The 71,538-nt window shown below is 43.0% G+C and overlaps 2 protein-coding genes across 2 annotated transcripts; both read left to right on the top strand.

Moving 5' to 3' along the window:
- The first annotated feature begins 12,276 nt into the window (after nucleotides 1-12,276).
- MYCL (MYCL proto-oncogene, bHLH transcription factor) lies at nucleotides 12,277-18,702 on the top strand. The gene is made up of 3 exons (XM_036845856.1): nucleotides 12,277-12,483; nucleotides 12,842-13,346; nucleotides 16,309-18,702. Exons 1-3 carry the CDS (start codon nucleotides 12,403-12,405, stop codon nucleotides 16,905-16,907), a joined length of 1,185 nt encoding a protein of 394 aa, XP_036701751.1. The 5' UTR covers nucleotides 12,277-12,402; the 3' UTR covers nucleotides 16,908-18,702.
- Nucleotides 18,703-28,614: 9,912 nt separating this feature from the next.
- On the top strand, nucleotides 28,615-71,213 carry TRIT1 (tRNA isopentenyltransferase 1). The gene is made up of 11 exons (XM_036845852.1): nucleotides 28,615-28,779; nucleotides 54,525-54,665; nucleotides 58,093-58,191; nucleotides 58,919-59,064; nucleotides 61,752-61,894; nucleotides 63,733-63,844; nucleotides 64,204-64,316; nucleotides 64,570-64,647; nucleotides 67,249-67,358; nucleotides 67,677-67,794; nucleotides 70,383-71,213. The coding sequence occupies exons 1-11, from the start codon at nucleotides 28,774-28,776 to the stop codon at nucleotides 70,550-70,552; spliced, it is 1,236 nt and encodes a 411-aa protein (XP_036701747.1). The 5' UTR covers nucleotides 28,615-28,773; the 3' UTR covers nucleotides 70,553-71,213.
- Nucleotides 71,214-71,538: the final 325 nt, after the last annotated feature.

Raw genomic sequence — 71,538 nt, 5'->3', positions numbered from 1 at the left:
GCGGTGCCACGACGGATTTGTTGTCTCCTGGTCCTTCCCGTGCCACGCCCCTTCCTTGACACACCGAGTTTCAGGGTGGTCCAGGACTCAGAGCCAATTTAAATTCAGCACCCACCCCACTCCTCCACAAGTATGATAACAATAATAGACTCTACATCGTGGAGCACCTTCCTAGGTGATGGGAAGGCCCAGCCGAGAGCTTTGTACAGATGGTCTCGTTTAATCTTCACAACGGTCATGCAATGAGTATTCCTACCCCTATGTGACAAGTTACGAGACTGAAGACCAGATTGGTTAAGTGCCTTTCTCAGATCAGGCAGTGAGGGGATGGCGGAGCCCTGATCTGTCTGACACCAGTGTCTTGCTTGTTCTTACACAGTGTTCTGTGTAGCTGATCCAACGTTTGGGTCCAGGGACTGGAGCCAGGCCTGGGAAGACAGACCCATGTGGGTGCTTCCTGAGGGAAGCACCCTTCTGATGGGGGATAACTTTCTAGTTGGGAGTTGGACAGTAGCACACAGTGCTATAATACTTCCACCATAACAGATATAGTAGATAATAGTAAAATACAGTAAAACAACTGGGGAATGATGAGTTTGGAGTCTCTACTATCTTTGTGTTTCATATTTACTTAAATGTAAATTTATATAATTTAATTTTTAATGACCACATGTAACAACCAGCTCCCAGGATTCCTGAAAAGGCAACAACTCCAGCACAGCACTGGGCCTAGGTCACTCAGGCCCCAAGGGTGGCAGCTCCTTCTGCTGCCTCAGGGCTCCTACGCACATGAGTCACTGTCTCTCTAGCCTGGGATTCCCTCTAGTGGACAGAAGAGTGATTCCAGGTGATTCCCTGGCTCCACTTGTGCCCAGACGTCGGAACCCAGAGCAGGGTGTGGATGAGGTTTTGTCATCCTTCATGGACAAAGTTTCTTAAGGAGAGCTTGTATGGTTTCACAATTATCCTCAGGCACGAGGCACGTGGTATTCCACCTCTCTGAGGGGCAGTCGTGGAGGGCCCCTGGGCGACAGCCATGATCATGATCTCCAGAGCTTCTCAAAAATTCCATCTCATCCCCCATGTGATAGCTCAGGCTGGCCACATCAGCTCCCCCCACTCCCATCAGGTCTACCTCTAAAAAAGGCAAACTTGTGAGTGCCTTGTTTGTATTAGGGCTTAAATTTTCACATAACTCATAGTCCACTAGTGAAACACTGATGAGGACCATTCATATGTGTCGGGCACATATGAGAAAAAGGAGTCAATTAGATGCAGAGCTGGGGCTCCCTCTCCTGCATTATGCTTAGACTCTCTTCTTCCAGAAGTGATCTTTCCAAAGCACAGATATATCTGCATCACTCCTCCACTCACAAACCTCCGATAATTCTCCATTGCTTTCAGCTTCAGTTCAAGCTCCTTCACCATACATTCAAGGCCTTGATTGAGACCCCACATACATTGTTTACCTTGAATCTCCAAAGACAGAACGAAAAGAAAACTGACATTTTTGAAATTCTCTTCTGGGCCAGGCACTGTGCTAAACGCTTTGCCAACAGTATTATTTAATTCTCCAATAATGCTACTAGATAAGGATAACCACTTTACAGATGAGAAAACTGAGAGGCAGTACAAGCCGACTCAGTGTGACACAGCTTGCAAACAGAGAAGTTTTATATTTAGCCTACCCGTCTCTGTTCTTGAAAGCTGTCCCTGTCTCTCTAGACCTGGCCCCTTCCCCAGGTTGGCTGCAGAGTGAGGTGCAAAGACTCCAGAACTCCTTTCTCACTGCACTCAAGGCAAGGCCACATTTCTTAGGGTTCTTAGGAAAGGATTGCTTTTCAGTGAAACTCAAGCAGAGCCACAGACTTGGGATTAGAAACCAGATTTTAATCTGATTAAATTTTTCTGGTGTTGACGCCAGAGTCCTTCCTCTCCCCTCCTTCCCCCTTTCTCTTCCCTAACTCTCCCTTCTCATCTTCTCCCACCTTCATCTCCTTAACTTCCACTGCAATCCTAAACATCTTTAAGGCTCAGATGAAATTTCCCTCCTCCAGAAAGCCCTCTCAGACCACCTGGCTCAGGAATCTGCTTAATGAAAGTGAGAATTGTTGCAGTTTGAAAGGGAGAGCAGATTTCTGGCTAAACATGAGGATTGATCACATGGGTTTATCTCCACTGATTCCTGAAATTCCACTAAAATGACAGTAAATGGATTAGGAAAAAAAGTATAAACTCACAAGGGAAGGGAATGACTGCTTAATGGGTGTGGAGTTTCTTTTGGGGGTGATGAAAACGTGGAAATTGTGGTGATGGTTGCACGAAGGAAAGAAGGAAAGTAAGAAAGAAAGAAAGAAAGAAAGAAAGAAAGAAAGAAAGAAAGAAAGAAAGAAAGAAAGAAAGAAAGAAAGAAAGAAAGAAAGAAAGAAAGAAAGAAAGAAAGAAAGAAAGAAAGAAAGAAAAGAAAGAAGGGAGGGAGGGAGGGAGGAAGGAAGGAAGGAAAGAAGGAAAGAAAGGAACAGGAGAAGATGGACCCATACCTCACACCATATACAAAATTTAACTCCAATGGATCAAAGACCTAAATATAAAAGCTAAAACTATAAAACTCTAGGAAGAAAACATAGGGGTAAATCTGCATGATTTGGTAATGAATTCTTACATATGATGCTCCAAACCACAAGCAACAAAGAGAAAGTAGACACATTGGATTTCATTGGAATTAAAAACTTTTGTGAATTAAAGGACACTATGAAAAAAGTGAAGAGGCAATCCACAGAATGGGAATAAATATTTGCAAATCATGTATCTGATAAGGGTCTAGTATCCAGACAATGACAAAAAGACAAACAATTCAATTAAAATATGGGCAAAGGATTTGAAGAGACAGTCTCCAAAGAAGATATACTAATGGCCAATAAACATGAAAAGATGCTCAATATTATTAGTTGTTAGAGAAATATGAATCAAAACCACGAGGGGAATTCCCTGGCAGTCCAATGGTTAGGACTTGGCACTTTCCCTGCCATGGCCTGGGTTTGATCCCTGGTCGGGGAACTAAGATCCTGCAAGCCTCAAGGCACGCCCCCGCCAAAAAAACAACAGTGAGATACCACCTTACATCCACTAAGATGGCAATAAAAATAACAGTAATAATAACTGAAAATAAGTGTTGGCCAGAATATGGAAAAATCAGAACCCTTATACATTACTGGTGGGAATATAAAATAGTGCAGCCACAGTGGAAAACAGTTTGGCAGCTCCTCAAAAAGTTTGGCAGTTCCTCAAAAAGTTAAACATAGGGGACTTCCCTGGCGGTCTAGTTGTTAAGATTCCGTGTTTCCACTGCAGGGGGCGCGGGTTTGATTCCTGGTCGGGGACTATAGATCCCACGCGTGCAGCCAAATAAGTAATAAATAAATATAATTAAAAAATAAATATCAGGTTTTTTTAAAAAAAAGTTAACGGAGAGTTGCCACCTGACACAGCAATTCTACTATAAGTATATACCACCAAAATAATCAAAGACATATTCAAACGAAAACATGTACATGATGTTGATAGCAACATTATTCATAATGGCCAAAAGTGGAAATAACCCAAATGTCCCTCAACTGATGAATGAACAAAATGTGACATATCTATACAATGAATATTATTCAGCCATGAAAAAGAGTGAACTCCTGATATATGCTGCAACATGGATGAAGCTTGAAACAAATGCTTAGCGAAAAGAAGCCAGATGCAAACGGTCACATATTGTATAATTCCATTTTATAGAAATGTCCAGAAAAGGCAAATCTACAGAGACAGAAAGCAGATTAAAGGTTGCCAGGGTGTAGGAGGGCAGGGGGAATGATGTTTAATGGTACGGGTTTGGGGGAGGAATGATGAAAATGTTCTGGAATTAGATGTGACAGTTGCACCACCTTGTGAAACCACTGAATTGTACACTTTCAATGGTTAAAACGGTGAATTTGATGTTATGTAAATTTTACTTTAATTTTTTATTTACTTCTTTATTCATTTATTTTGGCCACGCTGCACAGCATATGGGATCTTAGTTCCCTGACCAGGGATAGAACCCATGCCCCCTGCAGTAGAAGCATAGAGTCCTAACCACAGGACCACCAGGGAATTCCCTACTTTAATTTTTAAAAAGAAAGAAAGAGTAGGGGAGACAACAGCAATTGAGAGATGTGAAGCTGGAAACCAGATGGATAATGGCTGGCTCCCTTAGCAAAAGGCCAGAGGAAGCTGAAATACAACTCCTTATCCAGGGAGTGAGGAAGAGAGAGAAGTACCAACAAGAAACGAGTCTATAACTGCATCAGAACACAAGAACAGCTCAGGAAGAGGAGGCGCTGGATACATTTGAAGGCAGGTTGTAGGATGGGGCTGAAAAGGGGAGGCTTGCATGGAAGCATAAGGAGTTAGACTCCTAAATCTCCTCCTTCAACCTCTGCAGCCAAGTGACTGCCCTCTTCCAGCTTGTCAGGAGATTGAATTGAGAGGCTCTGGATTTGGGAACACCAGGCACAGCTGAGAATAGGAGTGACAGACTGTACTGTAATGAGGGGGGATTTGCTGAACTATAAGACCCTCTCACCCCTTTTCCCCTCTTGGTTCCCAGAACACTGTCAAGCAGGCTTATTACCTTGCCCCTGGTAGAAGATTAGAGGACTTCTCTACATGGACATTTCAAAACCCACAGATACAGACTGTTGAAGAGTTCCTGGTAAAACTGCCAGATACCTGCTTACTCACCCTATAGTGAAGCTCCATAACTAACAGACCACCGCCTGCCCAGTCCCCACCACACACACATAGAGCTTTCAATCAGCTTTTAATACTTCACTCTTTAATATAAGTAAAAGCTGACAGCAAGGATCACCAGACATTTGATGAAAGCCTCTAACAAAAAAAAAAGAGCAAAGCAAGTGTGGGGTGGGGAGACAGATTCCAAGGAAATAGGGAAAACAGGGAGCAGAAGAAAACTTCCCAATTTATAATTAATATAAAAACTATTATTAATAGCCTCAGAGGGAAAAGAGGGGGAAAAATTGTGTCCATGGAAAAAAAAAAGAAGCCACAAAAAGGGAACATTTGAGAAACAAACAAAAAAAAGAGCTCTAAAAAAATTTTTTTAAAATATAGTATCAAAAATTAAATCTATAGGTTGGAAGTTGAGGAAATCTCCCGGAAAGTCAAAAACAAACAAACAAACAAACAAAAAACAAAACAAAACCACACACACACAGAGGTAGAAATTGAAGAAAAGATAAGAAAAGGATAGCAGGAGTTTCAGAAAGAGAGAAGAAAAGAAAATGAATGGAGTGGGGAAATTTTTCAAAAAAATAATTGCAGAGTGCAATTATTTTTTCAGATTTGAAGGTTCATAATGCAAAAAGATCCTGCAATGCAATTCTGACACTAGCTATCCAGACTAAGCCAAGTTTCACAGGTTGAGGGCATAGTCCTCCAAGAGACTTGCCTCACTTCAGACACCAGCTGCAAGCTTAGGGGTTCCCAAACCACCTACACTTCTGACCAACTGACTACAAATTCAGGGAGTTTCCACTACCCCCTGAGGTTTGATAATACACTAGGACAACTCACAGATCTCAAGAAAATGCTATACTTATGGTTACAGATTTATTAGGGCAAAAAAAGATACAAATCAGGACCAGCCAAAAGAAGACACACAGGACAAGGTTTGAGGGTCCCAAATGTGAAGCTTCCAGTGTCCCCTTCCTGTGGAGTCAGAACACATCACCCTCCCAGCACATGGATGCAGAGGACTGTTAACCAGGAAAGCTTACCTGAGCTTCAGTGTCCAGTTTTTATTGGGATTTCATTACATAGGCACAATGGATTGAATCATTGTCTGCATGATTGAACTCAATCTCCAGCCCCCTTCCCTTTTCTAGAGGTCAGACAGTATCACATGGCTTAAAGCTCTAACCCCTAATCACAAGGTTGGCCTTTCTTGTTCGACCAACCCCTATCCTGAGTCATCTTAAACTATCCAGGGGACCACCATGAGTAACCTCATGAGCATAAACTATCAGGGCCCTAATAACAAAGACAGTCCTATCACTCTGGAATTCCAAGAATTTAGAGGCTACCTCCTAAGGACAGGAGACAAGGGCCAGTCAAATTATTTATTATACAACAGACCCACACCAAAGCACAGCAGTGAAAAAAAAATCAGAATTCCAGAGACAAAGAGCACATCCTAAAATCTTCCGGAGAGAGAAACTGGTCACATACAAAGGTTTGTAGATCAAATGATATCAATCTTCTCAATAGCAATACTGGTTGCTAAGAAACAGGAAAGCAATACTTTTAAATTTCTTAGGGAAAATTATTTCTCATCTAGTATTCTATACCCAGCCAAAGTATCAACCAAAGGTGAGGGTATAATAAAGACAATTTCAGAAATGCAAGGCCTCAAAAATTTCACTTCGCAAGTACCCTTTCTCAGGCAGCTGCTAAAGGACGTGCGCCACCAATGTGAGGAAGTAAATCAAGAAAGAAGAAGCAATGAGCTTCAGAAAACAGGAGAGCCAACACAGGAGAGAAGCAAAGGGAATTTCCAGGATGATGGTGAAGGGAAGTTGTGAAATGACAGTTGTGAAGCAGACCTAGAGATCATTAAGTTCAAATTGTAACAGAAAAACAAAGGGCTCCAAAAGGGATGTTTCCAAGAAAGAAATGGAGCTGATAGATTGATTAACTGTCACGTTTGACCATATGAAGTGGTCTTTGTAGCTCTGGTGGGAACGTGTAGGGTAAACGTGTAGAATAAATATATCCATAGAAAGAAATATCTACATTGAAATCTAAGCCAAAAAGAAAAAATATATACAATTTAACTCTGAAAGAAAAATTTTTAAGAGAGGAAATGTAGTCAGAGTACTCCATAGTACTCTGATACTCTAATATTTGACTCATATAGTCAGAATATTATAGATATTGAATATTTATTTCATAACTGAACTATAAATCTATTGGGAGAATAAGAGAAGACCAAGTATGTATGGTGGGGGCTTCCCTGGTGGCGCAGTGGTTAAGAATACGCCTGCCAATGCAGGGGACATGGGTGCAAGCCCTGGTCCAGGAAGATCCCACGTGCCACGGAGCAACTAAGCCCATGCACCACAACTACTGAAGCTCGCGCGCCTAGAGCCCGTGCTCCACAACAAGAGAAGCCACCGCAATGAGAAGCCCGCGTGCCACAACGAAGAGTAGCCCCTGCTCGCTGCAACTAGAGAAAGCCCGTGCGCAGCAACGAAGACCCAATGCAGCCAAAAAAATAAATTAAATAAAATTAATTAAAAAAAAAAAGCCTGTATGGTGGGACAGGAAATATAAGAGCTACATCTCCTTCTATTTTAAATGTCAATAGGGGGACTTCCCTGGTGGTCCAGTGGTAAAGAATCCACCTTCCAATGCAGGGAACAGGGGCTCGATCCCTGGTCGGGGAACTAAGATCCCGCATGCCACAGGGTAACTAGGCCCTCGCGCCATAACTACTGACCTCGTACGCCTCCACTAGAGAGCCCACATGCTGCAAACTAGAGAGCCCGTGTGCTCTGGAGCCCGTGCACCACAGCTAGAGAAGAGAAAACCCGCATGCCACAACTAGAGAGAAGCCCAGCGCTGCAACAAAAAAGATCCCACGTGCTGCGACTAAGACTTGACACAGCCCAATAAATAAATAAATAAACAAATAAAAATTAATTAATTTAAAAAATGTCAATAGGAATTTAAAAATTCCTATTGGACTTCCCAGCCAATAGCTGTGAGAAATAAATTTCTGTTGTTTTTATGTCACCCCACCCCCCAATTTTTAAAATAGATTATCTGTATTGGTCAAAATGTGGAGGGAAATATCAGGGACAAAAAACAGCTAAACCATGGGGCTTCCCTGGTGGTGCAGTGGTTGAGAGTCTGCCTGCCAGTGCAGGGGACACGGGTTCGAGCCCTGGTCTGGGAGAATCCCACATGCCACGGAGCAGCTGGCCCGTGAGCCACAATTACTGAGCCTGCGCGTCTGGAGCCTGTGCTCTGCAACGAGAGGCCGCGATAGTGAGAGGCCCGCGCTCCGCGATGAAGACTGGCCCCCACTTGCCGCAACCAGAGAAAGCCCTCGCACAGAAACGAAGATCCAACACAGCCATAAATAAATAAATAAAATTAAACATCATCTAAAAAAAAAAAAAAAACCAGCTAAATCCGTAGTTGCCTTTGGGGAGTGGGAATCAGGGGTGGTGAGCGTAGGGGAGAAGACTACCTTTTCTTTTAACCGTGTCATACATTTAGTTGATTTTGAAAAATTATTATTTTTCATGTATTTTACATGTATTATTTTGATTCAAAATATGTTTTAAGAAAAAGAAAGGAAATTAAAAATTGCAGAAAAACTGAGTGTCCCTAGAGTAGCATTTGTTACCTCCGTGAATTCATCACCATCCTGGGTCCAGACATCACTCAGAAACCAGAGCTATTAGCCCTAAAAGCAGCAGCGTCTCTGCAGAACAGACACACATTAACCAGGCCCATGAGACTGACACTTCAAATCAGATGCCAATTCATTAAGTTATAAGGGGAAGCAGGGCTTTGAAGCAGACTGGATCTTCTTGTTCACTGATGAGGGCGTTCTCTCCCTGTGGGCGGATCGACATGGGGAACAGAGTGGTTTTTCAGCAGGTCGCTTGGTGATCCAGAGCACAAGTGAAGTGGGGGATGAACTGGGTGGTTTCAAAGAATGATGCTTCCATCTCCGTTGTTCCTGGACCAGCATCTTTGTCCCCAGACAGTGCTAGGATGGACACTCTGGTGAATGCCTTGACAACACTTTTTTTTTTTTTTTATAAATTTATTTTATTTATTTATTTTTGGTTTTGTTGAGTCTTCATTGCTGTGCATGGACTTTCTCTAGTTGCGGTGAGCGGGGACTACTCCTTGTTGCAATGCGCAGGCTTCTCATTGCGGTGGCCTCTCTTGTTGCGGAGCACGGGCTCTAGGCACGCGGGCTTCAGTAGTTGTGGCTCACGGGCTCCAGAGTGCAGGCTCAGCAGTTGTGGTGCATGCGCTTGGTTGCTCTGCGGCATATGTGATCCTCCCGGACCAGGGCTCGAACCCGTGTCCCCTGCATTAGCAGGCGGATTTTTAACCACTGCACCACCAGGGAAGCCCGACAACACTTTTTTTTTTTTAATAAATTTATTTATTTTTTTTTTTTTTTTTTTTTTTTTTTATTATTATTTATTTTTAGCTGTGTTGGGTCCTCGTTTCTATGCAAGGGCCCTCTCCAGTTGCAGCAAACGGGGGCCGCTCTCCATCGCGCTGCGCGGGCCTCTATCGCTGCGTAGCACAGGCTCCAGACGCGCAGAGCTCAGCAGCCGTGGCTCCCGGATCCAGCTGCTTCGCGGCATGTGGGATCCTCCCAGAGCAGGGCCCGAACCCACGTGCCCTGCATTGGCAAGCCGACGCTCAACCACTGCGCCACCAGGGAAGCCCTATTTATTTATTTATTTATGGCTGTGTTGGGTCTTCGTTTCTGTGCGAGGGCTTTCTCCAGTTGTGACAAGCGGGGGCCACTCTTCATCACAGCATGCGGGCCCCTCACTGTCGCGGCCTCTCCTGCTGTGGAGCACAGGCTCCAGACGCGCAGGCTCAGTAGTTGTGGCTCACAGGCCCAGTTGCTCCGCGGCATGTGGGATCCTCCCAGACCAGGGCTCGAACCCGTATCCCCTGCACTGGCAGGCAGACTCTCAACCACTGCGCCACCAGGGAAGCCCCCCGACAACACTTCTTGATCTCTGCTTTGTTGACTGTCCAGACCCCTCCTGACCGGCACCTTCTTCTCTTTAGCTGCATTAATACCTTTTTTCAGGTTACAGTCTAGACTGGGCCTGACAGTGATTCTGTCTCCAGCAGGTAGACTGGCACATTTCCATTTTTTTTTCTCTTTTTTAAAAATTTTTTTTGGAGTATAGTTGTTTTACAATGTTGTGTTAGTTTCTACTGTACAGCAAAGTGAATCAGCTATACGTATACATATATCCCCTCTTTTTGGGATTTCCTTCCCATTTAGGTCACCACAGAGCATTGAGTAGAGTTCCTATACAGTAGGTTCTCATTAGTTATCTATTTTATACTTAATATCAATAGTGTATATATGTCAATCCCAATCTCCCAATTCATCCACACATCTCTACTTTAAAGCATTAGAGGCTTGTGTCCAAACAGGCAACACATTTACAAAGCACGCACGCTGTGCCAGGCTCTGTTCTAAGCCCTGGATCTACAGTGGTCAACAAGACTGACATTTGTCCTTGCCCTCATTGAGCTTACAGTCTGGTGAGGAAGACAAAGTATGCAAAGTGAAGGAGCAGTTTAGCTCTCAGAAGACAACTTAATTCACTTTATTCTAGTTCTTGAGGTGAGGCTACCTCCTGGTTGTCCCCAGATATCACCTACTACAATGAACCATGGGGAGGGGCTGTTGAGTAAGGAATCTCATCTAGATAGAGAAAGAAGACCCACTTCTCAAGCATATATTCCCAGCCTCCCATGGATTCTATGCCCCAAATCTTTCCAGTAAAATGATTTTCTGCTTAAATGTATCTGTCATTAGTAACCAAGAACTCGGACTGGTACGGCAACCATTTCAGACATCTGTGGACCAGAGAACAAGTCCCCAGAAGGCAGTTCCAACCCCTCTGCCTCGGGGCTGCAACCAAACCTGGAACCTCTCTGATCTGTACCTTCCATTCAGCACAAAGCAGGGCACACAGGCTGTCTCACTAAAATCTGGTTGGCTGAGTCACTCAGTAATTTCAGCCAGAAGCTGTTCTATGTACTGAGGTTGCAAAGCTAGTAAGAGGTAGTTGCTGCCTTCAAAGGTGTCCTGCATGCATCTTGGAGCTAACATATGCAAAACTAAGGGTGTCATCTTCCTTCCCTTTTCTCTCAACCCATACATCAACTCACACCTGGTGTCCCACGCTCCAAACACATTGAACTGCTTGCACATCTCACATCCCTCTGCTGGGATTTCAACAGTGAGTAGTTTGGCGTTCTTAGACCACAGGGGTGGGAGAGAAAGATAGCAGGTAATCAGGCTGCTGCTTGTAGACCAGACCTTGAATGCCAGTTAGAGCATTCTAGATGTATTGGTTGCTACCCCAAGTTACTTTCCTTGGTCTAAATAGAATGCCCCTATAGTTTAGCTTTTCCTCTTCTACTGAAGGAAGTCTGCATAGAAGAGGACAAAAGGCTTATACGTCCATCATCTTGGCTAGAGATGCAGCTGCAAGCAAAGTTCCCATTTTACAGATGAGTAAACAGAGGCTTCAAAGGACTTGGCTCTACAGCTAGCGAGTAGCAAAGCAAGGGCTTGAAGGAAGTTTCCAGACTCCAAATCTCCATTCTTTCCTCTACTAGTACAGCTGCTACAGAGTGTTTTGTGTGTGGTATTAGGGAGGGGAATCTCAGCCCTGGCCTGGTCCTGGGGAAAAATTCTCTTTGCCACCCATACCAGGGGCTAAGTTTGTTCTACTTGCCTCTCCTGGCCTAATCCCTTCCCTAGATACTCTATCTTCTTAAACCCTCACAACAATCCTGTGAGGTATCACCATCCCTTCATTTTACAGATGAGACCAAGGTTCAGAAAGGTTAAGTTTCAGGCTCCAAAATCCGGAGTCTTCACCACCTTGCTTCGCTGAGGTTTAGGAACACCGAGCTGATGAAACGGGCCAAAAGGTGATGAAGCGGGTGCCAGGGACCAGCCCCAGTTCGGGGCTCAGGGCCACCAGGCGGCGCGGTGGAGGTGCGGCTGCCCCCAACTACCTTATTCCCCGCGGGCCAGAAGCACCAGAACCAAGAGGGGCGAGCCCAGGGAAGCAGGCTCGTGGGGCGGGGAGTAGTTCTCTTCCCCAGCCCAGAATCTGCAAGGAGCGCGGTTCTCGTTCGGTCTCTAGGGGACCACCCGGGCCTCGCTAAAGAGTCACGCCCCCACCAGGCGACCGCCGGGCTACATCAGCTCGCCGCCTGCTCTGCGCTCCCCAGTGTGCAATTTATTTCGAGGGGTACAGGGAATAGAATAGAGTGAGATAGGGTAGCTTGGAGGGGTGGGGCTGGGACTCCACCGCCCCCACCTGTCGACCGGGAGGGGCGGGGAGGGGCGGGGCTTGTCCCGTAGGGCCCGCCCCCGGTCCCTGAGCCCCGGACGCGCGACGAGATATAAGGCAGCCGGGAAACAATGCGCCTGCATCTCGCGCTCCCGCGCCGCTCCCGGGAGCGTCCGGGCCGCCGTGCGCGAGCGAGGGCGGGAGCGCGCGCGGGAGGGGGGCGAGCTCCTGAGTGTGGTCCGCGCGCTCGGTGGCGCGCATGTGCATGTGTGCGGGCTGCCGGGCTGCCCCGAGCCGGCGGGGAGCCGGTCCGCTCCAGGCGGTCGGCGGCGGGAGTGAGGTGAGGCTGCGGGCGGCCGGGGAACGGGCGCGGGTCCCGGGGAACGGGCTGCAGGCTGCCTTCTGGGCACAGCGCGCCCCCGCCCGGCCCGGCCGGGCCCTGGGAGCTGCGCTCCGGGCGGCGCTGGCAAAGTTTGCTTTGAACTCGCTCCCTGCAGCCTAGTCCGCGCGCTGTGACCGGCTTCCCTGGGCACGCTGACCCTCGGCCGGGCTGCCGGGTCGCGAGGGAAGGGCGCAGGCTCCAAGCCGAGAGATTGGAGAGGGACGAGAGCCTGGCAGCCAGCTGTGCTGGGGGACGGGGGGACACCTCCCTCCCCGGGCCCGCACCCGGGTCAGCACGTCCCCCTTCCCTCCCGCAGGGAGCGGACATGGACTTCGACTCGTACCAGCACTATTTCTACGACTATGACTGCGGGGAGGATTTCTACCGCTCCACGGCGCCCAGCGAGGACATCTGGAAGAAATTCGAGCTGGTGCCGTCGCCCCCCACGTCGCCGCCCTGGGGCTCCGGTCCCGGCGCCGGGGACCCGGCCCCCGGAATTGGCCCTCCAGAGCCGTGGCCCGGAGGGGGCGCCGGGGACGAGGCAGAATCCCGGGGTCACTCGAAAGCTTGGGGCAGGAACTACGCCTCCATCATCCGCCGTGACTGCATGTGGAGCGGCTTCTCGGCCCGGGAACGGCTGGAGAGAGCGGTGAGCGACCGGCTCGCTGCTGGCGCGCCCCGGGGGAACCCGCCCAAGGCGCCCGCCACCCTGGACTGCGCTCCCAGCCTCGAAGCCGGCAACCCGGCGCCCGCTGCCCCCTGTCCGCTGGGCGAGCCCAAGACCCAGGCCTGCTCGGGGTCCGAGAGCCCAAGCGACTCGGGTAAGGACAGCCCTGGGCCATCAAAGAGGGGGGCACCCCATGGGTGGCCAAACCTCTGCCGCTGAGGTCAGGCACTGGGTCTGCGCAAGCCCTTCCGCCACCTCCCCCTTCCTGTGGCTGAAGCTGCCGGTGTAGCCCCCAGCGGTGTCTGTCTGGCACGTGGGTGTGTTAGTAAACAGTTTGAAGAAGTGGCGTGGGAGCCAGCGTCCCTTTGATGATGATTGGAGCCCCAGGGGACAAGGGAGACAGGGAGACAGGCTGAGGCTTGGCGCTTAGGAGGACAATACGGGGATTGGACCGTAGGGGATTTCTGTCCTCCTAAAGCTGGAAAGGGTCCCTTAAGTGTCACTCCAGGCTTGAATTTTTTTTTTTTTCCTGTCTCTTTCTCTGGGGAACTCACTCCCCTGAGGAGAGAAGAAGCTGAGGAGTCTTTGTGCAAAGCCAAAGCCTTCATCCTTTCAAAAACCTGGTCTCCTGCCTGGTTTACTTTCAAAAGACAATAATGGCTCCTCTTGCACCCCTACCCCTTACCATGTGTGCATCCACACCATCACCCATGAGACAGGTAGCGGAGGAATGACCACTCCCCATTAACAGATGGAAAACATGAGGCTTAGAAATAGGAAATCACCAGAAGTGAACCCCAGCTTCCTGCCATCCAGCCAGCCTCTTTTGCTCAATCCTCCATCCCAACCAGGCACTTCTCTGAGGTTTAGAGGAACTTCGTGGTAGCTTATCTGAGAAGTGGTACATCTTGCCTTTTTGCTCTGGCCTGATGTGGGAAGGTGTTCCTCTAGGTCCCGCCCAATTCATCTGAGGGCTTTCAGCTGCTTCATTTGTATTCAGCACATGTTGGCTGGCCCCTACTTTGTGCTAAGCTCTGGGCTTGGTGCTGGGGTCACAGATACAGAGCTCCAGGTTCCCCTTCCCTATCCTTGAAGGCAAGTGTAAACCTCACTGAGGACAGCCTGCTGCATCCTGTGCCACCAGACTATGTTGTTCTTAGCCTAACCTCTTCTCAGAAGTGCCCATGAGAAATACTGGGGAGGGTTTTTTTATAGGGTGCAAACTGAGGCTCGCATCGGGAAAATCAGGACTGAAACCTCACTGTAGCTTTTAAGAATAACTTACATGACCATTTAGAGGGAACTGGGGAATGAGTATGGAGGTTGTCATACACCTGAAGGTAAAAATAAGGATAACAAGAACCATTAAAAGTCAATTTTTTCGGTCCACTGTGTTAAGGTCATTTTTAACCTGCTTGCTTTCTACACCAAGACCTTCTGTTTGTTTAATGGCTGGAATGGGAACTTTGAGATCAAGAAACCAATAAAGATGTATCTCTACAAAGGCTGTTGGAGTGGTAGAATGGAAAGAGCATTGTTTTGGGAGTCTGGAGATCTTAGTTTGAGATCCAGAACGTTACAAAGGTGATGTGTGGACTTGGCTGAACTGGGTGTCAGTTTCTCCCTTTGCACATGGAGTATGACCTGATTGTCCAGCCGAGGACACTTCCTTGTCTGGGTAGAGTTAGACACTACTCTCCAAAAAGGAGAATCGTGTTGTACCTTATTTCTTCCTTAGGCAGAGCCTTCCGCAGCTATGAGGTTCAACCCTGAAATATTAAAGGTTTGGGATGTGGGGAAGCCTCCTGATTCATTTTCTCACCTGCCCTTTAACCTGAACCTGTTTGCGAGCTCCTGGTTCACTCACAGGCCACATGGCCCAGAACAAAATGCAACAGATTGCAAACAATGAGGGGGGTGGGAAGAGTGACTGACGGCAAAGCTCAGCCAATAGGGGCCAGGGGCTGGGTAAGACAGCCTTCAAAACACCGCTTAGCCAGCCAATCACAGGCCTTGGGGGCAGGAGGGCTGAATGGTCAGGTTTTATTAATGGAGAAATAATGCGATTGTCCACACAATGGAAGCCTTCCTGACAAAGGGGCTCAAGCATCCTGATATGCAAAAGAGGCCGAGAACTGAGCTCTTCTGTTGTCAGGCTGAAATGCATTAAGATGGCCTTCTATGCGGGGGCTGGAAAACGTGTGGAGCAGGAAGGTTCTCCCCAAATTGTCCCTCTCCTGGTTGGGGTAACCTAAAAGACCTTGGAGCAAGGACATGGGGGCATGTCCAGGTGTTGCTAGTGTTTTGGCCCTTGTATCAGAACATTCCCATGCTGCTCAGTTCCTGCCCTGGCATAGGTAGCTTGGAAATGGTCGCTTGTACCTTTGTGAAGTTCCTGCAGCTTTTGCCGACCTGTGATTACAAATCCAACCCTCTTCTGGTCCAGGGAAGGGGGTGGGGCAGGCAACCTATAAATGATGGATGACTCTAGAAACCCATTGAACCCAGGAGCAAAATGCTGCTAAGGCAAACCCTTTCCCTCCCCTCTGGGTGAGGAGCGATGGGTTGTAGCCCTCCCTTCTCCGACTCTTCAGCTGAAAGGGGCGGCAGAATAGAGAGGTGGGGGAATAATAGGATTTATAACTTGTGAAAAGTAACAATTCCCAAGTGCAGGCTGTGCTGGGCAGGAACAAAGGGCAGCTCTGCCCACAGACCCCTCATTTACAATTCTGATGGGGCATGAAAGAGCCCGACTGGGGAAGATCTTTAGAGCTAAACTTTGTCCCAGGCTGATAGCTCTTTTTCTCCATCCCCTCAGTGGGGGAGGGGAGAGCCTGTGCAGACTGGGGGCTGTTGGCTTGGGTCTGCCTTTTGTTCTTATCTAAGCCTTGCTGTGCAAAGAGAAATTGGAGAATATTTTCCTTCTTGCTTATTTCACCTTTCCTTCACACTGCCCTTAGCCTCATTACAGATGAATCAGCTGTCTTTCTCCTCCCTTGAATTTGTTTATATCTAAATTGGGAAAATGTCACCTCCTTTCCCAAACTCCAATATAGGGTCTGAGTATGTGTTTCTCATGGGGTGTGTTTCTTCTGTTGATCTCTCTTCTTGGACAGAGGGTGAAGAAATCGACGTTGTGACTGTGGAGAAGAGACAGTCCCTGGGTGTCCGGAAGCCGGTCACCATCACGGTGCGAGCAGACCCTTTGGACCCCTGCATGAAACACTTCCACATCTCCATCCATCAACAACAGCACAACTATGCCGCCCGTTTTCCTCCAGAAAGCTGCTCCCAAGGAGAGGCTCCAGGGCGAGGGCCCCAAGAAGAGGGTCTAGAGAGAGATGTACCAGAGGAAAAGGAAGATGAGGCAGATGAAGAAATTGTGAGCCCCCCGCCTGTAGAAAGAGAGCCTCCCCAGTCCTGCCACCCCAAACCTGTCAGTTCTGACACTGAGGACGTGACCAAGAGGAAGAACCACAACTTCCTGGAGCGCAAAAGACGGAATGACCTCCGTTCCAGGTTCTTGGCCCTGAGGGACCAGGTGCCCACCCTGGCCAGCTGCTCCAAGGCCCCCAAAGTAGTGATCCTGAGCAAGGCCTTGGAATACTTGCAAGCCCTAGTGGGGGCTGAGAAGAGGATGGCTACAGAGAAAAGGCAGCTCCGGTGTCGGCAGCAGCAACTGCAGAAAAGAATTGCGTACCTCAGTGGCTACTAACTGACCAAAAAGCCTGACTGCTCTGTCTTAACAAAGACCCGAATTTATTTTTTAACCTCCCCTATTCCCCATAGGAATTTGCACATTTTGGTTCCAGTGGGACAGCCTGGACAGTAGATCCCAGAATGCATTGCAGCCGGAGCACACACAAGAAGGGCTTGCATTCTTGGAAACCTTGCAGCCCAGCTCTCCCTCTGCCCTGACTCATGGGAGCGCTGTGGCTTCTCTGACGCCTTTGGCTTCTCAGGCGGACAGCTGACTGAGGAGCCTTGGGGTCTGCCTAGCTCACGAGCTCCGAAGAAAAGCCTGACAGATGCTATGCAACAGGTGGTGGACGTTGTCGGGGGGCTCCAGCCTGCATGAAATCTCACACTCCAGATGAGCTTTAGGCTGGAAAAGGATGCTCCCACTGGTGTCTCTGGGGTGACACTGGGACAGCTGGGCCTGGACACTCTCCCTGAGGCTCCTTTTTCCAGGAGACATACAAGCTGTCTTGGGTGAAGATGAGCTCGCAGACTTGATCAGCAGGGACCATTACCTCACTGTCAGACACTTTACAGTAGCTGAGGAGTTGGACACCTTTAATATATATATTCTGATGTTAAATGACACCCCTCCTCCCACCACTCTCCAGGCTGCGACCTTGAGAACATTTAAAGAGCTTGGCCTCTAGATTCTTTGTCTAAAAGCCCCCTGGGCCCTTTCCTCTGAGGGCAGAGACCATTCAGTCCTCACCAGGGACTTTTTTGTTTCCTTCTGCCTTTGTTATGCAATGGGCTCTAAGGCACCACCTTTCCCACAGGTCAGAAGTATTTCCCCAGGACACAGGGCAAAGTGTCCCAGACTGTGGCCTGGGGAAGGCTTGGAGTCCTGGCTGTAAACCTGTTCCCTGCCCAGGTGTTTTCCATCTTAGAATCTTCTCAAAGCAGATGTCAGGCACCTGAGGAGGGAGAACTGCACCACTTCCTCTTTCCCACCTCCCTCTCGTCTCAATCCCTTACTGATAAGTTTGAAGTTCTACTAGGACCATGCAAACCTGTCCTTCTCATGCAACTCCAAGGAGCTTGCTGGCTCTGTAGCCACCCTTGGCCTTCTGCCAGCTTGACATGAGTCAGATCCTTTTCCCAGAATCTGGGCCTTACTGCAGTTCTTACTGGGAGAGCTGCTGGGACGCATCCAGAGCTCTGGAAGGCAGACTAGCTTCCTGGTGGGTTTTTAAGGAGCTTCCAGGAGCTCTGCTTAGTGGACCATGATGGATTTTTCCCCAGCTGGACTGAGCCTCTCCAAGTGCATTCCAGGCGCAGCCTCCATTCTGAGAAAGGCACCCAACCCAACAGGTGTCATGTGGGCAACCTCAGCAGCCCCTAAGCCTAGCCTGGAAGAAAGACCAGCCCCTCCAGAACTCTGCCCAGGGCAGCAGGTGCCTACTGGATGGGGGTTTGAAAGTAGGGGAAGGGAGGATGGTAGAGCACTATACGTGGCTCTGGGAAGCCAGTTGCTACTTCCAAACCTATTATGCATGAGGGTCTGTTCCTGAGGTTGCTCCCTGGCCTCAGAGAACCCCAGTGGAAGTTTGGAAAAAGCCTCCCTACCTTCTGGAGCATGGTTTTTGGGAGCCAACTGACTTCTGGAACTGTCTTTGGAGAACAGTTGAGATGTAGGTTACTGATGTCTCACCTGAATAGCTTGTGTTTTATGAGCTGCTGTTGGGTATTATGCCGGGAGCAGTCTTCTTTTTTTTAATACTGTATTTTTGTATGCCTTTTGCAAAGTGGTGTTAATTGTTTTTGTACAAGAAAAAAGCTCTGGGGCAATTCTCCTGTTGCAAGAGTCTGATTTATTTTAAAAGGCAGGTTTACCTGAAATTTTGTATTTAGTTGTGATTACTGATTGCCTGATTTTAAAATGTTGCCTTCTGGAACATCTTCTAATAAAAGATTTCTCAAACATGTCAGAGTGGGGGCAGAGCTTATGCCCACCGCATCCCCCGGAACCAAGGAAAATTGTTTCAGGGTAGCCACGAGTGATCTCTAATCATGTTGCTAACCTGGTCACTCCACTCTGGGTTCCTGAAATGCCATTTCAGACATGTCTAAACAATGTAGGTTCAGTACTCGGTAAGCACTCTTGTGAATTGCAGAGTGCTGAATTTGTATTTTAGAAGGCTTGAAATCCCAGGGTTCCACCATTTACTCATCCTGTGCTTTTAGCTTTACCTAAAAGCTAAAAGCCCTAGTTTCCTTACTTGTAAAGTGGGGATAAATGCTACTTCACAAGGGGTTGGCAGGCATTAAATGAAGGATAAACTTTTTTTTTTTCTTTTTTCTTGTTTTTGGCCACACGGCTTGTGGGATCTTAGTTCCCTGACCAGGGATTGAACCTGTGGTCCCTGCAATGGAAGCGCAGAGTCCTAACCACTGGACCGCCAGGGAAGTCGCTTGCAGGATATCTTTTTTAAAATTCTATGAGAATTGGTGGTGTGATGTGATTTTTTTTTCTTTCTCCCTTGATTAATAAAGGAAAATGAAGGCTCCCTTTACCTCCCATAGTTCTCAGAAACTTGACATAAATGCAAGAGGGGAGAATTTATTTATTTATTTTATTTATTTATTTATGGCTGTGTTGGGTCTTCGTTTCTGTGCGAGGGCTTATCTCTAGCTGCGGCAAGCGGGGGCCACTCTTCATCGCGGTGCGCGGGCCTCTCACTATCGTGGCCTCTCGTTGCGGAGCACAGGCTCCAGACGCGCAGGCTCAGTAGTTGTGGCTCACGGGCCTAGTTGCTCCGCGGCATGTGGGATCTTCCCAGACCAGGGCTCGAACCCGTGTCCCCTGCATTAGCAGGCAGATTCTCAACCACTGCGCCACCAGGGAAGCCCAAGAGGGGAGAATTTATTAATAGCCATTCCTGATGGAGCACTGCCTATGTCTAAGCACCCTGCTCCTTCCTACACATTATGCCACACCAACCACGTGCCAAGGTCTACAGAAGAGGGAACTGAGGTTCTAAGAGTGAAACATAACTGCCCAGCATTACACAGCTAGTAAGTAAATGAGTTCAAGGGATTTGAAACCAGCTCTGCCTATCTGTAGAGCCAGAGATGTGAACCACTGCACAATAATGATCAGCTTGTTTTGTTAGCATGGGGTGTGTGGAGGAAGTAGACAGGGGATTTCATCACTTAACTGCTTGCTGGAACTGTCTCTCCTTGGGGCCACTGTGCCTGCCACTTACTGGGATGAAGTGGAGCAAATGTTCCATGACCAGCCACTCTGCTGCATTTGTGGGCTGGGTAGATTCGTCTTGCCCCAGAGAGGCGCCTTCTGGGACTGTGAAAGGAAAAGAGTTGCTGTTCAGAAAGGCATGAGCATCATGGTGGGAGAAGGCCACTTTGTCTCATGTAATCCTGCTTTACAGCTGAGACCTGGGTCGGTATTGCCCACCTGCACTCCTGCGAAGCCTGAGTTGAGTCCAAAAGCTACTATTGATGTAAATTCCTCACATTTACAAAGTGACCCTCATCACAACCTGGTAAATGAGCAATATCTGCCACTTGGTACTGGAGCCCCGACAGGTTTTTTTTTTTTGGCTGCACTGTGCGGGCTTTCAGGATATTAGTTCCCCGACCAAGGATTGAACCCACACCCCCTGCAGTGGAAGCGCAGAGTCCTAACCACTGGACCACCAGGGAATTCCCCCAGACAGGTTTCTTGCTTAAGGTCACAGAACAGAATCCTAATCCCAAACCCAGTCTCCTGTCAGGTAAACTTCCCACTCCACCCCCACTGCCCCTACGTCCCCAAACCCACGGCATAAATAGCTGTTTAATAAAAACAGACTTGGATCACTGGGATTCTTAAAACTCCATATCCCTCTTTCAGTTACAGTGGCTCTGTTCCCAGTGCGTTCATCCTTCCATTTGTCGAGAAACTAGTTTGTAGGGATTCTCTCGCTTTACTAGACCTTGAAAGAATTCATGAGTCCTCAATAAAATCTTAGGGACTCCTAGGTACAGGCCCTAACGCTGATGCTGATGTTGTTTTACATACCTTAATTCTCACAATAACCTGGAGATCAGGGTGGTGTCAGCCCCATTTCACAGGTGAGCAAACTGAAGCTCAGAGATATTTAAGTCATTTGTCTGAGCCCAGGCAGCTAGTACCAACTGTCTGCCTCTAAGCGTCAGCTCCTTTAAGTCTGACTGTTGAGAAAGGAGTGGGAATAAAGCCATCTCCTGGGGGGAAGGGAGGGTGTTTCTGGAATGTGAAGTATTTTAAACTCCTTCCTAGCTCACTTCTGCAGACTCCTACCTCTATCTTTGTCTGAAAATAGCCAGGAGATTATTCCTGGATTTCGGAGAACAATTTCTACAAATTAGGTTTTCCTCTGAATAGTACACCTAAGGCACTAAGTACACAACTCGGGGTTGTGGACGTAGACAATAAAGGACAGCTGAGAAGCCACACGTGGAGTGGAAAAGAAACGCCATCCTCTCTGTTAGACAATCAAAGGCTAAACTAAGTGCTTAACTCCTGCCCCTATTGGCAGCTATTTTGGGGAACTGAGACAGGTTGAACTATCTCAGAAGTGCCGAATTTGTCTTAAGTGCCCCCTGGGGTCAGGACATTTCAGAATGTGCACATTAGAAGGAGAAGGGGGTGATGGGGATGGCTTTGTTGATCTGGAAGGTGATAGGGAGTGTGAAAGAGGATTCTAAGGATAAGATAACCAGTTGGGAGGTGACTGATGACTGGGTGACTGGGGAGGGTACAGGGGAGGTCTGTAAATGTGTCAGCTAAAGTTCCGTTGGGGTGTGGGCGTTTCTACTTTAAGCCCAGTGGACAGCTCTTCTTAATGTCTTTATTTAGAACTGCTGCCAAAGGGATCAACTGTATTAAGATTACCATTCTTTTGGAGAGCAAATCTAAATATGTTCTTAAAGTCTCTAATCAGGTGAGTTATTAAACAATTAGACTCAGTGCCAGGGGTCCAGTCGGTACCGGCCCAGGAAGTAAGTGTTGGATTGCCTCTAAACTTTGTGGGAAGCAGTATGGTTAAGTAGCCTCCCACACCCAACAGAGCTCCATTCCAAATCAGGCTCCGTATTTTCCAGCTTTGTGAGCTCGGACAAATTATTAACATCTCCCAGTCCCAGTTTCCACGTGTGTAAAACAGGTATAAATCATAGTACCTGCTTCTTTGGGTTGTTGTGAGCAATATTAAGTGCTCAGTAAATGATTAGTATTATTTAAACCATCTAACAAGCCACACTGATCAGTCATATTTGGAAGGTGATAGAAAGGATTGGTAAAATAAGAAATCTTCCCAGAAGGAGTACTTAAAGTAATCTGAAATGGACATATTAATGTCTCAAGAGGCAATAAATCATCAGGGAAGGAGTAGACAGGATTTTGGGAGACTGAGATGAACAGAGGAGTAAAGGGGGGCAAAGACCTGAGCCTCTGACTGGTCCACAGCATCTCGTGACCCATGGCAGGCAGGATCTGTGAGTCTGTGATGCTGTCGCACATAAGGGCCCTCCATTGGTCCTTACTGGGCACTGCAGTGTCTTCAAACTGAGCTGGAGTCAGTGACTCCATTCAGTCATTAAATCCTCTAATGCCTATTTTTGTTCAGGCGATGATCCTCGAACCTGAGTGGACCTTAAGAATCTATGCATCCCCGAGACCCTGATGTAGTAGGTCAGGACCAGGAATCTACATTGCTGACAAGCAAGCAGGGAGGTGGATTTCCCGAGGTCACACTTAGAAAAACATTGGAACAAGGGGTTGGAGCCATGTCCTGTGGAGATATAAAAATATTCACAGAAAGTGGTATAGATGGCATAGTAAAATGGTTAAGAACAGGGACTTGGGGTTACTACCTATGTGATGTTTGGGCATATCACTCAACCCCCTTGAGTCCTAGAAGTTTCCTTCTTCTCTAAAATGGATATAATATTAACATCTACCTCATAGGACTGTTGCAAAGATTAAATAAGTTACTATATTTAAAGTGCTTAGGACTTCCCTGGTGGCGCAGTGGTTAAGAATCCATCTGCCAATGCAGGGGACACAGGTTTGATCCCTGGTCTGGGAAGATCCCACATGCTGTGGAGCAACAAAGCCCATGCACCACAACTACTGAGCCTGCGCCCTAGAGCTCTCAAGCCACAATTACTGAAGCCTGTGCGCCTAGAGCCCGTGCTCCGCAACAAGAGAAGCCACCACAATGAGAAGCCCGCGCACTGTAACGAAGAGTAGCCCCCGCTCGCCGCAACTAGAGAAAGCCCACGCACAGCAACAAAGACCCAACGCAGCCAAATATAGATAAATAAATTAATTAATTAAAATAAAAATAAAGTGCTTAGATAGTGCCCACATAGTAAGAGCAATGATATATGAGTGATGGTTCCTTATGGAAGTTATGAGCGTGCAAACATGATTACAAAGTAAAACAATATGTGTCTCAGACAAGGGCTGCAAGCCTCAGAAGGGGAAGAGAGCACTTTGGAGTCGTCAAGAAAGTTCTTGTTGGAGATACTGTGACTTTAACTGGAAATACGAGTCCAGGAGTATTTGGCTAGGTGAAGAGGAAGAAGGTGTTCTACGCTAAGGAATAGCTATGCGGAAGAGAGGATTGGGAAGGTTGTGTGGATCTGGGGAAGGGGGAGAGAATCTGTCTGATTTGCAGGCCAGGTGGTCTCATTTTTACAAAACAAGAGGGGTTGCACTGGATTTCTAAGAGGATCTTTTTGCCCACAAACATCCTCTGTGATTCTGTGAAATAGGGAAGCTCAGGAAAAAGAAAACTGATTGTGGTTTGGGACACAATGAGATTGAGGTAATGGGGTCATTCAAAATAGAGCACCCAACAGGAAGTTGCAAATGTGACATTAAAGCTTTAGAAAGGGGGTTGAAATGAAGATACAGATTTGAGACTCATCAATATATGAAGATGATGAAGGCCCACAGTGCCAATCCACAAGAAAGAGAAAGGGCCGAGGAAGTAGAGGAGAGGGGATTGAAGGAGCCATGAGATTAGAACCGGAAAGGACCTCTGATGGTTCTGCATCTTTTCCCCTTTTGCACCTCCCCACTCTGATTTTGCAGCCTTCGGGGATCCCTGTGCCTGTGTAGGCTCTCTTGGAGATCTGAGAAGGCAGGAAGTGAGCTCTCTTTGAGAACTTCTGGTGTGCTCTGGAGCAAACTCTTTAACCAACCCTTTAGGAGTTACAGAAACCATGGTAAACTCCATGGTTTATGGTGAGCTCTACTCTCTTCTTCCCCTCACTTGTTTTGAGCCATTCGTGCTCTAGATTTGAATTGGCCAATCACCAATGGCAACAGTAATGGAAACAGCCATTCACCAAACCCAGTAGAAGGTGTTGTGATTTACTCACAGGCACTGTACTGGGTTGTATATTGCCCCCACTAAATTCATGACTATCCAGAAACTGTGAATGTGACCTTCTTTGGAAATATGGTCTTTGCAGATTAATCAAGTTAGATGAGGTCATACTGGATTAGGGTGGGCTCTAATCCAATGGACTGGTGTCCTTAAGAGAGGGAAATTCTAGGGCTTCCCTGGTGGTGCAGTGGTTAAGAATCTGCCTGCAATGCAAGGAACACGGGTTTGAGCCCTGGCCTGGGAAGATCCCACAAGCCGCCAGAGCAACTAAGCCCATGCGCCACAACTACTGAGCCCACGTGCCACAACTACTGAAGCCTGCGCGCCTAGAGCCCATGCTCCGCAACAAGAGAAGCCACCGCAATGAGAAGGCCTGCGCATTGAAACAGAAGAGTAGCCCCCGCTCGCCGCAACTAGAGAAAGTCCGTATGCAGCAACGAAGACCCAACACAGCCAATATGAAAGAAACAAACAAATAAATAAATACATTTATTAAAAAAAAAGAGAGAGAGAGAGAGGGAAATTCTCGGACAGAGACACACATACAACAGAGAAGATGGCCATGTGAGATAGGCAGGATTGGAGTCATCCTGCCGCAAACCAAGGAATGTCAAGGATTCCCAGCAACCACCAGAAGCTAGAAGAGGCAGGGAAGGATTCTTCCCTAGAGGGGAGCATGGGAGTGTGGCCCTACCAATGCACTGATTTTGGACTTCTAGGCTCCAGAACTGTGAAATAATGCATTTGTGTTTTTTTAAGCCACCCAGTCTGTGGTACTTTGTTATGGTAGTCCTAGGAAACAAATACAGGCACCAAGTTCATAATGAAATATTCCTGCATGAAAACATTTTTTATTTGGGGTGCCTAATTAGGATGGGGGTCAGGCTGCAAAGGCACTTTGCTTTTTTGTTTTAATTGTGATTTAAAAAAAAATTTTTTTTTGGCTGTGCGGTTTGCAGTATCTTAGTTCCCTGACCAGGATTGAACCCGGGCCCCAGCAGTGGAAAGCACAGAGTCCCAACCACTGGACTGCCAGGGAATTCCCGCACTTTGGATTGTACCAAAAAGCTAGTGTTTATCTTTGACCCAACTTTCTTCTCTTACCTTGGGAACAGATGCTTCAGGCCTTCCATGGCATATACCCTCCTCCTTTCCATGTCACAGCATCCTGTAGAATTCAAAAAGTTCAAACTTTCTGGATGCTCCATTTTGAATGACCCCTTCCACTCTAATGGCTTCACCTTTATCTTCTCCCTATGTTTCTTTCTTTTTGTAAAACATTTTTTAATTGGGTCATCACCTAGATTTCCCCTCTACCTTTCTGCACTTTTCCCTTTCTCCTTTTCTGCCATGTTCCCATGCCCATTCCACCCCACGTACTGCTCTCAATTTCCTAAAGAATGTGAGGCAACCTAGAGGTTGCCCATCCTGACTACCCATCTGCCCTAGGGTGCAGCACACCCACACTGGCGGTAACAATTAGGTGGCTGACTGTGGACTTTCAGAAGGGCAGGCAAGAATTATTACCCTCCAAGTAATTTGAGTCTCCCTAGTACCTCATTCCTGCATTTTAGACATGGTCTTCCAGACTGAACGTATCCCAGCATTTTTGCCTTGTAAACCAGATTTTTTTTTTTTTTAGATTTTTTTTTTTAACCCCAAATAATCTGTAAGCAGTGGAGTGTGTTGAGATGGGTTTCTGCATCCTCACCTCTAGATATACACATACACTTTGAGTGAGAGACTCCCTTTCCTGTTGAGCTACCTTTCAGAATAAGCTATTTCCCATCTGGCCTCATACAAGGCAGAGGGGGGTCAGGGCTAATACCTGGGCATGACCACAAATAGCTTTTCTGACTCCCTTTTGCCGCCTTTTGTCTCCTTATTACCCTGCAAAGCTGCACATTAGAGGGTTTTATGTTGTTTTTTATAAATACTTATTAACTCTTGATCATAGACTTCAATTTCCCAATTTTCCCTTGAACTTAATTTCTCTAATTAGGATTTCAAGTTACAGATTATCTTTCAGGAACTATTCTTAGTATAATTTAGAGTTCAGAAGATCATTAGCGAGACAGAGGTACAAATAAAATAGCCTAAAGGTATTAAAAAAATATGTTCCCATTCTCCTTTGGTGGGGCTGGCAGAACTACAATGAATGGAAATGGTATGATGTTTTTTTCTCACTTCTCCTCATTTGTTTTGGACCACAGGCTCCATTCTGATTTAGGAGTCTTTCCCGCTCAGTATTTCAGTGATAATTCTCCCCATGGTCTACAGGATCCCTGTTCTCTTTGTTTCTATAGCAACAGTCCTGTGTTGCTTGGCTAGAAGCAATTTTCTGCTGCTGTGGTGAAGCCCCATTTTTTCATTCCTTGCTCCCCAGTCGCCTTGGTAACCAGCCTCTCCCTCTTCTGGTCTCTCAGTGGTAAATTCCACCACCACCACCCCCCTTCTCTCTCTCTTTCTCTCTCTCATAACAGTCACCTGGTCATGACTTGGACAGTACTTTCCCATCTGTGAGTGAGCCTCCTCTGTCATGGTCAGATTGTCATCATGAAATTAGCCTCCCTTTTGCTTTATTTGCATCATTTCTCCGGCTTGCCTTCTTTCTGCTTGTTGTCAAGGTAACCGTACCCTCGGAAAATCTGCAGGCAAAGGCTCTACAGTTAACAACCATCATGTGAGAGTGTCTGCCATATGTGGCCACACATCTTGATTTTAAAACCAGCCTCAGGCGGGGTACCACAAATTGGAGAGAACAAGGCTTTTGATCAAAGCAGGCTGGATTGAGAAAAGGAGGTACAAGGACCCTGGGATACATGTGACTGCAAGGTGTAGGCGGGTCTGCAAGAATGGCCATTATGCCAGGGGTGATCCAAGTGATTGAGAAATGTTTTATTAGGCAGTCATTCAGGGCAGGCCTATCATATTCTCTAACCATCCAGGGGTGATTCCTCTGACCCAAGGGTGATATGACCTGAGAGCTTAGGCAGAGCCAGGTAGTAATCTCAGGAAGAAAGCAATTAAGACTCTTAAACTGGCTAACAAAGGTTAGTAGAATAGGTATTTAGGCACTTTCACACATTACTGAAAATTCCCTCTGCCCTTAGGCTGCTGCTCTAACCTCTTTAGTAAGGCAGAGGGGTCTACTACTTATAATACAAAGTGTTTAACAAATGGTGGTGATTATGTGCCAGGGCGTTGTATGGCAGGCACTTTTCAGGCATACTTCATTTTCTCCTTATGGCAGTCCTGAGAGGTACCTAAGGATGAGAAAACTGAGGCTAAGTGAATTTTGTGCAAGTCACTCAGCTGATAAGTGGCAGAGTGGGATTCGAACCCATGTTCATCTGGTTCCAACGTTCTTTATTTTGGCCACACGCCACATGCAGGATCTAGTTGCCCAACCAGGGATCCAACCCGTGCCGCCTGCAGTAGAGCGCGGAGTCTTAACCACTGGACCGCCAGGGAAATCCCCCATAGCCCTTTTTTAAAGGTTGTGTAGTCTCCAGAATTTTGGTCCTCTCTGGACCTAGTTTTCCCCACCCCCACTTTAATCTGAGGGTTGCTACTATTTTATCCTTTCTGCCTTCCTTATTTTTTCTCTTTGTATGTTGTGGGTTGTTTACTTGCTTGTTTTTTATCTGTTCTCACCCCATCTCTTGCATCCTTTCGCCAAATAGATGAAAAATCTTGTTCTGCCTTCTGACTGTGTCTCAGTTTGAGTTGTTGGATGAAAACATTAGAGCAGCCGCCCTTGCCTGAGAACTGGGTAGATCTGAACCTGGTGAATGCCACACCTCTGAGCTCACTGGCTGTAGCACTAGATATGCAAGCCATTCTCCCCTCTATTAACAATTATTGGGTGTCTGTTCGGTATCAGGTACTGTACTGGAGATACAGTAGTGACCTAGGCAGAATCTGTTCCTTGCCTTTATAGAACTAACAGTCTGGAGAGAAAGTCAGACAATGGACAAGAGGTCAATATATAATTTCATATTGTAATTAGCGCTATGAAGAAAAAGAACTGGGCGCCGTGGAAAAGAGAATAATACGATAGATCTATTTCAGATACGACTGCCATGCCCACTTAAGAGAGGAGGTAGGTGAGGTTCTCACATCAGCAGCTAGTTGATGGCAGTCACAGCGGGAGCTTCTGAGCGTGGGGACCTGAGTCCCTCACCTCCTTCCTCCCTCCGCACCCTCCCTTCAGAGCCCGGGGTCCGCGCAGGCGCACTGACGGTTGCATGGGGACAGCTGCTCCTGCGCAAGCGTTAGACTTCTTTAAGAGGCGGCGGTGGCGGCTGCACGAGCTGTGTCTGCGGGCCTGGGCTCCGGGGCCTAAAACGGACACTGCCTCTTGTAGTAATTCTCGGGGCCCACAGGCACCGCAAATCCACGCTGGCGTTACAGCTAGGCCAGCGGCTCGGTGGCGAGATCGTCAGCGCTGACTCCATGCAGGTATGACAGTGCGGCTGTCCCCAGCCTGGTAAACCGGAGGCCGTGCGTGGCCTCTGGCTGAGTGGATACCCTGTCGCTTGGTGGTAGTGGTTGTGAACCCCGAGGCTTGTGGGGCGGAGGGGGCCGGGCAAGGGCAACCCATTATTTCCTAGGCGCTCACCATATGCCGGACATCGTGCCAGGTGTTCACTGCCATCATCTCATTTACTTCTCACGATATTACTGTTTGGTGTAGGTACTGTTATTATCTCCATTTACCGATGAGGGAATTCACCTAGGGAGGTGAAACGACTATCTCTGTGTCACCAAGCAAATACGTGGAGATGGTATTTGAACCTACAGGTTGACCTATAGGTATCCATTATATACCTTTGAAGGAAAATTATTCCAGAGCGGTTGCTATTTAGAGTTCCCAGCGACACCAGGATAAATCATTTACCATCTACGAGTGTCTGCTGAGGGAATGAGGCAGGGTGGATAGTCAGGAGACCTGGATTCTCCTCCCTCATCTGCCATCGGCCACGTGACCTAAACAGTGTCGGTTTTGGGGGACGTTATTTATCTGTGAAGTGGAGAAAATGCCGCCTACTTCACAGGGCTCTGGTGCTTCATAAGTGAGAACGTGAGTGTTAGAAAGAAGAGCAGGATGGCCTGTCCTGAAAAAGTCCAGGCACTTGGCAAATGCTTTATGATGCTGAGATTTTCAACTTACCGGCTGATAGGAATCAGGAGGCTTTGCCCTCTTCCTTGAGCCACAGGGAGGCCCAGAAGGAGTGTGCACACATCACACCTGGGAGCATTTGTGCTCCGATTGAGGATGGGTGACATTTGGGGTAAATCTCCGATGGAGAAATTACAAGTCAAGAGTTTTCACAGTGTAAATGAGGTGCTCGGTGAAATGCCTGGTGCTGAACCTAGCACCTGATGGGTATTCAGCAAGGACGGGCAGTCCTTCTCCCCACTGTATCCCGTAAACTCTGGGCATGGTTTCCACCCTCATTAGTTCATGTGGTATGACACGACCATCAACACACATCAGATGATTAGGATAATTCAACAAATCTTTGTTCACAACCTCTACTTTGTGCTGGCTTTGAGAGGCAGACTTTAGCTCAAATCCCAGCCTTGCCTTTTCTAAGATATGCAACCTCAGCCTGACCTCTTCATGTCTTCGTTTCTTCTGTAAAATGGGAAGAATAATATCAATAACACGATATTATTGTGATGGTTAAACGAGATTAAATATGTAAAGCACTTAATACAATATCAGGCACATAGTAAGTGCTAAAAATATGATTAGGTGCTATTTTCTGCAAGGCCCTTTTGGAGAGACAAAACTGCAATCCCTATCTTCAAGGAGTTTTAGTCCAGATAAACATGAAACAAAGCAAGTTAATACGTGTTTTTGTTTTTGTTTTTTAATTTTGTTTATTTTTATTTATGGCTGTGTTGGGTCTTCGTTTCTGTGCGAGGGCTTTCTTCAGTTGCGCAAGCGGGGGCCACTCTTCATTGCAGTGCGCAGGCCTCACTGTCGCGGCCTGTCTTGTTGCGGAGCACAGGCTCTAGACGCGCAGGCTCAGTAGTTGTGGCTCACGGGCCTCGTTGCTCTGCAGCATGTGGGATCTCCCCAGACCAGGGCTCGAACCCGTGTCCCCTGCATTGGCAGGCAGATTCTCAACCACTGCGTCACCAGGGAAGCCCCAATACGTGTTTGAAGTGAGTTATTAATGATGCTTTGCAAGGGGCGGGGATGGGAGGTGGGGAGGAGAGAGACTGCAGTGTTAGATGTTATGATAAACCATAGAATTTCTGAGAAGAGAGAAATCAGTGAAAGCTGATATAGTCATGGAAAGCTCTGTGAAAAGGGACTTGAAGGATAGGTGAGTTTTAGATAGATAAAGAAGAAAAGGCATTGTATCAAAGGAGGGAATGTGAATGAAGATTTAGAAGGTGAAATGAGCTTAGTGTGCATGTAAGACAGTGAAAGGAGACTATTTAACAGGTATTGTAGATATTGTGGAATGGGGGATGAGTAACATGATGAAGACTGTGTAAGAAGCATTCATTTGTGAGCAGTTTGCCGATGAATTGGATTTGGGGGTGGGTGGGAGGGGCATACCAAAAAAAAATCCAAGAATGTAGTAATAATAGATCTTTGGCTTGATACTTCCGAGACTTGGGTAATATGGGTTTCAGTAAGATGGCATTTCACTGATAATATCTAAGGTCCATTGCAGTCTTAATGTTCTGTAATTTTGGGCTGGTATGTTAGTGGGAATGAATGGAAGAGAAAGATGTAACATTTTGAAGGTAGTATCATGTTACAGTATGAGTTGGTCACTGATTGTGGAAAGAAGAGAGCAGTGCACACAGTGTGTTTCAGGTTTGTGTGCCTGGGAGAGTATGGTGAGCCTGGAAGTCAGGAAGATCTGGTGGGGCACAGTGGAGGTGGCAGCAGGACATCCATGGGGAAAGTCTAGTGGGTGTGTGAAGAATGCAGCAGGTGTGATCCCACGTTAGGACTCTTACACTCAGAGGTTCCCTCTGCCTGGTGGAATCTCTTCCCCTACATAAGCGTGTGGCTTGCTTCCTCTCTTTGTTCAGGTCTTTACTTAGATGTCATCTTATTGAGGCCTCTGACAATCCTATTTAAAACAACACAACACACTGTTGCTCCCTGTTTCCGGCTCTTCCTCATGTACCACACATAGTCCTTGTCAGGAAAGCATTCTCAATAAAACATCTTAATTTTACAAATGTTTTTAAGTAAATTAGCGGCTTCTAGCGATAAGGATTGGTTATAGCTCTGTAATTGCTGTTATCCATTATTCAGAAATGTTTCTTCACTCATAGCTGTGTACCATAAGGTTGAGCTTGCTAGAGGTCTTGCTCGATATGAAATAGGCCACATCAGTTAGACACTTTGTGCCTTATATAGTGCTGATGATATGGTAGATCCTTAACATTTGATGAAACATTTGTTGACCTGTCTTATCAAAATGGCACATCACGATCCATTTCGATTCTTCCTGTGGTTATAAATAACTAGAATATGAAAATTAAATTTCTTTCATCCTTGGGATGCCGTGAGGATTAATTAATGTGTGAAAAACACTTTGAAGATAATTGAGCTTTCTGAACTGGCAGTAGGTTGTGTTTAATATTCATAACATGGATATATTCCTCTCAGACCCGCTGGAAAACTTTGACCTTTGATTTTTACTTTTCAGTTCAAATAATGAAATAAAGTATCTCTGCCCTATTCACTGTGGGTATACGCAGTTCTTCATTTCTCCCTTTGCTCACCATGCCCCTGGTAGGGTAGTGCTACTCTGCTTGTTTTTTAGCCAATGGAAGGAGATAATGCTTTTCAGTGACTTGAGGTTGACTCAGAAAATTTTCGTAAGCATGTGAACAAATGACATTCTTTTTTTTTTTAAATATATATATATATTTTTAAACGATGAAACACTTTTTTAAAAAATTAATTAATTAATTAATTAATTTTTGGGTGTGTTGGGTCTTCGTTTCTGTGCACGGGCTTTCTCTAGTTGCGGCAAGCGGGGGCCACTCTTCATCACTGTGCGCAGGCCTCTCACTGTCGCGGCCTCTCTTGTTGCGGAGCACAGGCTCCAGACGCGCAGGCTCAGTAGTTGTGGCTCACAGGCCCATTTGCTCCGCGGCATGTGAGATCTTCCCAGACCAGGGCTCGAACCCGTGTCCCCTGCATTGGCAGGCAGATTCTCAACCACTGCGCCACCAGGGAAGCCCCAACAAATGACATTCTTAATGTTGGAGTTAACCAGCTTTTTTTTTTTTTTTTTTTTTAAATTTATTTATTTATTTATTTTTGGCTGTGTTGGGTCTTTGTTGCTGCACACAGGCTTTCTCTAGTTGCAGAGAGCGGGGGCTACTCTTTGTTGCAGAGCACGGGCTCTAGGCGCACGGGCTTCAGTAGTTGTGGTGCTCGGGCTTAGTTGCTCCGCGGCATGTAGGATCTTCCCGGACCAGGGCTCGAACCCATGTCCCCTGCATTGGCAGGCAGATTCTTAGCCACTGCGCCACCAGGGAAGTCTCTAACCAGCTTCTTAAAAGAACTTTTTCAGCTTTAGTTAAATCCACAGGCAGAATAATAACTTAAATTTGAATAGCACTGTTTATAAAATGCTTACATATGCTTTTTTATCCTCACAATATCCTTGTAAGGTAGACATTATTATCACTTCACAGTTAAGGAAACAGGTACAAGGTCTTACAGTAAGTAGCAGACCTGGAGTTGGACATAGGTCTCTACTGTCCATGCTCAGTGCCTGCCTTATCTATACACAAAGTTAGCCCTTTAGATGAGGCAGGAGCTGTGGGATTCAATTATTAAGAGAGTATTTCTTAACTTGTATTACACTCATCCTTCATAGGAGTGTGCTACATTTTGATCAGGATATAAAATGTATTTTAGGATTCATATTGTGGATCTTAGTGTGAATTCATAATGATCTCTCTCAAGTTGAGTGTTGAGCTGAGTGTTGGCCAAGTGATGCATTGCTAGGGGGTTGAAACTTACTGCAGCTGAGATATAATTTAATGTCAGTAATTCGAAGATACCAAAGGCAGTGTTTAGTGGAACAGAGGGAAACTAGGCCTTGTGGAGAGCCTAGACTGAGCAGTAAACTTCCTTGTGACAGCCACGCAGACTAAAGGGGGACCAAATGGAAAGTGGATAATTAGAAAGGTTTTTCAAGTTTCCAGATTGATCTTTCTAAAAACCAGTATTTGAATTTTAATAATCTCTTTTGGAATGCTGCCCAGAATTTTGTATTTCAGAATTGTACCAGTAACTCAGAAAGGATTGTAAAACACTGCCTTAAATCTTAAATTCTCTTGCACCTCATACTTCTTTTGTCATCCCTTTGTCCTACCTTAACTGTAGGGTCATCCCAAGGCAATCCCGGCAGGGCACTTCCCATCCAGGGAAAGTGCTTGTTTTTTGTAAACACTGAAGAAGTAAGTGCTCTAAGTATTGAGGTAGCTTCTTTGAGATAAAACCCCAATGGGGTGTTGAGGGTAGTGTGTCTAGGGTGATAATATTGTCAGGGAACATAGTAGCCAATGACTTGCTTTTGTAGCCATGTGGCACCTAAGGTCCTGCCTGGCCTGTCACTTCTCATTCTTGTGTCAGTGGTCTGTTGAGTGGGAAGTCAGAACTAACTTTCTGAGGGATTACTTGCTTAGGGACTTCTGCTGGGCTCAACTGTGGATTTTTCATGGTAGGTCTGACAAAAGTGAGAAACATTTATGCTTAATTTTCTGAGTTTTCCAAACCCCAGTTTCACAAGTTGTAGAAGCATAAATATTCTCAGCTAGCAGTAAGAGTCTAAATTCAAGGAGGGACAGGTAATACAATCCCTGCTTTCCAGGATGGAAAAACTGAGGTGAAGAAAGATTAAAGAGCAGACTAGAGATCACACTGCGAGACACTTGCACACCTGGGAATTGGATCTGGGTCTTCTAACTCATGTGTAGTGCCTGATATATTGCAGGAAGATGATACTGAAGGTCTTCTTTTCAGTCTGAGTCTTTTTCTTGGCATGTAAATTTAAGGTACAATGCATCGCCTTCAGTGACTGGATGAAACATTGTACTGAGAAATTTGAAGGCACTTGCCAAAAGATGTACAATGGCTGCCTGGAAATACAGACTACCAACTATATGCCAAGAGAAAATAAACAAAGTGTTCTATTTGCGTTTATAGAGAGGAAGTATCTCTAATGCCTTAGTTCTTCAAGTCCTGTGGAGAAGCAGTAGTCATACATAGGAGCACAGTTCCCTTGTGTTTGCCTAAACCTACAAGAGGGGAAGCAAATTATTTTTGGCAGTCTGACTAGTAAGCAGGCTATGTGTCACCTAATAAATGTGGAGTTCTGCCTTCTTTGTCTACTTTGGAACATAATTTAGGAGCAGTGTTTTTTTACCAAAGGACTGTTTGTCTGATAGTGCTCAAGGGAGATCTGGGTTGTATGGGGGAGAGATATGAAAGGAGAGATGGGATAGTGGATCACAGTGGCTTACTAGGACATGAAAATGAAAGCTAGAAAAATCTGTTAACTAGGAGAAATGACGGCTATCCAGAGGCTACTTGCCACAACTTACAGAGGCAGTGTTTTAAAGGACTGAGCTTGAGAGTAGGCCAGAGGAAATCTCAAAATTTTTGACTCATCTAAAAATATATAAATTTCTAGGTCCCTGGGTTCAGATCCGTTGTGAGTGAATTTGGTTTTCCTTTGGCTACAGTATTAAGCTTGGGTGGGTTGTACATATATATTCAGTTTTTTTGCAGCTGTGGGAAGAACTTTAGAGTCAAACCTCCCATGTTATGTAAGGAAAGAGAAGTGACTACTGGCTAAATGGGAAACCATAGGAGAGCACAAATGGGACTTGCAGTTTCAGATTTGTGAGGATGGGGTGCTGCCCTGATGTTTCAGTGCCTGGGGCAGGGTGTTGAAACAGCTCCACTTCAAGTAGGAATATATGTTTGAGGGGTGTAAGTTATTTGGGTATATAGGAATTCACCTATGTGCTCTGCATATACTCTAGTATGGCTTAACTGAACTGGTTGTGGTTTCCTGTATAGTTTGTTGGATTCTTTAGATAAGTTTGAATCAGACCAGGGTCCTGTTTGTCTCCTTACTTACCTTTGGGGCCCTACTTCTGAGCTGGAACTTCACTGCTGCTCCTTCCTCATTGTGGCAGCCAGAGTTCAAGCTCTTACCACTGTACCATGAATAATAATAATACTGAAAATAATAACAATAATAAAATATATGTCAGGCAGTGTTCTAGAAGTTTGACATATATTATCTCATTTAATATCCTCACCACAACCTTATTAGGTAGGCCCTATTATTATCTCACCCCTACCAAAAATTACTTTCTTGAACCCTCATCTCTGTCTCTATCTGGGGTAATTTTTCCCCCCCGGGGGACACTTGGCAATCTCTGGAGACGTTTCTGGTTGTAACAAATGGAAAGGTGGGTTCCTGGCGTCTAGTGGGTAGAGGCCAGGAGTGCTGCAGAACATCCTGCTATGCATAAAACAGCTCCCAACAGAGGATTATCTGGCCCAAAATATCAATATATTGTACTGAGGCTGAGAAACCCTGTTCTACATTACTGTTAGTTTTTAAATTTTGAAGTAGTTATAAGATTTACATAAGAGTTTCAAAGATAGTACAGAGAGTTCTTGTATATTCTTCACCCAGCTTCTTCTAAAATTAACATATCATCATGGCACATTTATCAAAACTAAGAGATTGACATTGGCACAATACTGTTAACTAAACTGTAGACTTTATTTGGATTTTACCAGTTTTTCTACTAATGTCCCTTTTCTGTTTCAGGATCCAATGTAGGATACCATATTGCATTTAGTCCTCATGTCTGCTTGTCTCCAATCTGTGACAGATTTCTCGGTCTTTCCTTGTCTTTCATGACCTTGCTACTTTTTGAAGTGTACTGGTCAGCTGTTTTGTAGATTGTCTCTCAATTTGGGTTTGTCTGATGGTTTCACATGATTATGAATTTTGAGAAGGCATACCGCAGAGGTGAGGTACCTTTCTCATTGCATCATATCAGGGTATAATGTCAGCATGATTTAACATCAACTGGTGATGTTAACCTTGATCATTTGGTTTAGGTTGTGTCTGCCAGCTTCCTCTACTGTAAAGTTAAATCTTTTTCTTTTCATTTTTTAAAATTTATTTATTTATTTTTGGCTGTATCATGTGACATGTGGGATCTTAGTTCCTTGACCAGGGATTGAACCTGCGCCCCCTGCGGTGGAAGCTCGGAGTCTTAACCACTGGACCCCTGGGGAAGTCCCTATTTTTCCTTTCTATACGCTCTTGGAAATGAGTTGCTAAGTCCATCCCACATTGAAGGGGAGGGGATTTAAGCTCCACACCCTGAAGCGAGGAGTATCAAAGAATTTGTGGGCATATGATAAAAGCACCACAGTAATTAATATTTTAGGGGAGATGCTTGAGGCAATGCAGATATCTTGTTTTTACTTAAAGTTTCACCTCCTAATTTTAACATTTATCAATGAATCTTTCCTGCTATAATTATTGTGGTAATTTCCTTCATTCCTCCTACTTCTGTTTTACTTTATTTTATTTTTAATTATGTGTATGTTTTGGGTCTTTATTTTATTTATTTATTTATGTATTTATTTATTTGGCTGTGTTGGGTCTTTTTTAAAAAATAAATTTATTATCTTTTTATTTTTGGCTGTGTTGGGTCTTCATTGCTGCGCACGGGCTTTCTCTAGTTGCGGCAAGCAGCGGCTACTCTTCGTTGCGGTGCGTGGCCTTCTTACTGAGGTGGCTTCTCTTGTTGCAGAGCATGGGCTCTAGGCGCATGGGCTTCAGTAGTTGTAGCGCGCGGGCTCAGTAGTTGTGGCTTGCGGGCTCTAGAATGCAGGCTCAGTAGTTGTGGCACACACGCTTAGTTTCTCCGCAGCATGTGGGATCTTCCCGGACCAGGGATCAAACCCGTGTCCCTTGCATTGGCAGGAGGATTCTTAATCACTGCGCCACCAGGGAAGTCCTCCTACTTTTATTAATTGAAATTCTTTTGCAGAGATTTGTCCTCTCTCCCCTATTTACTTACATCAGTAGGGATATTTATTTTATTTCTTGGGTTATAATCCAGTACTAAGTTATTTATTTTATTGCTCAGATTATTTCAACTTGGTTATTGGGTGCTCTTTCATGTTGACTCCTGTGTCCTTTGGCATGCCCCATATTTGTTTGTTTAGCACTTCCTTTCTGGCACTACAAGATGCTTTCAACTTACATTTGTCCTGCTCCAGTCCTAGAATCATCCATTTCTCCAAGGAGCCCTGGTTCCTTTTCATTTTTATTTTTAAAATTTATTTATTTATTTTTGTCTGTGTTGGATCTTCGTTGCTGCATGCGAGTTTTCTCTAGTTGCGGCAAGCGGGCGCTACTCTTCCTTGTGATGCATGGGCTTCTCATTGCTGTGACTTCTCTTGTTATGGAGCACAGGCCCTAGGCGCACAGGCTTCAGTAGTTGTGGCATGCGGGCTTCAGTAGTTGTGGATCGCGGGCTCCAGAGCACAGGCTCAGTAGTAGTGGCGCACGGGCTTAGTTGCTCCGCGGCATGTGGGATCTTCCAGGACCAGGGCTTGAACCCGTGTCCCCTGCATTGGCAGGCGGATTCTTAACCGCTGCGCCACCAAGGCAGCCCTGGAAGGCAGATTCTTAACCACTGTGCCACCAGGGAAGTCCCCCTGGTTCCTTTTTTTGGTGAATGGTATTTAGATACCAAGAGCTGGGTGCTAAGTGTGCTTGTTGCTAGGAAACATATGTATATACGCTAATTCATGTATACACAAATATCTATATTTATTTCTGTATCTATCTGTATGTATATTAAAATAAACATGAATTTATACTGATATCTCTGACTCTGCTCCACCACAGGGTTTATATTAATCTTCCCTTCTTGCTTATTTGTGACTTCTTTCTCAGAGTAATGAACCTGGCTCTCCTTCTCTACAAATATTTTCTTATTTGTACAACCTGTGAAGTAGTTTAAGTAGTTAATACTGTGAGAACAAATTTACCAACTACAGTATAATGTTTGTGTTCAGTTCTTTTTGTTCATTTTAGCCATATAGTATCTAGTCATAACATTGTTTTACAAAGTTACTTAGGTCAGCTCCTCCCCACCCCCCCTCCAGTGAGGTTATGTCACACATTTGTAGTATAATTAGATTCATTTATTGCAGTCTGCGTTCTGTCCTGGTTCTTCAGACATTCTGGTTATTATTTTTTTTAATTTGCATACAGTAGGGTGCATTCATTGTTGTGCACAGTTCTGTGGGTTTTTACAAATGGAGAGAGTCAGGTATCCACCATCACAGTACCATACTGAACACTTCCATCACTCTAAAAATTGCCTTATGTGGCCTCTTTGTAGTCAACTCCTCTACCTACACCAATTTTTGGCAACCACTGATCTGTTTTCTGTCCCTATAGTTTTGCCTTTTCCAGAAGGTCACATACATGGAGTCATACAACATGCAGCCTTTGGGGTCTGACTTTTTTCACTTAGCAAAATACATTTAAATTCTTCAGTGTTGTTGCATGAGTCCATTTCTCTTTGTTGAGTATTATTCCATTGTACGTAATATGTTCATTGACCTATGAAAGACCATCTGAGTGTCAAGTTTTTAGTAGCTGTAAAGAAAGCTATTATAAACATAGCTAGTGGTTTAACTTTATAGGAAACTACTAAACTATTTTCCAAAATGACTGTACCATTTTGCATTCCTACCAGCAGTGAATGAGAATTTCTGTTTCTTTGTATTCTTTCCAGCATTTGGTATTGTTGTTGTTTTTATTTTTTTTTATTTTTTATTTTTTGTTGTTGTTGTTTTTAATTTTAGCAGTTCTAATAGGTGTGTACTGGTATCTGTGGTGGTTAATTTGCATTCCCCTAAAGGTTAATGATGTTGAGCATCTTTTCACATGCTTATTTACTATCTGTATATCTTTGGTGAAGTGTCTGTCAGATCTTTTGGGGGGGGGCTGTCTTATTGTTGAATTTTAAGAGTTGTTTTCATATATTCTGTATACAAATCCTTTATATAGACATGTTACTTGCAAATATTTTCTTCTAATCTGTATCTTATTTTTTCATTCTCTTCACAGTGTCTTTCACAGAAGAAAATTTTACATTTTCATTAAGTCCAGTTTATCTATTTTTTCTTTTATGAATTGTGGCTTTGGTGTCATATCTTAAAAACTCATTGCCAGGGAATTCCCTGGCAGACCAGTGGTTAGGACTCAGCGCTTTCACTGCCATGGCCCCACGTTCAATCCCTGGTCTGGGAACTAAGATCCCGCAAGCAGTGCGCCGTGGCCAAAAGAAAGCAAAAAACACAACTCATTGCCAAACCCAAGGTCATGCTGATTTTTCTCCTATTTTTTAAAAAAGAAGTTTTTTATATATATATTTATATATATTATATATATTTATATATATATTTAAATATATATATATGAGTTTTATAGCTTTTCATTTTACATTTAGGCCTGTGATCTGTTTTGAGTGAATTTTTATATAAGGTGTAAGATACGTATGAATGTCCAGTTGTACCAGCTCTGATTTTGAAAGACTGTCCTTTCTCCACTGAATTGCCTTTGCACCTTTGTCAAAGACCAGTTGACTATATTTGTGTGGGTCTACTTCTGGGACCTCTAATCTGTTGCATTGACCTGTGTGTCTGTTCTTTTGCCAGTATTGCATTGTCTTTAGTTACTGTAGCTTTATAATAAGTCTTGAAATTTGATAGTGTAAGCTGTCCGACTTTCTACATTATTGTTTTTAATCTCTGTGTAGTATTCCATTTTATGGGTGTATCATAATTTACTTAACCAGGTTTCTGCTGAAGGACATTTAGTAGGTTTAGTTTTTTGGTTTTTTGTTTTTTTGCTATAATAAATGATGCTGAGATGAACATCTTTGCACAAACATCTCTGCATTTGTGTGATTCTCTCTTCAGGGTAAATTTCTGGAATGGGATTGCTGGGTGAGAGGCTGTACATGTTACTTTCTTCTTCTTCCAGTTTTCTAAGAGCTTTATTAGAGTATATACTTTTTTTTTTAAGATTTTTTTGTTTGTTTGATGTGGACCATTTTTAAAGTCTTTATTGAATTTGTTACAATATAGCTTCTGTTTTATGTTTTGGTTTTCTGGCCTTGAGGCATGTGGAATCTTAGCTCCCTGACCAGGGATCGAACCCGCACCCCCTGCACTGGAAGGCAAAGTCTTAACTACTGGACTGCCAGGAAGTCCCAAGAGTATATGCTTCCTTTATATTATTTTTCTTATTGAGGTTAAATTCACATAACATTAACCATTTTAAAATGAAGAATTCAGGGACTTCCCTGGACAGGGGGCACGGGTTCGATCCCTGGTCGGGGAACTAAGATCCCAAATGCTGTGCGGCATAGCCAAAAAAAAAAAAAAAAAAAAAAAAAGAACGATTCATTGGCACTTAGTACATTCACAGTGTTGTACAACAACTACTACTTCTATCTAGTTCCAAAACATTTCCATCACCACAAAAGAAAACTCCGTACTCATTAAGCCACTATTTTGAGTTTCCCCTCCCCCCCAGCCCCTGACAGCCACAAGTCTGCTTTTAGTTTCTATAGATTTTACCTGTTCTGGATATTTCATAGAAATGGGATCATACAATATGTGACCTTTTATGTCTGTCTTCTTTCACTTACATTGGTTGTAACGTGTATTAGTGCTTCATTCCATGCTTGAATAATATTCCATTGTATGTATTCATCACAGTTTGTCCATCTGTTGATGAACATTAGCACCTTTAGGATATTGTGAATAGTGCTGCTATGAACATATGTGTAATGTATTTGAGTATGTTTTAAATTATTTTGGGTATATACCTAGGAGTGGAATTGCTGGGTCATATGGTAATTCTGTGTTTAACTTTTTGAGAAATTGCCAAACTGTTTTACACAGTGGCTACATCATTTTACATTCCCACCATCAATGTATGAGGACACCAATTTCTCCACATCTTCTCCAACACTTATTTACCTTAAAAAAAAAAAAAAAAGTTATAGCTATCCTAGTGGGTGTGAAAGTGGTATCTCATTGTGGTTTGGATTTACATTTCCCTAGTGACTAATGGGCATCTTTTCATGTGTTTGTTGGCCATTTATTTATCTTCTTTGGAGAAATGTCTGTTCAGGTCCTTTACTTATTTTTAAATTGGGTCCCTTGTCTTTTTGTTTGAGCTGCACACATTACATTTTGATACATACTGCCAGACTGCTTTCAAGAAAGTTTGTAGGGGTAGTATGTCTATTTCCCTGTACCCTTGCAATTCTGTGTGTTATCAATCTTTTCATTGTTGTCAGTCTGGTAGACAAGAAATGGATTTCATTTAAATTTCATTTCTGAGGTAAATTGTCTCTTTAAGGGTGCATTGGCCATTTGTGTTTTTCTTTTTTGAATTTCCTGTTCAATACCTATTATGCCTACTTATGTATAATGTTTTTCATTTTTGTGTTTATCGATTTGTAAGAGCATTTTGTGTAATGTGAGTTTTAACCCTTTGTCCAGTCTCATGAGTTGGAAATATTTTTTCAGTTGGTCATTTGTCTTTTGACTTGTATGAATTTTTTTTGCCATATTAAGGTTTTTTTGTTTTTTGTTTTTAACATCTTTATTGGCGTATAATTGCTTTACAGTGGTGTGTTAGTTTCTGCTGTATAACAAAGTGAATCAGCTATACATATACATATATCCCCATATCTCCTCCCTCTTGCGTCTCCCTCCCACCCTCCCTATCCCACCCCTCTAGGTGGACACAGAGCACTGAGCTGATCTCCCTGTGCTATGTGGCTGCTTCCCACTAGCTATCTATTTTACGTTTGGTAGTGTAAATATGTCCATACCACTCTGTCACTTTGTCCCAGCTTACCCTTCCCCCTCCCCGTGTCCTCAAGTCCATTCTCTACATCTGCATCTTCATTCCTGTCCTGCCCCTAGGTTCTTCCCAAAAAAAAAAAAAGGTTTTTAATTTGTATATTCTTATACGCTTTTTAGGAGTACAAGTTAGTTTTAATATTCTTTTAGAAAGAGTTGACATCTGAAGTTTATAATCCATTGAACTGTTGGAATTTACAGATGTGAATAAAAGGTGTTGTTGATTCTCTAGTGTGAATGAAGATATATACAGGGCCTCCTTGCCTTCACTGTGCATGTTGCTCTCCCCTTGGAGTCTCCTACATATTTGTGTAGGTAGATGCAGATTAAACATGGGATCTTGCATTGTCCAGGCTTACTTAGGTCTGAATACCTTTGGTTAGCTACCCAGTTTCCTTGCTCTCTCTCTCTGTTGTTTTTTTTTTAATGTCTTGCTGCCTAGCACAATACTTATAACAATGGTTTTTACCTTCAGCTGCACATTGGAATCACCTAGAGAGCATTAAAAAAATACTGATGCCTAGGCTTATAGTATTCAATAAATACCTGTTGATTCAGATTAGATGATTTGCCTAACTCTTCAGGTGCCAGTATTCTCTCCTAATTTATAGTCAGTCTTTAAGGTTTTCATTTAGCCCACTTATTTAGCCTGGTAGGTAGTTTTATTTACTGGGAAAACTGGGTTTTAGTCCCAGCTTTGCTACTAACTCACTGTATATATAACTTTGGAAAGTTACTGCCCCTCTCTGGGCTTTAATTTCCTCTTTGGATATGTTAGGGAGGGGAAACTGATTGGATTAGATCAGGGATTGGCAGACTTATTAAAGTCCAGATAGTAAATATTTTAGGCTTTGTGGGCCATACAGTGTCTGTTTGTTTCAGTGTCTAAAGCTCCTTTCAGCTCTCGTATTTTGTGGTTCTCTCCTTTCAAACCCTAGTCAGGGAACTTACCTCAAAGAGCCAAGGAAAATCTTATTTAACCACCAGCAATTAAATATAGGTAATACCAAGCATTTGTGTGCTGCTTACCATCTGCCTGGCACAGTTCCAAACATTTTACATATATTAACTCTGATCCTCAGAATGACCCAGTGAGGAGTATAGATGCTGTTATTATCCCCATTTTACAGAGGCAAACTTGAGGTAAAGGAAAATTAGATACTTAAATAACCTGCCAGATGAAGGCTACAACCGGGCTGCAGAGCCAGATTTGCACCTGGATTTTCTGGTTCTATTATGCTATACTCCTCTCCCTAATTTAGACATACACCTCCAAATAATGGAGCATCTCAGCTATTATACTCTATCATAGCTATCCGAGAAAATATCACTGAAACCATCAAAAGTGGGCCAATCTTGAGGCTGTAAAGATGGCCACAAAATAGAAACTTTATCATTAACTTTGTTTTTTTCTCTTAAAGTAGCCCTTTTGTTTCTGTCTCAGCATTGTAGTCACATGGCATTGTCTGTGTGCATATTTCTAGCTTTCTGTCACACTTACGCTGAACCCCTTCAAGGTTCTCAAGAGTATGGTAGCTGTATTCTCCTCAGCTTCTTGAATTTAATTCCACCTCAGTAGGAATTCATTACTTTAAGCAGGCAAACAGACCAGAGTCAAATGACGATAAAACTTCTACTGATAAGAGGCAGCAGAAACAGCTTGGGTTATAGGCAGAGCATCTAGGCTTTAGTCCTCCCTCCACTACCATCAACTTTATGGCCAGGGGAGCTCTCTGAGCCTCAGTATTCTCCACATAAAATTTAGGTGATAAGACTGGTTACGTTATCTCTGAATTTACTTATATCCATGCTTCATCAGTGTTTGCAGGTGGACTTTTTTTTTTTAACGTTTTGCTTTTTTTTTTTAAATTTTGTATTTATTTTATTTCTTTCTTTCTGGCTGCGTCGGGTCTTAGTTGAGGCACACGGGAACTTTTCGTTGCAGCACGCGGTCTCTTCGTTGGCAGCGCTTGGGCTTCTCTCTAGTAGTGGTTTGCGGGTTTTCTCTCTCTAGTTGTGGCGCACGGGCTCCAGGGCGCGTGGGCCCTGTAGTTGTGGTGCGTGGGCTCTACAGTTTGCGGCAGGTGGGCTCTCTCGTTGAGGCGCGCGAGCTCAGTAGTTCTGGTGCATGGGCTTAGTTGCCCGCAGTATGTGGGATGTTAGTTCCCTAACCAAGGAGTGAACCTGTGTCCCCTGCATTGGAAGGCGGATTCTTTACCTCTGGACCACCAGGGAAGTCCCGTGCAGGTGGACTTCTAAGCAGCCACAGCATAGGCTCTGCATTGCAAAGTGTCTCATTTAAACTTACAAGTATGTGCTAATTTTGCATTCTCTGTTCTTATCTGTCTATATTTATTCAGATGTACAAGTGTTTCAAATTCTTGTTGCCACCAAGTAATTGATGCTCTGGAAGAATACATCACATACATATTATGTATGCACTTTTTTTTGTGGCTGTGCTGCGAGGCTTGTGGGATCTCAGTTCCTTGAACAGGAATTGAACCCAGGTCACAGCAGTAAAAGCCCAGAATCCTAACCACTAGGCCACCAGGGAACTTGCTGTGTGCACTTCTTTTTTTTTTTTTTTTTTTTTAATTTAGTTTTATTTTAATTTATTTTATTTTTGGCTGCATTGGCTCTTTGTTGCCATGCGTGGGCTTTCTCTAGTTGCAGCGAGTGGGGGCTACTCTTCGTTGTGGTGGGCAGGCTTCTCATTGCAGTGGCTTCTCTTGTTGCGGAACACGGGCTCTAGGCGCGAGGGCTTCAGTAGTTGTGGCTTACGGGCTCTAGAGTGCAGGCTCAGTAGTTGTGGTGCACGGGCTTAGTTGCTCCACGGCATGTGGATCTTCCTGGACCAGGGATCGAACGTGTGTCCCCTGCATTGGCAGGCGGACCACTGCGCCACCAGGGAAGCCCTGTGTGCACTTCTTAATTTGATAAGCATAGCTTTATGTGATTCTAATCCCTTTTCCTTTGAAGAGAGATAGCCATAAGAAAATAAAAGTCATGATTGGCACTATAAATTCCAAACCACTCCTTTTACCAGACTGACTGAACAGGTCAAGGTACTGGTTCTCCTGCTTTCTGGGCATCTTAATCTGGCTGTTTATTCAACGTGTCTGCATTTGTATCTCTGCTAAACAAAGCTAAAAGGAGTAGTTGCCTGCCATGATGTTCCTGCAGCTAATTCATTGTTTCCAATGTAGTAAAGTGTAAATTTTTTAAAAAGGTATCCTTTTATTAAAGAAAAGTTAGCCAAGAGACTGACTTTTTCTGTACTCTTCAACATCTCTTCAGTTGAATAACCAAATTCAAATTCCTTTAATCAAAAAGGAAAATCAACTTTCTGGCGAGTGTTAACATCTTTAAAAAAAAATAAATTTTCCTTTTATCCTCCTACGCCAAAACTTTTCCTGAAGCTTGGACTATTAGAACTAGAAGGGATGTTAGATATGAGGAACTTGCGGTTCCAGAAATGAAAACTCACTTTCCAAAGTCACAAAGCTGATTTGTACAGAGCAGAGATTAGCAACATAGTAGGAAAAGGACACTGATTGTGAAGTCAGAAGGCATGGATTCAAAGTTTGTCTCTGCCACTAACTAGCTGTGTGACTTCAGGCAGGTTACCTAATGTGTCTACGTTTCTATTTCCTCACTGGTGAAATGAGGCAACATAATTTCATAGGGTGTGAAACTCTTAGCATGAGATCTAGCACTCTGTACCTCTGGCACAGAGTACTAATAGAGTATATTCCATGTATTAGACACTGTACCAGGTGCTGAGACTAGAGATAAAATACAGTCTTCCCTCCGAACTTGTAGTCTAGTGGGGGAGATCAAAATACTTCACATGTACAAGAAGTTCTGTGATAGAGGTAAATACAGGGTAATGTGGAAGCCTGGAGGACAAGCATGAATGGGGGAGGACTGGGGAGAGATCTCAAGGCAGGCTTTCATTAGAGGTGGTGCTAGGCTTTCATTAGAGGTGGTGCTAAAGAGTTGGGGGCTGCATGAAGCCATATTTTCATTTTAGAAAGATCACCGGCTGCAGTGTGGACTAAATTGGAAGGGTTGTACCCTAAAGGAAGGAAGATCAATGAGGAAGCTGATGGAACAGTTCAGCTGTGAAATCATGAAGCCTTCAACTGATGTAATGGCAGTGGGAAAGATAATGGTGATAAGCTTTGAGATAATTTTAGGAACTTGTGTGAATAGAAGTTGAGACAGATTGGAAATGTGAGGGGAGAGAGACAGAGATACTAGGATCACTTAAAGATTTTTGGTTTGATTATCGAGGTGGTTTACTCAAGTATGGGTTAGAAGATAAGGAGGTCAATTTGGACATAGCAGGTTTCAGGTGCCTGTTTGGGGTGATGACGATGATGATGATAGCTACCTAACATTTATTGCTGCTTCCTATAGGGCAGGCCTATTCCATATGCTTTGCTGTATCATTTATTTAATTTTTACAATAATCCTTTGAGGTAGATTTAAGATTATCCTTACTTTATAAACAAGGATTATGAGGCACAGAGAGGTTACTATCTTGCCCAAGGTTACATAGCTAGTAAGTTGTGAAGCCAGGATTTAAATCGTGGCAATCAGACTCTAGAGTCCTTACTGTTAACCGCTTCATCACTATATTATATACCTCTCATAGATGATGGAAATGTCCACTAGGCAGTTAAATGTACAGTTCTAGCATCATGAGAGAGAACTAGATTGCAGATAGGATTTCAGGAGTTATCAGCACAAAAAAATGGTTGTAGAAGCCATGGGGGTCACCCAGAGAGTTTGTAGTACAGAAATGGCAGGTTGATGCCATGAAGACTGCCATTTCTCCATATAGTTCCCATGACAGACATTGCTAATAGATCAGTGGCTGGCCTCAGTAAAGTAAGCTGAGGAAGGTCCAGTGAGATAGGAAGAAAACCTGGAGAAGATGGTGCCATTTGAAGTCCCAAAGGAGAATTATTTATTTATTTATTTTAAATTTTATTTTATTTATTTATTTGGCTGCGTTGGGTCTTAGTTGCGGCACGTGGGATCTTCATTGCGGCATGCAGGATCTTTCGTTGCGATGCACGGGCTTCTCTCTAGTTGTGGCTCTGGCTCAGTAGTTGCGGCACATGGGCTTAGTTGCCTCGTGGCATGTGGGATCTTAGTTCCCTGACCAGGAATCGAACCCGCATCCCCTGCATTGGAATGCGGATTCTTAACCACTGGACCACCAGAGAGGTCCCCAAAGGAGAATGATTTATGAAGGAGAGCTCAGGAGTATCAGATTGTTGTATTTCCATTACATGTTTTGAGAGCTTAGCAGAAAAATGTTATATTTGGCAGTCAGGGTCCGTTAGTGATCTCAGTGAGGGAGAGATCCATGGAGCAGTGGTGGGCAGCCAGCAGAGAAGGTGGATGGATAGTTATATTGATGCATAATCCAAGATTGTGGTTTTCAAGGCAGGTGTAATCCCTAGAGGCAAGAAAGGGATTGAAGGGCTTCAGCATCTAATTTGGATTAGGAAGTAAATGAAGTCAAAAGGGGGAAGATAACTTGAGAGGATGGAACCAAACTAGTGGCGGGTAGCTTTTCCTTTTGCTTGTAGGCAGCTGTGTTGGGGCATCTTAGCCAGCCAGCACTTGGACAGAGCTCCAGGATCTGCCCAGTGTCTCTGCTGGTTAGCACACTCATTAGGGCCATCCTACAGCATGCCAACCCCAAAGGGTTGGAGCTTCAAGGAGTGGGACCTTTGGCTGTACAGATTTTTGGGGAGTTTCTCCAAGGTGAAATGTCTTTGGATCAGGGTTTCTCAACTTTGAGACTCTCGACATTTGGGGCTGGATAATTCTTTGTTGTGGGGGCAGGGGGTTGTCTTGTGTATCGTAGGATGTTTAGCAGCCTCCCTGGCCTCTACCCACTAGACGCCAGTAGCATCCCCACCCCCAAATTGTGACAACAAAAATGTTTCTAGACGTTGCCAAGCATCCCCTGATGGACTAATTCAGTTCCGGCTTACAAACAATCACAGCTCTAGATTCTGCTGGTTTTCCTCTAGGTCTCTGTTATAGATTTCCCTCACCTTCATTAGCTCCTCTGGGCACTTGAGCTCTGTTGGTTTGGAGAGTTTGGGTTATTTCAGCCTTGTAGCCTTTTTTCAGAATTTTTTCAGTCTGAAAATAAACTCTCTATTAGAGGTGAGACAAAGAGGCGTTATTTCCCTATAGTACCCAGTTAAATACCTAGAACATTAAATGTTTAGGGATCATGATATTTAGAGAAGATTGTAAGTCAATCTTTAATCTCTCTCTTATAAACTTTATATCACTTATCTCCTTATAGTATATTTGTGTCTCTAGCTAGCTGGACTCCTTGAGGACAAGGACCCTTTCTAAGTCTTTGCACTCCTAATGTCTTGCAGAGTACCTGGCACACAGTAGACTCTCAGTAAATGTTTGCTGAGATAAGCCAGTCTTGTTGATAATTGGCTAAGTAGGTTAAACCTGCAATTTCTCAGAGTATTTCAGTTATCAAGTCTTACAAAGAGGCCAGAGTTCCCTTAGTATTGTCAAAATCTGATTTGTGCAGAGAAGCATTTTATCTAGTCATTTCTACGTACACAGATCACAGGTGTCATCTGGGAGAATGGGAAATGGAACAGAGTGACGTGCTGCCTTTAAAAGATAACACAGATCCTTTTAGTTCTTCTAGCACCTAGCGCTGACTATGCTTATAGGTAGAGTCACACTGAAACTATAATTAAAGATGGAAAATAGGCAAAATGTCAGGCAGTCAGCTACAAACCTGTTCTCGTGGAGTGATGTTTTCTAGACAGGTAAGAAAATTATAAGCCCAATTGTGGCATTTACAATAAGAATATGGACCAAATGTGACATTTATAAAGCTGATTGGTTTCTAGGTTTGTTTAGATATTTATCCTTAATGCAAATGTATAAAATGTTGCTCTGTTTTTGCTTTTTGGCCTAGCAGTATGACTTTAATTAATAAATAATGTGCACCATAAAACATAATTCATAACTGCACAGTTCAATAAATTATCAAAAAGTGAAAAATACGTGTGTAACGACAACTCAGTTCAAGAAATAGAGCACTACCAGCCCTCTCAATAATTTTGAAAAATATCGTATGATTCAGCAGTTCTACTTCTGGGTATATATTCAAAAGAATTGAAAAATTCAACAAATCTTTGACATTTTTATTTTATTTTGCTAATTTTCACTAGTTTCTCATTGTATCTAAAATCTATCATCAAGTCTTTTTAAAGTTGTGGAAAAATATACATAATATATAAAACTTACCATTTTACCAACCATTTCAGTGGCATTAAGCACATTCAGATTGTTCTGCAACCATCATCATTCTCCATCTCCAGAACTTTTTTCCTCTTCCCAGACTGAAATTCTGTACCCATTATACACGAACTTCCCATTCCTCTCTGCCCCAGCCCCTGGCAGCCACCACTCTACTTTCTGTTTCAAAATTTGACTATTCTATGTATGTCATATAAGTGGGATCATAATATTTGTCCTTTTGTGACTGGCTTATTTCACTTAGCATAATGTCTTTGGGGTTCATCCATGTTATAGCAAGTTCATCCATGTCAGAATTTCCTTTCTTTTTAAGGTTGAATAATCTTGCATTGTAAGTATAGAACACATTTGTTTATCCATTTATCTCTGATGGACACTTGGGTTGCTTCTACCTTTTGGCTGTTGTGAAAAATGCTGCTATAAACATGTGTGTATATATATATATCTCTTCAACTCCCTGCTTTCAGTTCTCTTGAGTACATACCGAGAAGCAGAATTGCTGAATCATATGGTAATTCTACTTTTCATTTTTTGAGGAACCGCCATACTGTTTTCCATAGCTGCATCATTTTACATTCCCACCAACAGTGCACAGGGATTCCAGTTTCTCTACATCCTCACCAACATTTGTTATTTTCTGTTTTGTTTTATTTTTTTAATAATAGCCATCCTAATGGGTGTGAAGTGCTTCCAAAAAGTTTTAAAGACTCCTTTTGTTACGGAAATTTCCCAATATATAAAAAAATAGAGCAAATAGTAGTTGAACTCCCATATATCTGTCACCTAGCCTCAATAATTATGAACACTTGGCCAATCTTGTTCCAATTAAAATCTGTCCTTCCTCTCCCACTATTGGAACACAGACCCCAGTCATCATAAACTTAAAACTAATTAATTTTTAAATTGAAGTATAGTTGGTTTATAATATATAAACTTTCTTTTTTTTCTGTTAAAGCAAAATAAAGCATAAAACAATGTTATTAATATAAGTAGTGTATTGTGAATTTTATTTGCATCATAGCTGTGTATTTGATTCAGTGATCCATACCTCTTGTGTCGTTATTAACAAATATTTTCTCAGCATCATTCTTGCTCTTGTGCAGTGCAGGTATAGATATACTTTACATATGCCTTTCATCTACCCTTGCCTTCTTGCTTGTTAACAATTTATGAGTAAAATTTTAAAATACACAGTTACTATGATCACAAGCTGCCTCGTCATTTGTAAACACAACTATAACAGCATATCAGTACCTGTCAAAAGAAGTCATATTAGATTGGAAAAGAGTGAAGCAACATCATTATAGACATAGCCTTGAATTACCTCTAATTTTTTTTAATTGAGGTATAAATATTGACATACAACATTATATTAGTTTCAGGTGTACAACAAAATGATTTGACATTTGTATATATTGTGAAATGATCACCATGATAAGTATAGTTAACATCCATCACCATTCATAGTTACAGAATTATTTTTTCCTTGGGGTGAAATTTTCAGATTTACTCTTAGCAACTTTCAAATATGCAATAGTGGTATTATTAACCATGCTGTACATTATAGCCTTGTGACTTATTTATTTTATAACTGGAAGTTTGTGCTTTCTGACTGCCTTCATCTGTTTTGCCCACCCCATGCCCCCACCTCTGGCAACCACTAATCCTTTACCTATGCAGCTCCTATTTCTTTTTTCTTTTTTAAAATTTATTTATTTTTTTAAAGATTTTTTTGATGTGGACCATTTTTAAAGTCTATTGAATTTGTTACAATATAGCTTCTGTTTTATGTTTTGGTTTTCTGGCCTTGAGGCATGTGGGATCTTAGCTCCCTGACCACGAATCAAACCCGCTCCCCCTGCATTGGAAGGCGAAGTCTTAACCACTGGACTGCCAGGGAAGTCCCCTGATTTCTTTTTTAAAAAGAGATATCATATACTTTCATTTGTATGTACTTCAAAATACTGTATACGTCAAAGTTAAGGACTCTATTTTTTAACATAACCATAAAAGCATATTATACCTAAAAGTTAACAATAATTCTTTTATCATCAGATACCTAGTTTGTATCACCTATATCTTTATGCTCAGTTTCTTTTAATCTGATGGTACAGGAAACAAAGGGTTAACAAGTCACTCAAAGATGACAGTTTACATTGCTAACCAAGATTCAGTTACAATTTTTAGTTTGTTAGCTCTACAAGCAAGAACTCTGGTTTTTTTAAACCATTAATGCTCTTCTTCCTGATATTCGTTGACATTTGTATATATACCATAAACAGTACATTAGGCTACTTCCTTCAGCAAATAAGGTGAGCTTAGTTCTAGGGTTACCTTCTGTTTGATTTATTATTATTCTTTTAATAAATTTATTTATTTACTTATTTTTGGCTGTGTTGGGTCTTCGTTGCTGCTCGAGTTGCTGCGAGCAGGGGACTACTCTTTGTTGCGGTGCTCGGGCTTCTCACTGTGGTGGCTTCTCTTCGTTGCGGAGCATGGGCCCTAGGTGCGCGGGCTTCGGTAGTTGTGGCATGTGGGCTCAGTAGTTGTGGCTCACGGGCTCTAGAGCGCAGGCTCCGTAGTTGTGGCACACGGGCTTAGTTGCTCCGCGGCATGTGGGATCTTCCCAGACCAGGGCTCGAACCCATGTCCCCTGCATTGGCAGACGGATTCTTAACCACTGTGCCACCAGGGAAGTCCCCTTCTGTTTGTTTTCTGTTTATGTGTTTATCTGTTAAAACTGGCCATTTTAAGGGGCTCTAGAAAATACACCTAAAGGCAGAACACAGGATGAAAATATATCTTCAAATTTATCTACATATCTGATAGAATGTGCTGGTAGAGATGTTTACATTTTGGCTTTTTTGGAGGTGGGGGCTGGTAACTATACATTTGCAACTATACATTTTCTTAACGTTAACCTCAGTGTTAAAAATGAGAATCTATTTACAGAGGTCAGAAGTCCTCTTGGCAAAATCAGGTTGTTTCTTGATTCTTTAACATTGGGTCATTTGGAATCTAAGCTTCAGTAGAGCCAACTGAAGGCTGTGGGAAAAGGAGAGGCACACACAATTATTAATTCTTTTTCCCTCCTTTAGTTTTCTTAATTTGCACAGAAGTCCACAGTATACAGTATACCCTACTGTATACTGTGGTCTAATGTTTGAAGGAAGTCTTGTTCAAGATACATGGAAAAGAACACCCTATGATTTAAGATTCCATCAGTATTTAGGTGTAAAAATGCAGTTCTCTTGTCAGGCACAGATAAATGAGTTGGTTAAAGGCAAAGCTAGTTCTTTCTCTATGGCTCTATTTATATATTTTCTGTGTGTTGTTTTCTTTTGTTTTTTGTTTTTGTTTTTCTTTAAGAGGGCTGTTTTGTTGGTTTATTTATTTCAAAGAAAGTTGTACTATAAGGTTTTTTTTGTTTCTTTTTAAAAAAATTGTATTGCAGTATAGATTTACAATGTTGTGTTTCAGGTGTACAGCAAACTGAATCAGTTATACATATACATATATCCACTCTTGTTTTAGATTCTTGTGTGCTGTCTTACTTAATTAACAGTTTTCTTTTTGCTTGAAGATAGCTTATATCCTTGTTGAGTAAGTAACCTCAGTAGCTAGGAGCACAGAGGCTTCAGAGTGATAGTGACACTAAAATTATTTCCCATTCTTTTTGTGTTATTGTGATAGTATTGATGGTAGTAATATGGGTAGTAATATAGTGACCCTTACATAGTATTTACCATGTGCCAGGCAAAAACTAAGTTCTTTACATGTATTAACTCATTTAATTTACACAACAACCATATGAGATAGATATTATTATCCTCATTGTACTGATGAGGTATTAAGGCACGCAGAGGTTAGTAACTGACTACTCCAAGTACAAATAACTAGGAAGTGGCAGAGCTAGGAATTGATCTGAGACAGCCTGGCATCAGGGTCCTTCCTCCTAACCATTATACTGTACTGTACTTATTTGACACCCATATAAGTAAAGGGAAATGTGAGATAAAAAATGTTCTTAACATCTTTGTGGGCTCTATGGAACTTATTTGTTCATTCAGTGCTCCCTGTAGAATCAGTGATTACAGAGAGAACATTTAATCTCAAAGCATTCATCCCTATTTTCAAACTAGTATTTTCAGATCTCTTCTCCATCTGAGACCTTGCATTTAGAAAAAGTACACTTGAACTTTTTAGTTGAATTGGCAGATCAAGAGCTTACAGACAGGATATTGCCTTTGAGTATTTAGACTGTATTTGCTGACCTCCTGAAGCAGTAATTTGGCACACTGTTTCTACTACAGTTCAGCAGTATTAGGGGTTCTGACTTCAAAGTGTGTATGTGTGTGTTTTATATATATCTTTGTAGATAGGCCACTTCTCCACAAATGGAGCCAATCTTTTACAAATTCTAAAAACCTTTCAGAGTATTTAACTCCAAAAAATATCTAAGCATTTGAAGTAGAACTATGAGCAATGCAAAATGTTACCTTTCTGGAGACTTGTGATAAGTAGTAACAACCTGCCCACTTCTAAATGCTTGAAGTTCGGGCCAAAGAACCTCCAGTTAATCTTGCAGAGTTAGTTCTTATTTGGGCACCGATTTACATATACTTTTTATCTTTAAGTCTGAGTTAATAGCCACTATTTGATAAGAAAGCTAATGTTCTGCTTTCTTCTGTTTCCTTTGTCTTGGATTATGTGGATCTGGCTGTGCTCTGGTTAGAACACATTTCCTCTGGTGCTTTGGGTCAGTCAAGTGTTTGGCTGCGGGGAGGAATAGATCACCATTTCTGCCCATCAAGTGTGCATCTTTTGGAGATAGATGACTTTCTCATGCTAATTTTCTTTCCCCTAGGTTTATGAAGGTCTAGACATCATCACCAACAAGGTTTCTGCCCAGGAGCAGAGTCTGTGCCAGCACCACATGATCGGCTTTGTGGATCCTCTTGTGACAAATTACACAGTGGTGGACTTCAGGAACAAAGCAACTGCTCTGATATCCTTAGGAAAGACAGCAACTAGGCTTGGTGGCTGCAGGGCAGCCCAAGCCAAGAAAGTTTTCTTTCTAGTGACAATTTCTCCTAAGCAGAGGTACCCAAGATCAATAGTAGCATCCCCATGAGAACGATTCGGATTGAAAAGATACAGTGTTCTTGCTACTCTGAGTCTTGTCCTCAGACTGCAGCATCAGCATCACTTGGGAGCTTGTAGAAGTGCTGAATTTGGGCCTCTTTCTAGACCTACCGAATCAGAATCTGCATTTAACTAGAGTCCCGGGTGATTCACATGCATATTAAAATTTGAGAGGTGCTGTTTTAGTGGAGAGAACACTGATTTAGGAGCCAGAAAATCCATGCCCTAGTTTTAGAACTGCCTCGTCTGACCACAAAAATTTAATTGGGTGAAGCGTTTACCCCACTGAGCTTCAGTTTCCCACCCTTTAAATGGGGATAAGAAATTAATTGATAAATATAATGGAATTATAGTTAGAATTCGAAAGAGATTAGGAAAAAATAGTTCTGGGTAACACCAAGAAATTTTGGAAAAAAGAATAACATAATGGGGGGGGCTGCCCTTATATTTTAATGTCCAGACTGCCTTTAATATCTGGACTGCTACATATTAAAACATATTGAAAATTCGTAATAATTATAATAGCATGGAACTTACATAATACTAGACAAATTTATGGCACAGATTAGAAAAGTCAGATACAAATTCAAATGGATGTATATATTTAGCTTATGATCAAGGTGGCATTTCAAAACAGTGGAGAAAGAATGTAGTAGTTAATAATTATTCCTTTCTTCATCGTACTTTATTGTGTATATGCAATATAATTAATTTAGCTAGTTAAAAAAAATTATTCCTGGGACAGTTAATTATTTTTGGAAAAAAAGAAATCAGGTCCTTATTATATGGACATAAATTCCAGATGGATTTCAGAGTTAAGTAAATATGTATTTTTTTTAAATGAAACTTTGAAACAAATGGGATAACATATAATTGAGTAGTTATGTGATTTTAGAGTAGGGAAGGACTTTGTAGATAGTCTTTTTTTTTTAAGGATTTTTTAATTCAATTTTTCCTTTTTATTGTGTTAAAATATACATAAAACTTACCATCTTAACCATTTATAAGTGTACAGTTCAGTAGTCTTAAATATATTCACATTGTTGTGCAGCCATCACTACCATCTATGCCCATGATAGTTTTTTTGGTTTTTTGGGTTTTTTTTGAGGAAAATAGCTAGATTTGGATATGTTAGAATTAAGAATTCGTACTGGCAAGAAAGTATTTCAACCATTTCAATTCCTAGGTATCTACCCTCGAGAAGCCTTGCCGCAAGTATACCAGGAGATAGGTGGTAGATCTAATTTTAACAACATTATTGCTCTTAACAGCAAAAACATATAAATGCCCAAATTCCTACTTACAGAAGAATGTATAAAATGTGCTTTGTTCATATAAGTACTTTTTCAGCAGTGAAAATGAATAAGTTGCAGTTACATGCATCAGTCAATGTGGAAGAATCTCAGAAACAACATAAAATGCGGGAGATTATAGAAGGATACATAGATGGTCATACCATTTATTATAAAAGTTAAAAAGCAAGCAAAGGTAACCAATATGTTGTTTAGGGTTTTATATACATCAGTAATAATGTAAAGAAAAGCAAGGGAATAATGAAAAACAAACAATACACAAAACAATTCAAGACAGTGGTTCCCTCAGAGAGGGGCAGTAATGTGATGGGAATTACTATATAGGAAGCTTCAAAAGAATTGATAATATTCACTTTCTTACATTGGGTTCATGAGTGGGCAGAGACTAAAATGCAGATAATAATTCTTGCCATACCTGCTTTATAAGGCACTTGTATCAGATGAAGTAATGTATATGAAAGCCCTTTGCACATTGAAACATATCACCAAATGAACATGGTTGCTGTAAGACAGTTCAGTTGTTCAGAAAGAACTGATGGAAAGTGGAGAGCTAATTAAAAGAGTTAAAGGGCAGCAACAACAGGGGTTGACTTAATCAGATCACTTAGAGGATTGGAGATTTGTGAATTTAAGTAAGAACCTAGAATCAGAGTGTCAGAACTGAAAGTACCTTAAGAAGTATTCGATCAACCTTCTTGATTTGACAGGTGAGGGTGGTAGATACTGAGGCCCAGAGAGAAAGGTTTTTGCTTAGGATCACAGTTGTTTCATGGCTTGGGCAAACATGTTAAACCTTTTCCCACCAAATAACTCCTATCCCATCTCCCTTCCTCTTTTCCATCTCTCCCTTCTGGTATCTCACCATTTCCCCTTCCCCTTTTATTTTCCTTGCTTCCTTTCCCTTTGTTAGTCAGATTATATATTTGAAGTTTTATTCCAATTACTGTGTAATTGTATGTTTCTTATACTTAATTTATAGGGGGGGGATATAGAATTTGTTTCTCTTTTTAAAAAACAAATAGACACGTTTCTTCCTTATGCTCCTTGATTAGTAACATCTTTCTCCCCACCCTACCCCAACCTCTTATAGAGGGCTTCTGATAGAAAAGAGGTCATCTATCTCTATGCCCACAGACTGGCTGGCAAGGGGAAGAAGTGTGTAAATGAGTCTTTATCTGGGTTGAAAGTCTCTTTATCAGTTATTCTCAGAAGGAAAGCCCTTCTTAAAGCAGATAATTATCTGTTCAACAGAGATTCTAAAGAGAAAAATTCCAGGTAGCAGTGGTGTAAAAACAATAATGACTAAAGTAAATTGAGTGCTTACTCAGTTGAAAAAAATATTTCAGGCATTGTCTTAGGGATTTTATTTGCACTGTCATGTGTAATGCTCATAAGAACTCATGAGGATTTTACAGGTGAGAAAACTGAAGCTCAGACAGGTTGAATGACTTGCTGAGTGTTGGAGCTGGTAATTGAAATCTGTTTGTCTTCACAGCCTGTGCTTCCCAGTTCATCTGGTAGAGTCTCAAGTGGCTGAAATGTGCACTACTACCACAGAATGGTGAAGACTGAGTCTAAGAACTATGGCTTAGAGAAACCAGCTTGTAATTTGCCTTAGAAGGCAAAGTCACACAGTGGACAACATCTTGGTGGCTTCCTGAGCAGTTGACACTTAATTCTGTGAGAGAGTCCTTAGGCTCGTGCTTGTTAAGCTGATTTTGAATGCTAAGCAAGCTTTGAGTTTTAGCAGCAAGGCCTAGAAAGTTCTCGAATTGGAAGGAATTACCATCATGCATCTGTCTCTGGTTTATGCAAGTCCCTCCAGAACTGATAGGAAATGATTCTGAGAACTCATGAGAAACAGTGAAGACTAGTATCAAAAGTATGACGAATGTGGTTTCTTACTAATACCCTACTTCCAAGTGAGTCAGATTTTCTTCTTGATATTAATATTGTGATGTCTTTCTTAACATTCACATTGAAGATATATTTGCCCGAGATAAAATTCCTATTGTCGTGGGAGGAACCAATTATTACATTGAGTCTCTGCTCTGGAAAGTTCTTGTCAATGCTAAGGTATGTTTAGTTCAGTCGTAATTCAATGAGGAAATGGGTTCTTCTTTCTTTCCGGCTAATTTTAATGGGAGGAAAGTTGACTTTTGCATATTTCTTATACTCAGCAACTGTACTAACTTTCCTACTTAATATTCTGAAGCAAATGCCACCTCCATATGTGAAGTGGGCTTCTCCAGGCTGGCCTAAGGACAGGGGCTGTGTGTGGGAAAAATGCTCCTCTGTGGATTAATTAGCATCTCCATGTAAGTTAACAGTACATTAGTCTGATTCAGCATTTCCTGGCTGAAACAATCTATATGCCAGGGAGATATCTGACACTAACCATTCTTACAGAGATGCTATTGCGTAGGGTGGGACTTTGCAAACTATAATGTGCTGGAAATTCTGGTCCACTCTTTGGTTACACTTGTTGAGAAAACTAGACTCCTGGATGTGTTAATATAGATGTGTTAGCCTGGGTAGCTTGTACTCCCGACAAGGAAGCAGGGTACCTGAGTACTTCCCTAGACAGCTAGTCCTCTTTCTTCTTTGTTTGCTCTGGCCTCACAGCACTACCATGGTGTATTGGAATTTTCTGTTTATGATCTGTCTCTCACTATATGGCAAGATCTTCTGATTCATCTCTATTCTGTGTTCCTAAACACTTAGTAAAGTGCCGGGCACATACAGTGTTTCAGTGTTTGTTGAATTTTTGAATTAAATTTACTACTAAACCTTCATTTAATAGCCCTGGGAGATGGGCACTGAGAAAGTGATTGACAAGAAAGTTGAGCTTGAAAAGGAGGATGGCCATGCACTACACAAACGCCTAAGCCAGGTGGACCCAGAAATGGCTGCCAAGCTGCACCCACATGACAAGCGCAAAGTGGCCAGGTAAGAAAGCTGGGAGCCAACTGACGCCAAGCCCCTTTAGAGTTAGAGGGCAGTCAGTTCTTAAGTGTGCCTGGGTGAGACAGGTTTGGTAATAGCAGTTAGTGGAGATTGATGTGTTTTAGCTCAGCAGGTTAGGAGGTTAGGAGGCCCAGAGTTATTGCCTCAGTCCAACTCCCTCAATAAATAGTTGCACCCTACTTTGTTGTTGTCACATTTAAAATGCATAATACAATACAGTTTTTCCCTAGGGCCTATGTAATCTTGCTTCATTTTCTATTTGATCTTTGCTTGTATAACAGTTTTCATATACATTTTTTCTGGCATGCAGTCAGCTGACATTGTGATTTAGGTTTCATAATTGATTGTGCAATGCTGAGTTCTGCCCCAGCAGCTTGCCCAGTGGGAGGCAGGTTTTATAAACTGTCTTATAGATCAGTTCACCTTTACACATGGAGACTTTCTTGAAGGGAAGAGAGAGATGACCTTATTAGTTCATTAACCATGTTTTGTTAGGTTGCTTTGAAATTGCAGCCTCGTGTGTTAGGTATACTTTTCTTTCTTCCTTCCTTCCTTCCTCCCTCCTTCCCTCCCTCCTTCCCTCTCTCCCTCCCTCCGTCCCTCCCTCCCTCCCTTTCTTCCTTCCTAAGATTAGATGGTTTATTTTTTCCTCCACAAATATGCATCTTCATTGGTTCCATATTCTGTTCACTTCTGACTGCATCTTCATTTTATAAGTCATTTTATCTATTTTTTTCCTTCCAGTTTTATTGAGATATAATTGACATACAGCACTGTGTAAGTTTAAGGTGTACAGCATAATGATTTTCCTTATGTATATCATTAAATTATTACCACAATAAGTTTAGTGTACTTATATAGACACAAAATAAAAGAGAAAGATTTTTTCTTGTTATGAGAACTCTCAGGCCTCACTCTTAACTTTCATGTGTAGTATACAGCAGTGTTAGTTATATTTATCATGTTGTACATTACATACCTAGTACTTATTTATCTTGTAACTGGAAGTTGGTACCTTCTGACTGCCTTCATCCAGTTCCCCCTTCCCCCACCCCCAGCCTCTGGTAACCACACATCTGATTTCTTTTTCTATGAGTTTGTTTGTTTTGAAGTATAATTGATCTAGAACACTATGTTGAATCCTAATGCACAACATAGTGATTTGATATTTCTGTACATTACAAAGTGATCACCACTTAGGTGTACTCTTCTGTAGTGCCGGAAGCGATACCTTATCCGGCAGAGTAGAGGACCTACTTTGTGGATGGTTATACACATTAGATATTTATAGCAACATTTGGTATTGACAGGGGTTATGAAGTATTCCACTCAAATGAGTGTTCTAGATCAGTGTTTCTTAATCCTTTTGTATTATCCCCCCTGCCCCTGAAGCCTTTTTAGAAATTTTTTTCCTAATTGTGCTTCCCTCCCTCCCCTCCGTGAAATTTTAATACTGAAGAATAAGATTTTGGGAGAGGGCCACACATCATTGTAATATCTAAGGTTTTTTTTCTCCCTTGAGGGTAATATCACCCTGTTGATAATGTATATTCTAGATAAATGAAGTTTATACTTTCCAGTATCCAGACATTTTATTTTTAAACATTTAAATAGAAATCTTCCAAAAACTTTTTGGAAAACTCAGGGACACTCTGATGAACATTCATTTTTGTATCGTTTTATGGTATGAGTCTAGAGCTTGGTTGTTACTATCTGCTCCTTTTATTAATCAGTTCTTATCATTTCTCCTTATTTTGCGACTTCTAAACTAGTAATGAGTTGAGAATGTGTTTTCGTAAGAACAGTAGGTTCTAAGCAAGAGCTCTAGAGTCTCTAAAAGAAGATTGGAGGACTTCCTTCATCTTTCTTTTAGTTTGAGGCTGTATTCTAGCCTCCAGATAAGTAAGATATCTATTACATTTTTCCCTCTTAGGTCCTCTCTGAGTGACCAGTGATAGGGAAAGACGAGGGGTCTCTACTCTTGTGTTAGGGTTTCAGGAAGTAGAATTGGATCAGGAAGGGAAAGATCACTTTCAAGCTGATAAGTTGCAATCACCCAGAGTGGTAGAGTATAGATTTGAGAGTTAAATTACCTAGTGCTGCATAACATAATAGATGCTGACAGAGTGGATAGTGGCTTAAGAATAAGTGTGTAGTTCTTTCTTCAGTGATCTTTGTGCTAGTAGAGTACTGAATTAGTCAGAAGCATTTTTCATTAATTTTAGACATATTTAAAAAGAAAGTTGATGAGCTGGATATACAGCATACTTTTGTACTGTGGGAAAGGCATTCCAGCGAGACTAGACTTGTTGGCTTATAGCAAAGTGTCCCAGACAAGCTTTTACTGCTTACCTGAAAGTGAATATGTCCTGTTCTCTTTGTGTAGTAGAAACCTGTTGTTTCTGAACCTGTTTAACTGATTTCAGAAAATTTTATATGTGTTTAGAATAGTTTTATTTCTTTCTTTACCTAAAGTTTTCTTTAGAACCCTTTTCTGAGTAGCTATAGGTTTGCAGTAACCCCAGACCTTCATGTGTTCAGGGGCTTATGCAGTGAAAATGACAGTGAGGTATTCTATAATAAATAGCCTCTCCCCTGTTTCTCTTGAGAAGTAATATTTCCTAATGGTTGTTATGGGTGTGCCCACCCTCTCCTTTCAAATGACTTAGGAGCTTGCAAGTGTTTGAAGAAACAGGAATCTCTCATAGTGAATTCCTTCATCGTCAACATGCAGAGGAAGGTGGTGGTCCCCTTGGAGGCCCTCTGAAGTTCCCTAACCCATGCATCCTCTGGCTTCATGCTGAACAGACAGGTAAAAGTCCTTTGGTGTCCTAGAGTTCATCCGAGACAGAGCTTATAGTAATACATTACTGTATATAAAATCTTCAGAGTAAATCAACTATACTTCAATAGAAAGTTGTTTTGAAAAAAAGTGCTTTAGAACTATGAGTGGCTCATAATAAGCACTAAACAAGTGTTAGCTATTCATTTTATTATCATGATCATTATTCATTGACTTAGTAAGACACAGTGCCATTTCCCTAGGTATCTTTCTGGAAAGCAGGTAAAGGTAGCCCTGGCATCAGTATAACATGAGATGAGTATAAGATGAGGATGAGATGAGGATGAGATAAGATGGGATGGGAAAGAGACTGCCATCCAGAGAAAATCCAAAGGAGAAAGAGAAGGAAGGCTCCTGTGGAAGGAGGTCTGACTCTCTGGATTGGCTAAAGCCTGGATCACTGATTATTTTGGAAGCAGTAGGCCTGAGAAGTGGGAATGATGGTTAGCTAGCTAACTGATGGTATTTCTTTTTGGTTTTTTGCTAATGCCCTGTGATAATAGTAACTTCTTTATCCAACACACATAACAGCAAGCATTCAATGAAGTGTCAAGTGTTCTACATAGTACTTGGGTTTCAGAGATGAATGTGAGACAGTACCTGCCCTTAAGGAGCTTCCAGTCTAGTGGGGCAACAAATAATGAGGTAGATACTATGTTGTGATAAACGCTGGGCTAGAAGGTGCTGTGGGGCCACAGAGAAGGGATGATGAGCATTTTCTGGGGGGAGTCGGGGACCAATTTGTAAAGGTAACTTATGAGCTAGGTCTAGAAAAATGAGATCGTTATGGGAACAGGCGGTGTAGTTTCGTGATTAAGAACATGTCTCTGAGCCAGACTGTCTGGCTTCAAATTCCTGCTCCATCATCTCTGGTTATGTGAGTTTTAAGGCAAGTTGATTTACCTTTCTGTGTCCCAATTTTCTCTTCTATAAAATGGGGATGATAATAATAGTACATATCTCATAGCTTCGTTGAGGATTAGATGAACTAATAATACATGCAAAGTGCTCAGAATGTGCCTGGCACATGGTGAGTCCTCAATAAATGCAAACTTTTTAGGAAGATAGAAAAAAAGGTTATTATCATTGTAAGCCAAGAAATAGCAATGGCAGAGATGTAGAAGAACATAATTGAAATGGTGGAAATTTGTTGTTAAATTAATCTCAAATTATATTATCTCAAACTTAAATTATAAGGTTATAGAAAAAGGTAGTGTTTTAATAATGAACATTTTGTAAATAAAAACGTGTTACAATGCAGCATCAAACAGTGGTACCTGATTCATAATAAAGCTGTGTTTGACCACCACATTGGAATGATTATCACCTCTCACTCTTTGCTCCTTTGTCTGGCTCAGTAGTTCCAGATATACTTAGGATGGCTTTGGTTTAAAGTTTCTCATTCCTATTTAAGGTGTGTCATCTGAGAGTTCTTAAATATGAAATAGCATAAAGTTAGAGTAACAAATATAATGGAAAAAAGTAAGAGTAAAACGGGGCTCTCAGCTGCCTTTAAAATAAACAATGGATATACATTCCATACAAGAATAAAGTATTTCTTCTTCCTAGTAGCTGTAATTGTGTGCTCTTTACATAAGAAGAAGACATGCCTCATTCTGGCTGTTTTTATTGAAATTGCAGAGTTTTAAGTGTGACTAAATATAATTATGAATTACTGTATAATCTTCGGACTCTGAACCTTTTCTTCCATTTGAACAAATTCTCTTCTTTGTGGCAGCCTATGCATTCATCATGTATAGTACACACCTTCGGCAGGCTTGCTGGTTGATGGGTTAATTTGATTCAAGTTCTAGATGAGCGCTTGGATAAGAGGGTGGATAACATGCTCGCCGCTGGGCTCTTGGATGAACTAAGAGATTTTCACAAACGCTATAATGAGAAGAAAGTTGTGGAAAACAGGTGAGAATTTGGCTATTACTTTCACCTACTCTCCATCCCTTGCTTATGGTCAAAAGACCGCAAACATATAATACTGGCTTTGGATCTCCTTGTTTGCTACCCTTCATCATTGGAAGGAGGTTTGGTGTACTTGTTACAGTTGCAATTTTCTAATCTCAGACATTCCCAGGAGTTAATTTTCAAGGGAAGTAACCTGGGAGCTGGTGGGGGAAGGTGGAGGAAGGATTTCAGAGAGGTAATAACTGCTAAGGATCTCAATTTCCTCATCTATGAGATGAAATGGCTCAGCTAGATCATCTCCAAGGCCCTGCTAGCTTTCAGATTCAATGGCTCATCTGCTGATGCTCTCCTGTTCCCAGCCAGGACTATCAACATGGTATCTTCCAATCAATTGGCTTCAAGGAATTTCACGAGTACCTGATCACTGAGGGAAAATGCACACCAGAGACTAGAAACCAGCTCCTAAAGGAAGGTGTGAATTCTCCATCTAACCTAGCCTTGGACATCCTTGGGTGACAGAGTGTCCTGCTGCTATGGCCTGAGAAGGAGCTGAGGCTAAAAGAGACCCAAATGGCCTTCAGCTCAGAATTGAGACTTTCACCTACCAAGTATCCACCAGTGTGCTGACGTGGCTAGTTTTCTCTAATGCTGGGCTGGATGGGCCTTCCTTTCAGCAGAGTGAGAAGTGGTTAGATAGAGGTTCTTATATCTACCTTGTCTTTCAGGTATTGAGGCTCTGAAACAAGTGACTAAGAGATATGCCCGGAAGCAAAACCGATGGATTAAAAACCGTTTTTTGAGCAGTAAGTGTCCTTGCTTTTCCGTATGCCTTGGGTCTGCTTTCAATGGAACATAGATGTTCTCAGCTCACCCAGAAAGTGAACCTTAGTTTCTGGATCTGTTCTAAGATTTGGGACCTGACCTGGGAGATTTTGCATAAGTGACTGTCCAGGGGTATTTCCCTTTGATGCCTCAGAAAACAGTTCTTCCCAAGGAAGAATCTGCCTTATGCCTTGAACACATGAGTGCTGGCTGCAAACAGGGAAGAACAAAATAGCAATACCTTCTTAGCGGAGTTAGTGCTCAGGGTTGATTTTAGCTTCAGATTTTGTACCTGAAGAACAGTCAGATTTCCGTAGGGAGGCTTTCCTAATTAAAATGGTTTTGGGGCCAGATAAGTAGTATAAAAAGACAAAACTTTCACCAATTCTCCCGGCATCGCTTCTGTGTTCAGATACGTAGTGCTTCAGGCTGCTGCAACTCTTAACTTCAGTTGAACAGCACTTTTAAGGAAAAGGGAATGAAATTCTCATTCATTGGACCCTGTACTGCATCCTTAGCACTAAATTTGGTGCCATACATATGTTACTGAGTCTTCAAGGTGGGTGGTATTCTTTTCTTTTTGCAGATAAGTAAATAGAGGCTTAGAGAAGTTAAATAACTTGCTAAAAATCCCCTAGCTAATAAGCAGTAGAGTACTGAATGCAGGCCAGACTCTGAAGTCCACGCTCAGCTTTACACCATGCTTCTTATTTCCTTTAGCTATAACTTTAGCTGGACAGCATTAGTATTGGGCCTTGGGTAAGAAATTGGTTACGAACTAAAAGGAGATTAATTTAAAGGAGATTAAGCATAAGTGAAACCCTAGTTTTATCTTTTGGGCCCTTTTTTAATATGTTTTTGAATCATCCCTGTTTACCTTTTGCCATTGGATTTCTGCTTTCAGTTACAGATACGTACAGCTGAGGTCTCCCCCCTCCTCCTCAGTGCCTCTGAACAGAAGCACCTTGGGCCATGTTGTTGACCCTTGATTCTCTCTCTCGGTTCTCACTCTCTGCTAGAGCTCTCCAGTGTAGTTCTCACGCCAAGGGGCTTTTTACACTTTCTTCTACTTACCTTGCTTTCTCTGCATGTCCTTTGAGATAGAAGTCTTTGTGTCAGCTGAAACAAAGTTCCCTACTACAAATTTCTAATGCAGCTTCTCTTCTCCGCAGGGCTAACAATTAGTCTGTAACAAAAGATGGGTTTTTTTGGGTAATGATTTGGAACTTCTTCCTGTGGTAAAGCCACAATAACTCCCCCATCTCTGAGTCATGAGGGCTTGATGGCACAGGGCATCATATGCCCGTTCCTCATTCATGTGTATGCCGGCGCAGTCCTGGTGCTAGAGTGAAAGGCACAGCTGCCCTGTAAATCAGGAGCCGTGTGTGATTGGCCAAGGGCTGGTCTGCTGGGATAAGGTTCTGGCAAGAAGCCAGAGGGACTTCCCCACCCCAGCTTGGCCTTGGACCCAAGCCAGAAATAGCAGCTGGGAGCCGAGAACTTGTTGAAAGGTACTTAGACAGGGCACAGAAGCCCAACAAAGGACTTAGAGGGGAAAGGAAAATATAGAGTGGCCTGGAAACAGGTGCAGAGCTTAGCCAAGGCCAGGTGTGCTGTGGATGCTGCCTGCACCCTCCCCGTCTCACCTTTCCGTGCGGTGGCAGGTGCAGCCCTGTCCAGTTTATGAAGAATCTTATTTGTGGTTGGCACTATCAAAAGGCCAGCACCTGCCAGCCGTTGGCATTCTGAGGACTTTGATGTTTTTGTCCATGGGGCAGTGCTCTTTGCCTTTAGGCAACTGACTTAACCTAGCTGCGGAAGGCAATTTAGTGTATCCACAGACTGGGGAAACTACCAGCAGAGACTAAACATAGTTGGCTCAGATGGATGAAATGCCTGTAGCTAGCTATACTTCCGGCTACCTCCAGTCTTATCTCCCTTCAGAAGTATTTACCAGAGGGTATTTCTTGAATACTCCTCTAGATCTGTTTCTTAGAAACAGGGCTCAACTAGTTCAATTCCAAGGCTTTTTTCTAATTTTCAGATTCAGCAGCTCACTGGTTGATACTCTGCTGTTGCCAGCCCATGATTATCAGTATGGTATTCATGAGTTTCGTGAATGCTAGACTGCTGAAGGGCTGTATACGAACCTGAGACTAAAGAAAGCTGTGAACTCTCTTGCCACAGAGTGACATCACTGTAAGATGATATGGACCTTAGAACAAGCACTCACTTCAATCTGCTAATTGCCTCCTGTCACGTGCTACCTTTATATTGTAGCCCATACAGTGGTCACTAGAGCTGTTACTCTATATTGTTTTCCTGACTGATCTGGAAGATCCTACACCTGAGACTCTGGATTATACAGCTAGACTTACTGGCTGCAGACCAGTCAGCCTTCTGGGTCTTCCTTGGATTGTGTATAGCTGTTTGGTTCATGTTTCTGGTTAGATTGAATGGCACGGTCAGAATGTTTATTTCTTTGACCCCGTATGTTCCCCTTGAGGATTTTGGAGTCCTAGGAGCAGAATAGATTGGGTCTTGGAGGCTGACCTCTCACCGCTTTTCTTTGTCATCATTAGGACCTGGGCCCAGTGTTCCCCCAGTATATGGCTTAGAAGCATCTGATGTCTCCAAGTGGGAGGAGTCTGTTCTTGAACCTGCTCTTGAAATTGTGCGAAGTCTCATCCAGGTGATTATTGATCACGGTACACTGTCTACTGTCTGGTTTTCACAAAGCTTTCCTTTGCTGACACCTTTGTTGCTGTCCTGGGCACCAAGCATCCTTTTCCATGGCATAGAGCAGAAGGCTGCTTTGAGATCCCTGGAGGCTGCATTTCTACTTTCACGTTCAGAAAGGTTGTTGTTAAAATCTCTGCACAGCCCACCTGCTCTCTGGGATGAGAAAAAGGAATCTTGGGAAAATCTCACTCCTCTTAATATCAGAGTATGATATCCAAATCTCTTTGAATCAAATGCTTCTCCCCCATCCCTGCCTTGTTTTTTTCAGGGCCACAAGCCTGCAGCCACTCCAGTAAAGATGCCAAGCAGTGAAACTGAGAACAAGAGAAGTTATCACATGTGTGACCTCTGTGATCGAATCATCATTGGGGACCGTGAATGGGCAGGTAGAGTCTAGGATAGAGAAATCTGTAAGGGTGGGTCACACTGACTTCATGAAAAATTTAAGGTCTTTGGTAGGTTGAATGCTGGAGTCTGCTTGTTTGTAAAAAAAAAAAAAAAAATGGCCAGATTCCTCTAACAGCCTTTGTTCAAATTTCTTGGAGAGGCCTTCTCAAACGGGAGAGTTATCTCTGTATTCTCAATTTCAAAGGAAGATCATATGCCCTCTAGCTTCAGCTAGAGTAGATGTTTTACTGAGAGGTCTGCAGTTAACTTGCCAGAGCTCCTTTGACTTTCATGATCCTGCCTGAGTAGTTTCTTGGTCTCACGTTTAGACCTCAGTGGGGGTGAGGTAGGATTGTAAGGGAAGCCAGGCAACTCACGCAGGAGGCCAGAGGAGCAGAAACAGCTGGGAGGGAACAGGAAGTGCAGTTACTCCTCCTGAGCACATTCTTCAAAAGTGGTGTCTCTCCAGTAACTTTTAAGGTAATACGTTGAAATGGTGTTGGTTGCAAAAACTGTGATGAAAAGTGTTAAGGGAAACTGTGTGAAAGCAAGACAGTTAGACACGCAGAAAGACGGTGGTCAAAGGGTACTGTCTTCTTCATAAGGCGCTCCTGACCAACCCAGGAACAGCCCTGCACCGAGGTTCTAGTTCCCTGTTTCAGAGCCTGGATCTGTCTTTGCCATAGAGTCACATTGCACTCCCCTGTCCGATTTCTGCAGTCATCCAGCAAAGCTCAAAAGGGCCTTAGCCTCTAAGCCTTGAATTTACATTGTATTTAGAAACTTGTTTAAGGCTCACTCCTTTTAGGCACAAGTAGGGCTTGTGTTTTACCCAGCGGCTGGAATCCTGTTCAGAGTACTGCTTTGCATGGCGTTCTCATAGAAGTGGATTTTCCCCCCCCCATACCAACCAATAGAACGATTAGTTCTATTAACTGTTAACTCTGGCAAAATGAACTGCATTGTCAGAGACTGGGGATGGCTGTGATTGCCCAAGCAGCAGAAGAAGCCTCGATTATCGTTGGTTCATAATGATGAAAGGGGAAGAGAAAGAGAGTGTCTGATTGTTTTTTCTAAAGGAAACTTAGTGGTTTGATTTGTCGAATGTCCTTCAGGGATTGCCACAGAGAAGCAACATTTGTGAGCCTTTGTGAGCGTAGCTTGTGTAAGCCCTTCTATAGTGCCATCTGTCAAGTCCTTGCTCTCCCATCTCCTGCTGCCATGGAGAGTCAGTCCAGAAGGCCACTTTTTGCCGTAGGCCCTAGCTGGAGGCAAAGCTGACTTTTTCCCTCAAGTAAACTTTTCCTTGACTTCTAACCTCTTCCTTACCTACTTTTGCTTCCAAATCCCTAAAAATGATGTTTTAAGTAAGTATAAAAGAGAACTTAATCTCATTGTCTATCTTCATAGGTGTTTCCAAATAAGATTTCCTTGAAAAAGAACAGGATGGTAAAAAGGAGCTTGTGTGAGTTAGTCAGAAGCTGAGAACTGTCTTTGGGGTGAGAGATCAGAAATTGATATCAGCCAGTAGTAGCTTTTCAGCTTTACTGCTTCTGTGGACCCTTGAAAGGGATCATCAGAAAAGAATACTTGCTGTGATCTCTCTGGTGCATTGTGTGCTGGAGAATGCGAGTATCTGAGTTGGTCATTCAGATGGCTTATCTGACCCAGGCATAGGGATGTCACATCAGGAGGGGCAACCTGAGCGAGCTGGTTAGGAAGAGGGAAGGGCGGCTCTGGGTACTGTAGGCCTGAACCATCTGTCCTGCAATACAGATAAGAATTTGGATTTGTAACTTATTTATTATATATTTATGGCTGCGTTGGGTCTTTGTTGCTGCGTGCATGCTTTTCTCTAGTTGCGGCGAGCGGGGGCTACTCTTCATTGCGTTGTGCAGGCTTCTCATTGCTTCTCTTGTTTTGGAGTACGGGCTCTAGGCGCACGGGCTTCAGTAGTTGTGGCATGCAGGCTCAGTAGTTGTGGCTCGTGGGCTCTAGAGCGCAGGCTCAGCAGTTGTGGCGCACGGGCTTAGTTGCTCCGCGGCATGTGGGATCTTCCCGGACCAGGGCTCGAACCCGTGTCCCCTGCACTGGCAGGCGGATTCTTAACCACCGCACCACCAGGGAAGCCCTGGATTTGTAACTTTTGAGCTGTGTGAGTTGAAATGTATCTGTAACAGGCAGCCCCATATGGGAAAAGTGAGTCTGGAGCCCTGTTCTGGAAAATTGGCTCTCTTTTTGAGCTATAGGTAATCCGAAGAGCTTACCTGCTGTGTGACCTTGGACATAATGTAAGACCTCTGAAATCAGTCTCCTCCTGTATAAAATGAGCTGAATAATACTGTCCCGCAAGATTGTTGTGTGGATTTAGTGATATAAAGCCCCCAGCAGGTATACGTGATATGTGGTAGCTAGTTTGCTAGCTAGCTGGCCATATGACTTATTCTTCTCTTAAAAATGCTAAGCAGCTGTACCAATACATGTGTTGATCCTGTTATTGTTAAAGAAAAGGATTGTATAGTTAATTTTGTATGCTTCCAGGATGATTTGTAGAAAATCCTATTTTTTTTTGTTTGTTTTGCCTTAGCACATATGAAGTCCAAGTCCCACTTGCACCAACTGAAGAAAAGAAGAAGGTTGGACTCAGATGCCATCACTACCATAGAGAGTCAGAGTATTTCCCCAGACCATGATAAAGAGCTTAAAGAAAAGGGATCCCTAGGGCAGAATGATGAAGAGCTGAAATCCAGCGTTTAAGGGACTTGTCCAGTGGCCTTTGCAAAGGTGGCGGGGGTCCAGTTCTTTCATTCAGTGGTGTGGTTTTATTTTTTTAATTTTTTATTCCTTTTCTTTTTTTTTTTTTGGTGGTGTGGTTTTAACATCTCATGTTCTCTGTCATGGAAACAGCAGGCCTTGTTAGCTCCTTGTGTGGCTGATATGTCTGGTCTGGTAATGAGTTTGGGAAGGGCTTTTTTTTTCTTTTAACCGTAAAGTTTCTATTTTTGAAAGAGGCACAGATTGCACTTTTTTACATTTGATCTTTTTGGTGATGAATACTGGGATTCACTGTATCCCTTAAAAAAAGTTTTATGTCCTTGACTCTGGCTGGAAATATCTAATTTCCGGACACTTGTATAGATGATTGAGTTTTTGTGAGCCACAATTCAAGAGTTCTGGATTTGGGTGAATGGCAGTAAAGGATCAGCCCCAGTGAGATAATTAAGTGAACCAAACCAGTTTTTGGAATTCCATCGAGACGGAGAGAATCCGACTGAGGTGGTTGTGACATGGAACTTGAAAACTGAAGACTGACATTTGTTGAGCTCCTCCTGTGTGATAATCACTGCTATCTTTCTATTGAGTTAGGAGACTATATTTTTATTGAAAGTTAAATAAAGAAAAAGTTTGCAAGAACCTCTCTAATCCTTAAAAAGATGTTTATGTTCATGTCTAACTTATATACAGTATGCTTTGTTTTCAACATGAGAGCTTTTTCTCAAAGTCGATGTTCTTAATATGCTATTTGTTTATTTAGCACATGTTTATTGAGCACTTACTATATTCCTGGAAAACATCTGGAGAGGATCTTTTTTTTTATTGGAGATTTGTTATTTCCAGTTGAAGCTCTCTTATTGGAGTGACCTGAGCTACCAGCAACGTGAGTATACATATATATGAACATAACATAAAATTAAACATTTTTAAGTTTGCGATTCAGCAGGGTTTATGTTGTGCAACCAAAA

The sequence above is a fragment of the Balaenoptera musculus genome, chromosome 1 (genome assembly GCF_009873245.2).
Source record: "Balaenoptera musculus isolate JJ_BM4_2016_0621 chromosome 1, mBalMus1.pri.v3, whole genome shotgun sequence".
In the NCBI taxonomy this organism is placed as follows: Eukaryota; Metazoa; Chordata; class Mammalia; order Artiodactyla; family Balaenopteridae; genus Balaenoptera; species Balaenoptera musculus.
The sequence above is the reverse complement of the archived record's forward strand: the minus strand, read 5'-3'. Positions and strand labels throughout refer to the sequence as shown.

Bases quoted from the DNA above. Each gene is read 5' to 3' on its own strand.
- MYCL (XM_036845856.1), top strand. From the start codon at position 12,403: ATGTGCATGTGTGCGGGCTGCCGGGCTGCCCCGAGCCGGCGGGGAGCC. The intron at 12,484-12,841 runs GTGAGGCTGCGG...TCCCTCCCGCAG, and splicing joins CGGTCGGCGGCGGGAGTGAG to GGAGCGGACATGGACTTCGA. The intron at 13,347-16,308 runs GTAAGGACAGCC...CTTCTTGGACAG, and splicing joins CGAGAGCCCAAGCGACTCGG to AGGGTGAAGAAATCGACGTT.
- TRIT1 (XM_036845852.1), top strand. The intron at 54,666-58,092 runs ATATCCTTAGGA...CTTAACATTCAC, and splicing joins GGAACAAAGCAACTGCTCTG to ATTGAAGATATATTTGCCCG. The intron at 67,359-67,676 runs GTGATTATTGAT...TGTTTTTTTCAG, and splicing joins TTGTGCGAAGTCTCATCCAG to GGCCACAAGCCTGCAGCCAC.